Source organism: Vicia villosa, unplaced genomic scaffold (assembly GCF_029867415.1).
Source record: "Vicia villosa cultivar HV-30 ecotype Madison, WI unplaced genomic scaffold, Vvil1.0 ctg.000426F_1_1, whole genome shotgun sequence".
NCBI classification, from domain to species: Eukaryota; Viridiplantae; Streptophyta; class Magnoliopsida; order Fabales; family Fabaceae; genus Vicia; species Vicia villosa.
In genome coordinates, this window is record NW_026705203.1 from 471,846 (window position 1) to 527,545 (window position 55,700).

A 55,700-nucleotide genomic window follows, 5' to 3' on the forward strand; every position below is an offset into this window, starting at 1 on the left:
GATAATCATCAACGGACAATCAAGGTAAAACATGATTAGATAATCATCACAGGTCCATCAAGGTAAAACATGATTGGATGTCATTAAGGGATAATCAAGGTAAAACATGATTGGATAACATCAAATGACAATCAAGGTAAAACATGATTGAAAAAAATACCAAATGACAATCAAGGTAAAACATGATTAGATAACCAAGATAAAACATGGTCGAAAGCAATCAGGATAAAGCATGATTGGAGGCAATCAAGATAAAACATGATTGAAGGGAAACAAGATAAAGCATGGTGTAAGCGATCAGGATAAAGCATGATCAGAGACAATCAAGACAAAACATGATTGAAGGGAACCAAGATAAAACATGGTGTAAATCATTCAGGAATGACACTGAAAGAAGAGAGAGAAATCATAACATCCAGGAATGGCACTGAATGAAGAAAGGATATATCAAGGAACAACAATAGACGGACAAGACAAACAAGTATCTGTTTTGGATAGGCGCCAAGTAAGTTGGACTTTGATCTCAAGGGGAAGATGTTGATAGCAACAGGACCTCGAAAAATGCAAATGAGTATGAAATTTGTTTCAATGCATGATGTTGAATTTTTCTATGCATGATATATGATCAATGCAATGCAATTGTTTGTGACAACTGAGGGAGACTCTTTTGTGAGGCAAGATTAAAACCTTGATTCCTCAACACGAGAACTCTGCCAACTCTGCTTGGGAAGAAGATGCTTAAACATACTTCTATTACACCGGTAACTGTATCAAAACGATGATCCTTTGAGAAGGGCTGATAAAACTGCTTGGGGATTGCTGAAGAAGATTGCCCCTGATTGAGTGATTGTTGTAAGTTAACCGATCATGGCTTCAGTTGAGGATGAACTGATCATGGCTTCAATTCTTGAAATGCATGTTGGGATGGCTTGCCCCAGTATAAGTCTTGAAAGGATATTCTGATCAACAAATCTTGACTGAACATCTGAACAATAGGATCTTGAAATAACATGCCCCTGATAGGATCACTGATCAAGTTTCTCGACTGTTTGAACTTCCTGAAAGATGAATGCTTAGTTGCAAATAAAATGTTCATTCAAGAATGGTAATTTTAATGCAATGCTCAAAGAATATTTTTGAAATCAAAATCATTTTTGGAATGATATTATTGATGTAAAGCAAATGGAATCACTGGTCAAAACATAAAGGTTGAGACATTCAAAGTGAAAGATAAAGCAAAGGCATGATATCAAAACAAATGATTGGAAAATCTCATGGGAGTCAGCTTACGCAACCTTGTTGTAGTATGCTTTCAAACAAACCTTGCTTCAATTAGGTCTTTTAAAGGTTGTAACGTGGCTAGGTTCACGGTTTAAGAAACAAAGGATATAAGGCTCAAAATTTGATAGTACCCACCCCCTTCGTGATGATCTTCAGTCCTAAGCTCAGTTAATTCAACTTATGCATTCAGGTTCCAAGAGACTTTTGGATTTGCACCTTTGATAATGATGATAGCTCACAAGCAAAGAGAACTTTTGAGATGGCAGTCACTTCATCGTTTTTGTTGTCACAACATTTTGTTGCTTGAGGAATTTATTGACTTCTCTTTTTCATCTTTTCTTTTGATTTCCCTAACTTTTGCCTGAACTGTTTATTTTTGAACTTACAGTTAGCGGGATGCCCTTATTTTTGCCTAAGTCATTTTATGGTTTTGACTTAGCAGGCTTTTCTTTGTATATGTGTTTTTTCAATTTTTTTTTTAAAGATAGTGACTGCCTTGCTTAATGATTGATGAACCATCATTGGCTTTTGATTGGCATCTCCAACATTTCTTTGATGTATGCGGAGGAAAGCTTGTGATTGAAACCTTTGTGGAAAGGTGTACTGAATGATTCTCTTAAAATAGAATGCACAGCCAAATTTACCGAGACTACCCTGCCCCAGGTTAAAAATGCGGGTTTTTTCGTACAGAAAGAAACACCAACTTCGAAGGCTCAGAGGGGTTGACAAGGGATTAACTTCCTTATTTCTCTAGTGTTTGAGAATTGAAACAATGCATGTACATCATCAGCAAAGTTTTATTTGAAAGCATACAGTTCAACAACTTGGGTATTTCGTTGTCATCATCCTCCCTCCAATCTTTGCATAAAACACAAGTTTGATAGAGAAAGCAAAAGGAAGAAAAAGTTTTGTAAAAGAAGGCATAAACATAGCAGATGTGAATGAATTCAAAATATGCAATGCTCATTTCATTAAAATTACCATTCAGAAACAAACAAAGTCTAAAAGTAAATAGCACAATAAAGGAAATACGAATAGTACAGAAACAAGGCCTAGTGACTAATCAGCAACAAAGATGAGTTATCTCTTGTGAAACACTTGGCTTTAGGAAAATTGGGCTTTGACTTTTCTTCAGCCACTTTGATCTGGCAAAGGATTAGTGACAACATTAGGACCCATATCCTTGAAAGAGAGCATCTTTGATCTCACCAACTCTTGAACTTTTTCCTTCAAAGGGAAACATCTTTCTAAATCATGGCCTGCTGCACCTTGATGGAAAGGACAATGAAGATCAGATCTGAAACCATCAGGGAGAGGATTTCGAGGAGGCGGCATAGCTCTTGTTGTGATCAACCCTTTATGGACCAATGTAGGATACAATTCAGTGTATGACATAGGAATAGGATCAAAATGAGTCCTATCGCGATTTTTATCTTGTTTCTGCTTTTTGTTACCTTGAGAAGGAACAGACAATGGATGTTGATGCAGAGTCCTATGAAGCACTGATTGAGGAACCCAAACAGGTGTTTCCTTCTCTACTTCAAAATATGAATCACATGACATAACATATGGTTTCCCCCGAGTTGGAGTAGCAACGGAAAAGGCTAAAGGAGTATTCACTTGCTTTGTGATAATCGGAGGAATGTTGCATTCTTTCTTCAACAAGACTTGCAGGATTTCCATAATTTGATTCATCTGAATTTTCAACTCGCTGATCTCTGCTCTTAGAAACTCTTGGTCTTGTTGAAGTTCTTCCATACTTTTCAGATACATGCTTCTAGTTCAATGTGTCGAGGAATCAGCTTGACAGTAGACAGACAAATTTTTAAGATGGAGATAGACAAGGATAAGTTTTCTGGACAACCTGGATGTATGTATGCAAATGATGTGATTGTTGTTGTCTCTTTTTATTTATTTGATTTTCAAGGAATTCAAGTTATTAATTTGTAAACATCAAAACATGAAGGAGGTAAATCCTATATTGGATCAAAGCTTTGATCAAGTTATCATCAAGATCAATCATCCATTTTGGTGGATTAAGGTTTTCACCTCATCGACACCCAAGATCCATTGAGTTTGATGAAACTTTAGATGTTTACAAAGAAAGACCTATGATTTCCTTGGAAATCAAATGAATTCATGGATGAATGGTTTATGCATCAATCACAATCAAGATCACACATGGCCGCCCGGACAAAGTTCAAAGGTTCGACGTCACGAGCATGGAGTCAAAGTTAAGAACCACCCACAAAGGTATGTACTAGGGAATTTTGTACCTGCCGAACGGGTTCTACAAAGGTTCCCAGAGTTTTCAATCTTCTATCGGATATTACCGGCACGCACAATTGCTCATGGGCGCCAATAATATGCCTAAAAAGACCTCGTCTGAGCATAGCATCGCATGACAACAAGCTCAAATTGGTACTTGATCTTGTTTCTGCACTACATCCTAAAAAGGCTTAGATTGGTTAAAAGGGTTCTAGGCCATTCAGCTTCTACGGACACTCACTATTGAAAGTAATAGCGTTATCACGATGGTTCGTAACAACCTCTACTACCATCCATGAGGCCTCCACTGATTGGGGTTCCACCATATGACGCTCATGGTAAGGATTGCTCCTGACATGCGACTATTGGTCTTACCACCTCCTATCTCAAGTTACTCACAAAAGTCCGAGTTAGAACTTTATCTCATCACAGAGGAACCATCGAGCACCAAAAAAGAAAAAAAATAAACAATCAAAGCACACAACAATATATACAGATAAAAAACACAGATAAACAAAAATAGGCTTAACACACTTAAAACTGGGTCCCCAGTGAAGTCGCCATTTTTTCTGTAGCAGGGAAAATCTGATATCGAAGCCATGAGATTGACTCGAATCAATATTTCAGTGAAAGTCGCCACCGCGCTTTATTCTTTCCAAAGGAAAAGGGAAAAGAACGAAAAAAAACCCAAAGTTTGTTTTTAAAACAAAAAGAAGAGATCTTAGGTACGGGTGTTGTTTATACAAGGGGAAGGTTTTACGCACCCCTCATATCTGTGGTACTCCACAGGAACCTTTTTGAAAATCTGTGTCGTGTGTGCTAAAAAACGGTTTGTTTTATTTTTAAAATAAGCTCGACAAGACGTTAAGCCTTGTGCCTACATACCTCCTCGGTGCAATGGAGAAGTCAGAGCTAATGTAGTTCCGCTTAAAAGGGAAAACATTTTAAAAAAAACGAATAAACACTTTATCGTCGTCGGAGAGAAATACTCAGCCATTGATCTTGAGCATGAGAACAAACGAGTTCTTCGCATCGCAAATGAAAGAAGGGCTCCAACTCGGATAGAAATCAACGAGTATGCCACTAGCTCTCTCACGCGGAAAAGATCTCATTATATCAATCAATTTCAAAATTGTGGGGTATCGCCACTCGTTTCGACAATAAGTCGTGTCTAAACTTTTTGAAGAAAAAGGCCACTAAGGGCAAAAGATATTTTTAGAGAAAGGTTTTTGAAAAGGCTGCAAACATAAGAAGGTTTTTTGATAAAGGGAGAAGATTTTGAAAATTAAAGAAGGGGAGGAGATGAAGAGGCTATCCTATTGCGTAAAATAAAAGCTAAGGAAAAGAACGGTCTAACCGAAATAAGAAGCCAACACTTGACATTATGAGTCAAGGTAGATTTCCCATCCTTTGGAATATCAATACTAAACCAACATTATCACTTGGGGATCCAGATGAATTTATTATCTTAGCACCACTTTGCATTAAGCACATTAAAATTCTGACGAAAATCGGGCAGAGTAACGGCTGTTTTCGGGTAAAATCCTTATTTCAATGACTTGGAATTAACCATCAAGTGCTTTCAAGGAAATACCTGCACATACAAACAGACAACAATCCAATGCCAGACAGACAGAATAACAGCAGAGTAACAATATCATAAGGGTCCAGAGGTACTAAGTCCATAAGTCCGAATCTCCAAAATGCTAGGGATAGTAACCAATAGTCCAAAAGAGAGCCTTAAGTGTTTTTTAAATTTTTGTTATTTATTAGTGTTTTAGCATAAAAGTAAAGTATGGTCCAAGTGGACAAATAGAAAATAGCGGAAACATAAACATATGTCCAAATGGACAAAGAGAAAATAGCGGAATATAAACGTCCAAATGGACAAAGGAAAAATAGCGGAATGTAAATATGATGAAATGATAAAATAAAGCGATAAAGCGAGAAATATAAAGAGCGGTATAATAAATTGCGGAAATTAAAGTTAATTGTTAGATGTTAAAGATAACCATCTTGAAACTTGTCAAGTATGTTATCAAAGTTAGTAAGAAAGATCGATGGTGAGTGAAGGATGTTCTCGGATTTAAATTTAATGGAACTTTATCAGAAGCTTGATAAAATCATAGCGACTACACGATAAACCTCCATAAGTCATAAATGAACCGCATACAATTCTCTTCCATATTTGATCTTTTTGATTCGGGACACGAAATATTGCGCTATGTTAAGTAGATCGCCAAGTGATTTATGTAGAAATCACCCTACAACGAGGCCGTTCAAAACTTTATATGCTAATGCATGCGAGAGAAATGATATGTAGATCATTCTCCGAAAGCAATACCGCACGAAAAGAAAATAGGTAACGATCTAGTCTTTTCTAAGAATCCATAAGAATTCTCAAAGTATTAAGACTTTCATCGATCAAAAGAAAAAAGGAGAAGAAGAATGAAATCATAAAAGATAATCAACTCACACTATCATTAATATCATTCATCTAATATTATGGATTTGGTCCTTTCAAACCTATCAACATCCTAGATCCAATGATATTAATGAAGTAGAGGAAGAAGGAGTAAAATGCATAAAAGATGATCAACTCACACTATCATTAATATCATTCATCTAATATTCTGGATTTGGTCCTTTCAAACCTATCAACATCCTAGATCCAATGATATTAAGGAAGTGGAGGAAGTAGGAAGCCAAAACAAGCATAAAAAAGGCAAAAAACCACATTCTGCCAGCAGGAAATCGATTTACCTCTGTAGGAAATCGATTTCCTGAGTGCAGAGTTCAAATTTTTGAAAAAAAATAAGGTGGAAATCGATTTCCTACAGAGGGAAATCGATTTCCTGCACGCAGCATTCAAAAAATCAGCATTAGGAGGCATAAAACTTGACTTAAGCAAACATACAAACACCTTATGATCACACATCAATTAGAGCACGAATTTTCCATCAATTCACCATCAAATAGGACCAATATAGCATTAAAGATGCATCAAACACAAGCACAAAAGAATCACATTATGATGGATGAATAAAGATGAAGAAAATTACCAAATCTTGAATAAAACTTAGATCTACTTCAAGAATCACCAACACAAATCTTGATCTCTCAACAATGGAAGAAAAAAGAGTGAAATGGATGGTGGATTAGCTCAAAGTTTGTGAGGTTCAAGATGTGACTCACAAACTTTATGAAAGAAAAAGACTTTGGTGAATTTGGTAAGGATGAGGAGAGAAATTGCAAGGGGTTTGTTGGCTCTCAAAGCTTGAGAAATGAATTTGCAAGAACTTTTTTGACTATCAAAGCTTGAGAAATGAGAGAGTAGAGGTCTCTATTTATAGAATTGGAGCAAGAGTAGTGGAAATTTGGTCTTTTTGCATTTGGTTATTAGCTTATATTTAAATGGTGTTTAAATGGTATTTAAATGGTAAAAGTGGTAAAATGAGGTTTAAGTGGGTTTAATGAAGGGGTTAATTTTGATGAGGTGGAAAATTGGTAAAATGACAAAAATGATAAAATAAAATGTGATTGGTGCCAAAATGGTGTCATGCTTCCCTCTTTTTTTTTTCAAATTTCGTCCAGGGAAATCGATTTCCTATATGGGTAAATCGATTTCCATAGTGAAATTTTCAAAAATTCCTTTTCTTGCACTGTTTTGATTTTGCCCGATCTTTTTCCTGCAAAACACAAACAAAGGAAACAAAATGCATATTTTTGGATTTTGGTTAGTATAAAACAAATAAAAGAAAATTAGGTGCTTGATAGTTCCCCTCAAAGACGAAGCGAACATAACACCGAAAAATGAAATCTTAAGATTGTGATCTTGATTAATGATTGAGATGCAAATGATGTATGATCTTAGGGTCAAAAATTGGGGTATGACAGATGCCCCTATTTAAGTTTCTTCTATCCGAAGATGTGAGGGTTAAAATCCTCAGCTCGACGTAATTGAAGAGACTTAAATATAAAACACACAATTTTTGAACCTAAGGTATGATGTGATGCTAATGGATGTATCAAATATGATTCTAGAATAGAGAGGAGTATAACACCACTGGGGAGATAAGAAAGGATTCCACTGGGGAAAAGGCATGCGTCATCCAGGAATAGTAATGGACTTCGCAGAAGAAAGAGACAGTCGACAGAAGCTTTCAAGATAAAACATGATTGAACTTCGAGAAGAGAATATCTGAGGCTTACATGAATATGGCTACATCAAATGAATATCAAGGTAAAAACATGATTGGACAACATCAAATGACAACCAAGGTAAAACGTGATTGGGCAACATCGAATGACAATCAAGGTAAAACATGATTGGATATCGTTAAAGGATAATCAAGGTAAAACATGATTGGATAATCATCAACGGACAATCAAGGTAAAACATGATTAGATAATCATCACAGGTCCATCAAGGTAAAACATGATTGGATGTCATTAAGGGATAATCAAGGTAAAACATGATTGGATAACATCAAATGACAATCAAGGTAAAACATGATTGAAAAAAATACCAAATGACAATCAAGGTAAAACATGATTAGATAACCAAGATAAAACATGGTCGAAAGCGATAAGGATAAAGCATGATTGGAGGCAATCAAGATAAAACATGATTGAAGGGAAACAAGATAAAGCATGGTGTAAGCGATCAGGATAAAGCATGATCAGAGACAATCAAGATAAAACATGATTGAAGGGAACCAAGATAAAATATGGTGTAAATCTTTCAGGAATGACACTGAAAGAAGAGAGAGAAATCATAACATCCAGGAATGGCACTGGATGAAGAAAGGATATATCAAGGAACAACAATAGACGGACAAGACAAACAAGTATCTGTTTTGGATAGGCGCCCAATAAGTTGGACTTTGATCTCAAGGTGAAGATGTTGATAGCAACATGACCTCGAAAAATGCAAATGAGTATGAAAGTTGTTTCAATGCATGATGTTGAATTTTTCTATGCATGATATATGATCAATGCAATGCAATTGTTTGTGACAACTGAGGGAGACTCTTTTGTGAGGCAAGATTAAAACTCTGATTCCTCAACACGAGAACTCTGCCAACTCTGCTTGGGAAGAAGATGCTTAAACATACTTCTATTACACCGGTAACTGTATCAAAACGATGATCCTTTGAGAAGGGCTGATAAAACTGCTTGGGGATTGCTGAAGAAGATTGCCCCTGATTGAGTGATTGTTGTAAGTTAACCGATCATGGCTTCAGTTGAGGATGAACTGATCATGGCTTCAATTCTTGAAATGCATGTTGGGATGGCTTGCCCTAGTATAATTCTTGAAAGGATATTCTGATCAACTCACAATATCATTAATATCATTCATCTAATATTATGGATTTAGTCCTTTCAAACCTATCAACATCCTAGATCCAATGATATTAATGAAGTGGAGGAAGTAGGAAGCCAAAACAAGCATAAAAAAGGCAAAAAAACCACATTCTGCCAGTAGGAAATCGATTTACCTCTGTAGGAAATCGATTTCCTGAGTGCAGAGTTCAAATTTTGAAAAAAAATAAGGTGGAAATCGATTTCCTACAGAGGGAAATCGATTTCGTGCACACAACATTCAAAAAATCAGCATTAGGAGGCATAAAACTTGACTTAAGCAAACATACAAACACCTTATGATCACACATCAATTGGAGCACGAATTTTCCATCAATTCACCATCAAATAGGACCAATATAGCATCAAAGATGCATCACACACAAGCACAAAAGAATCACATTATGATGGATGAATAAAGATGAAGAAAATTACCAAATCTTGAACAAAACTTAGATCTACTTCAAGAATCACCAACACAAATCTTAATCTCTCAACAATTGAAGAAAAAAGAGTGAAATGGATGGTGGATTAGCTCAAAGTTTGTGAGGTTCAAGATGTGACTCACAAACTTTATGAAAGAAAAAGAGCTTTGGTGAATTTGGTAAGGATGAGGAGAGAAATTGCAAGGGGTTTGTTGGCTCTCAAAGCTTGAGAAATGAATTTGCAAGAACTTTTTTGGCTATCAAAGCTTGAGAAATGAGAGAGTAGAGGTCTCTATTTATAGAATTGGAGCAAGAGTAGTGGCAATTTGGTCTTTTTGCATTTGGTTATTAACTTATGTTTAAATGGTGTTTAAATGGTATTTAAATGGTAAAAATGGTAAAATGAGATTTAAGTGGGTTTAATGAAGGGGTTAATTTTGATGAGGTGGAAAATTGGTAAAATGACAAAAATGATCAAATAAAATGTGATTGGTGCCAAAATGGTGTCATGCTTCCCTCTTTTTTTTCAAATTTCGTCCAAGGAATTCGATTTCCTATATGGGTAAATCGATTTCCATAGTGAAATTTTCAAAAATTCCTTTTCTGGCACTGTTTTGATTTTGCGCGATCTTTTTCCTGCAAAACACAAACAAAGGAAACAAAATGCATATTTTTGGATTTTGGTTAGTATAAAACAAATAAAAGAAAATTAGGTGCTTGATAGTTCCCCTCAAAGTTGAAGCGAACATAACACCGAATAGTGAAATCTCAAGATTGTGATCTTGATTAATGATTGAGATGCAAATGATGTATGATCTTAGGGTCAAAAATTGGGGTATGACACTTAGTAATGTCCATCAAGGGCCCCGGTGTTTGATAGGGGATTACAACGATGTCCTTAAGGCTCAAGACAGAGTTGGAGGCAACCTGGTGATGGAAAATGAGTACAATGACCTTCAAACCATGATGGAGAATACTGGTTTGTGTGAGATGGACAGCAGAGGTGACTTTTTTACCTAGTTTAACAAGCATAGTGCTCATCCCATCTATTCCCGCATTGATAGACTTCTTGCCAATCCTGATTGGTTGCAGAAATATTGTGATGTGACTCTTAATATCCTCCCCCTAGTATCTTAGATCATGCCATGCTCCACTTGGCAATCAACCATAACAGTAGGGTGAAGCATGGGACATTCAAGTTTCGTAAAAGCATTGTTGATGTGGAGGGATTTGAGGAATGTGTTTTATAAATAGTTGGAACCTACCAAGTAGAGGCACTCCCATGTGCATCCTTTGGCATAAACTTATGAGACTTAAGAAAGATTTGAAGCCAATTCATAATCCTAAAGGTTATTCATTGGAATGATATGGAGGAAAAGATTATGTTTCAAAGGACGAAAATTGATTGTTGAGAAAAGGCGATGGTAATAGTGTTTTTTCCAAGCCTACCTCAAATCTAAACAAAATGCCAAGAGTATGAGAATCCTAAAGAGAGTTGATGGGATGTGCATCACTGAGCAGCAGGATATTGAGATTGAAGTTATGGAATTTTATAGCAACCTTATGGGGAAAGCCAACCATAACCTCCATCATATTGAACTTGAAGTTATGAGGAGGGGAACCCAATTAAATAAAGAGCAGAGAGATTTCCTTATTAGTCATGTCACTACTAAGGAAACTGAAGAAGCTCTTAAAGGCATGGGGGATCTTAAAGCACCTGGAATAGATGGATATGGGGAAAATTTTACAAGAGTTGTTGGCCTATTATTATAGATGATGTAAGTGCTGCTAAGAGAGAATTCTTCACACATGGTAGAATCCTCAATGACTTCAACAAAGCTATGGTTACCCATATCCCTAAAACAGACCAAGCCTTATCTGTTAAGGACTATAGAACCACTGTATTGTGTACCACTTTCTAAAAAATTATATCTAGGATCATGACTGCTAGGTTGGGTAGTGTATTACCTGGCATAATCAGTCTGAGTCAAGCTGCTTTTGTGTCTGGACAAGTTACTCACAATCACATCATGCTAGCCTATGAGATTATCAAAGGGTAAAATAGAAAAGGAGGGACCCCTAGAGTCAGGCTTCAGCTTGATTTATAGAAGGCATATGATATGGTCAGCTGGAGTGCTCTTGAGAACATAATGCTTGAGATTCGAATTCCTCAGTTATTTACTCATTGGGTTATAACTGTTGTCACTAATGTATCCTATGCGTTTAACATTAATGGTGAAATGTCCAAACCCCTTAAAGCTCGAAGATGAATTAGGAAAGAGGACCCTATCTCCCCCTTGCTCTTTGTTCTTATGATAGGGTACCTTCATCGTCTTCTTGGTAAAATGCAATTGATTCCCAATTTTAATCATCACTCCAAATGCGAGAGGCTGGCCATTATTGACTTAAGTTTTGCAAATGATGTTCTTTTATTCTGTAGAGGTGATTACATGTCTGTTGAAATGCTTTTTCAGATTCCACAGCACTCATCATCAACCCTAAAAAATGTAAGGCTTATTATGATGGCATGGATGAGAGAGCTAAACAAGATCTGCAAGGTTTGTCCACTTTTGAGGAAGGAAAGCTTCCCTTCAGGTACTTGGGGGTCCCTCTTACTAGTAAGAGACTCAATATTGCTCATTACCTTCCCTTAATTGATAGAATCCTTAGTAGGGTTAAACACTGGACTTCTAAATTACTGAGTTATGCTGGGAGAATTCAATTGGTTAGAAGTGTCACCTTTGCAATTGCTCAGTATTGGATGTAGTGTTTTCTTTTACCCAAATTTGTCATCCACAAAATTGAAGCTATTTGTAGATCTTATGTTTGGGCTGGCTGGCAGGATATCAAGAAGAAAAGACCTGTGGCTTGGAGCTCATTTTGTGAGCCTGCTCATCAGGGTGGTTTTAATATCATCAACTTGGCCGTTTGGAATAAAGTTTGCTTGCTAGAGTGCTTATGGAATATCTGCAGGAAATCAGACAATCTTTGGGTCAAGTGGATCCATAATTTCTACTTGAAAACTGCTGACATTATGACTATTATGCGCAGGAAAAGTTGGTCATGGATGATGACTAGTATTGTGCAGCAGGTAGCCCTTATTCCTAGCATTCGGAATGTTTGGAACAAGATGTTGCAGAGTAGGAAGTTTAGTATGCAGGAGATGTACAGAGGCTTGATAGATGACAACATTAGGGTTCCTCGGAGGTTCATGCTCAAGAAGAACATAGTTAGGCCTATCTCTTTGGTCACTTTGTGGTTGATCTGCCACGACAAACTAGCTACAAAGGAGCGGCTCGAACAATTTAGCATTATCCATGATAGCATATGCAGCTTGTGTAATGAAGCGGGTGAAACAATAAACCACATTTTCTCTGGCTTCTGTGTTACCAAGAACATTTGGAATACTATTCTCTGTTGGTTGGAACTGAATCATACACATGAGGAATGGTCTCTTAAGCAAATATGGGCTATTGATTGTACCAAGAAGAAGGGGTGGAAAGCCAGCATGTGATATGGCTTTACAGACAATATTGTTTTTCAAAAGGAAAGAATAGATAATATTACTGAGGGTATACTTGAGAAGATTGTGTATAGATATTACTTGTCTAAGAAACTTAAGCACCATATAGCAAGTTATATAGTCTAAGTTCTTCTTAATCCTTCTTGTTTTTGTTTGTTGGCTGGATCGTGACGATCGCTGTGTATCTCTTTGTGTTTTTTGGAATTAATATACTTCATTCATTGATAAAAAAACAATTGTTAATGATTTCGCATTGTAGTTTTGGTAGGTAAAAAATTTAAATATGTATTGTTTAGAAAATTTTAATATAATGGTAAATTTGTTTTTAATTTTTCTATAATATAAAATGGATTTCTATATATATATAGTGAGGGAAATGGTGTAGTTTTCATGATGTCAAAACATTGTGAACCAACTACAATTAGAGCGGAATCATAGAAATCAAATGGATGCAACAAAGACAAGCATTTTTGGCTACAAGACATCAATAGGTCGACTCGCAAATACCATAGGTCGACCTACTGCAAGCATTTTATGGAGGATTTCATGTAAAGGCTGAATGCGTCGACGCATTTCCTCCTCAGGTCGACGCATGGGATTTTGGAGGAATCTCGGGTATGCGCACGCCGACCCTTCAGGTCGACGCATCCAATCTTGGTGACTCAAGGATTCAGTGTACAAACAAAGTGCGTCGACGCATTGATGGCTCAGGTCGACGCATGGCATTTTGAGGAAATCTCGAGAATGCGCACGCCGACCCTTCAGGTCGACGCAAGTGTCACACTTAGTTCATATTCAGGTGCAAATTTCTCAATAGGTCGACCTATGCAGGGGAGCAGGTCGACCTACCGCTTTTGGTACTGGTTTTTGATGTGTTCTAATTAGCCTATGCAAAGAGTGTGGTATAAATATTCATTTGATCATTTTCAAGCATTTTAACAAGAAACGTGAAAGATATACTCAAGCTTCTTCTCATCTTCAACCGTTCGCTTATTGATCGAAAATCACACATAATCATCCTTTTCGATCGGAGTAAGGAACGTGTGTTGATAAGGTTCGACGATAGACATTTGTCTTGTTCGAGATTCGACGGTAGACATTTATCTTGTTCGAGTGAAGATTGTTGAGGGTGTTTCTTGTATAAAACCTTAGGGTTTTTCCTTCTTCATCAAAGATTTGGTACGAAGGTTTTTGACGATCGATTTTCTTTGGTAATCAATTCAGCCGTGCATAAGGGATTGAGGGATTGAAGATCCGCTCAACCAATTTGCTACAACCAGAGGATTGAAAAAGGAATGATCGGTGTCTTGATCGGTGAAGATCATAGACATTGACTTGATTCAACTTGAATCAAGGGGAGGATCGAATTGTATTCAATTTTACTGCATGTGTGTAGTTGGTGATTGGTAAATTCTATCCTTGTTAAACATTTTGCAATCAAATAAAACTTTCCTAATTTCATTTGAAATTAGGGCAGGCGTACTCCTGCGAGGACGATAGAGGAACTGCCTTAACAAATCTCGTGTTCTTTATCGTTCTTACTTCTATCTTGTTTCTATTCGTTTCATTATATTTCCATTGTTGAGCAAAAATCAAGGTTTCATAAATATCGATCACCAAGTGTTCGATAAAATTACTCAATCAATTTTTGTTCATATTTTGATATAAACGTTCATTGTGATTAATATTCTACTAAGCGTGTAATTGACTGAATTGATAAATTCGTTAAAACGTAATTCAAAATTCGCCATTTCTCATCCGTTAGGTTTCGTGCACATATCCTGTCCCTGATAACGCGATCGCTCGTAGACGATTAAGTGATTCAGGGAAGTCACGTTTCAAAAGCTAAAATTTTCTTAAGTCGGAAAAAGGTGGTCTATTCACCCCCCTCTAGACCATTCCTATCGTCTAACAAGTGGTATCACGAGCTCCGGTTCATTCTAGTGCTTGATATAACTTTTTAGAAAATGGAGAGCGGTCAAAAAGGGGCATATAATAAAGCGCCTGTTTTCACTGGAGAAAACTATAGTTATTGGAAAGACTATATGTGCATTCATATCAACTCCGTTGATAGAAAAATCTGGAATGTCATCGTCAATGGTCCTATGGCTATCACCATAACCAACGATGGAGGCGTTACCAGACCTAAACCTCAAGCACAATGGGATGAAAAAGATGAAAAGGATTACGGGTATGATTGGAAAGCTAGAAACATGATTATAGCTTCCTTAGGGTTTTATGAGTACTTTCATGTGTCGCATTGCCAAATGGCTAAGGCAATGTGGGATGCATTACAAGTCGCCCATGAAGGAACTAATGATGTTAAACTAGCTAGAATCAATACCTTAACGCAAGAGTTTGATCTCTTTCATATGAAGCAAGGTGAAACCATTGCGGAAATGCAAAAGAGATTCTCTCATATTATCAATCGTTTACACACTTTGGGACATACTACTCCCAATGCCGTAGCTACTAACAAAGTTTTGAGATGTCTTAGTATGGAATGGCAACCGAAGGTCACGGCATTCAAAGAAGCCAACGACCTATCTACATTGAATCTCACGGCTCTATTTGGAAAGCTTGAAGAACATGAGAAAGATCTCATGAATCTAAACAAGCACGAAAAGAAAGAAAAGAAAGAGAAGTCAAAGGACACCGAAAAGAAGTCTATTGCTCTAAAGGCTTCAAGTTCTAAGTCATGTACCAAAGATACGTGTGATAGTGAATCTAGTGACGAAGATGATAGTCCGGATGAAGATATGGGATTGTTCGTAAGAAGATACAATAAATATCTTCGAAAGAATGAAATTAAACACTCGGACAACAATCTAGTTGACTATAGACGTCAATCAAAGCCTAACAAGCAAGATGAGTATAAGAAGACTAAACCTAGAGGGTCTTCTTACAATTGTGGTAAACCGGGTCACTACAAGCCGGATTGCCCTTCGATTAAGAAAGATAAGGCAAAGAGCAAACCTCAAAAGAAGAAAACAAAAGGAAGAAGAGCTTATATCGCTTGGGAAAGTGATAGTGACTCATCTAGCAAAGAAAGCTCAAGCGATGAAGAGGAAACCGTCAACATATGTCTCATGGCACATCAAAAGAAGAAAAAGATTGTAAGTCATGAGAAATACAATAATGTTGATGCTATGTCTTATTTTGAATTAAAGCATGCCTTTGATACTTTGCATCATGAAGCTAAGGAAGCATTTCAACGCTTAGCTTCAAATAAAAGAATTTTCAAATACCTTGAGAAGAAAGTTTCTGATTTCGAAAAGGAATTAGAAACTCTCAAGGAATCTATGATCAAAAGTATCAAAGACACAAGTGTTGTTGACAAGAGTCCTTGGTTTAGATGGGGAGGATGTGAAACTTGTCACATTTGGCAAAAAGAAGTTAAAACTATCAAAGCCAAATTAGACAAGGCTTCACAATCAAAAATCACATATGTTATTGATCGATCACATTTCAAAAATAGTATGATAAATCCGTATCAACGATACACTTATGTGATAAAAGATCAATCTAGCAAATGTGATGACCATTCAAACTCAAGATGTCTATATTGTTGCAAAAGGGGGCATACCATTAAAAAATGTCGCTTTAGGAGATTCTTGGTTCCCAAAGGCATTTTCAAATGGACTCCCAAGAGCAACCTTTGTTTCACTCACACACAAGGACCCAATGAAAATTGGGTACCTATTTCCCTTGTTTAAATTTGTAGGTGGAATGTCTTGAGCCATCCGAGAGAAGATGGTTTCTAGATAGCGGATGCTCAAGACTTATGACGATCTTTATCTTTTTAGAAATATATTTTCCTCAATCCCGATTCATAGAAGCAAAAACGGCAATCGCGGTATTCACGCAAGGAAGCAACGAATCCTTAAATGAGGCTTGGGAAAGATTCAAATCCATGCTTAGAAAATGCAAGGGTCATGGTTTTGATGATCTCACACAAATCCACATCTTCCGAAATGGGCTTCAACCGGTGCACAAAACACTTTTGGATGCTACTGCGGGTGGATCCTTAATGTCAAAAAGTGCGGAGGATGCAACAATGATAATTGATCGTATGGCACTCAATGATCTCCAAACTCAACATGATAGGAGTCCATCACAAAGAAAGCCGAGTGTTCTTGAATTAAACACCAACGATGCCATCCTTGCTCAAAACAAGATTCTCTCAACAAGTTGAGTTACTCTCCAAGCAAATGTCGAAGCTCCCACAACAAATGAAGGAAATTAATGGAATGCAAATGACTTCTCAAGTATCAAGTTGTGAACTTTGCAAAGGTGACCACCCTACCGGCTTTTGTCCGCCACCCGAAGGAGAGGAAGTTAATTATGTGAACAACCAACATCAAGGCTATCAAAGGCAACCTCCATACCACAACAACTCTTATCAAAGGAACAACCAAGGATTTCACCCTTCAAGATTCAACAACCAACACAATCAACATCAAAGTCCCTATCAAAGTCCAAATCCACAAGGTCAAAGTCAACAACCTCAAGGCGGAAGCTCAAAATTGGAAGACACACTCAACCAATTCATGCAAGTTTCTATGGAGAACCAAAAGACTAACATGGCTGCCATAAAGAATTTAGACAACCAAGTGGGGCAGCTTGCAAAGCAATTGGCCGAACAACAAACGGGATCTTCCTTCTCCGCAAACACTCAAACTAACCCGAAGGAGTATTGCAAAGCAATTCTTACAAGGAGTGAAAAGGAGGTGAGTAATAGGGAGAATAAGGAAATAATAGATGATGATGATTTTGTTGTTGTTGAAGATGAGGAGGATGAGATAGTGGTGGAAACAGAAAAAGAAAAAGAAGAGGAGGTATTAGTTGAAAAAGAAAAAGAAAAGAGTGAAAAAGAGAGAAAAGAGAAAAGTGTGAAGAAAAACAAAAAAGGAGTGAGTACAAGCCCCATTCAACATTTACCCTACCCACATGCACCATCAAGGAAAGAGAATGAAAGGCAAAATGCAAGGTTTATGGATATATTTAAGCAACTCCAAATAAATATTCCATTTTCTGAAGCATTGGAGCACATGCCAAAATATGCCAAATTCTTGAAGAACATTCTCACTAAGAAGAAGCGGTATCCGGAAAATGAAATAATCTTGCTTGATGCTCAATGTAGTGCTATTATTCAAAGAACTCTCCCAAGGAAGGAAGCCGATCCGGGACGAATCATCTTGTCGGTCACCATCGGAGACACTTACATTGGGAATGGTCTAATTGATTTGGGTTCTAGCATCAATCTAATTCCCTTATCTATCATAAAAAGATTGGGGAATGTCAATATGAAACTCACCCGGATGACGTTGCAACTAGCGGATAAGTCTACAACTTCACCCTACGGAGTTGCTCAAGACATGTTGGTCAAAGTTGACAAATTCTTGTTCCCGGTAGATTTTGTGGTAGTGGATATGGAAGAAGATAGAGATGTTCCATTGATTCTTGGAAGGCCTTTTATGAAAACAGCCCGGATGATGAAAGACATCGATGATGGATTCATGAAAGTGAGAGTGGATAATGTAGAAGTCACTTTTAATCTTTTTGAAGCCATGAAACACCCCAAGGACAAGCATGATGTCTTTCGCATTGATGCAATTGAAGAGGAAATAGTGGAAGTGTGTAATCATATTCATACTTCTAATCCGTTGGAGAAAACTCTCATAGGAGCTTACAACAATTCCCTTGAGGATGAAGAAGAAGAAATTGAAGCTATTTTGGAAAAGTTGGAGTCTTGTGGAGAAATCAACCAAAAAGAGGAAAAGGTGGAGGAATTAGATGTGGAAAGGAAAGAGGAAGAAGCAAAGGTTGAATTAAAGGTGTTGCCCACTCACTTGAAGTGTGTCTTCCTTGGCGAAAATTTCACCAAACCGGTGATAATTAGTAGCGCTCTATCGCCTAAAGAAGAAGAAAGATTAATCGAGGTGTTGAAGAGAAATGAAGGAGCTTTAGGTTGGGTGTTGTCCGATTTGAAAGGAATAAGCCCGGCTTATTGTATGCACAACATCATGATGGAAGATGACTTCAAACCTATAGCACAACCACAAAGGTGTTTGAATCCGTCCATGAAAGAGGTGGTTAGGAAAGAAGTGGTGAAACTATTGGAAGCCGGGATGATTTACCCTATCTCCGATAGTGCGTGGGTGAGTCCGGTTCAAGTGGTACCAAAGAAAGGTGGGATGACGGTTATCCGTAATGACAAGAACGAGTTGATTCCTACAAGAACGGTGACCGGGTGGAAAATGTGTATCGACTATAGGCGGTTGAACCAAGCCACAAGAAAAGATCATTTTCCACTACCATTTATGGATCAAATGCTAGAGAGATTGGCCGGTAAAAACTTTTATTGCTTCTTAGATGGTTATTCGGGATATAACCAAATCACGGTGAACCCGACAGACCATGAGAAAACGGCTTTTACATGCCCATTTGGTGTTTTTGCTTATCGAAGGATGCCATTTGGTTTATGTAATGCACCGGCAACATTCCAACGGTGTATGCAAGCTATTTTCTCGGATTTGATAGAGGAGTGCGTTGAAGTTTTTATGGACGATTTTTCCGTTTATGGTGCTTCTATTGATCTATGCTTGAAGAATCTAGATGTGGTGTTAGGAAGGTGTGTAGAAACCAACCTTGTACTTAATTGGGAGAAATTCCACTTCATGGTTATCGAGGGAGTAGTTCTTGGTCATAAAATCTCATCAAGGGGTTTGGAAGTTGACAAGGCCAAAGTCGAGGTGATCGAGAAGCTGCCTCCTCTGGTCAACATCAAGAGAGTACGAAGCTTCCTTGGTCATGCAGGCTTCTATAGGAGGTTCATTAAAGACTTTTCAAAGATAGCCAAGCCATTGAACAACTTGCTCAACAAAGGTATGACATTTCATTTTGATGAGTCATGTTTAGAAGCTTTTTAAGAGCTAAAAGAAAAGTTGGTCACCTCACCCGTAATCGTTGCACCTAATTGGAAACTCGATTTTGAACTTATGTGTGATGCTAGCGATTACGCGGTCGGGGCTGTTTTGGGTCAAAGAAGGTCTAAAGTTTTTCATGCTATTCACTACGCTAATAAGGTTTTGAATGAAGCACAAATTAATTATGCAACAACGAAAAAGGAATTACTAGCCATAGTGTATGCATTCGAAAAATTTAGAGCTTACTCGATTGGTTCAAAAGTTGTTGTCTACACGGACCACCTGGCTATCAAATTTTTGTTGACCAAACCGGATTTTAAGCAAAGATTAATTCGATGGATTCTTTTGTTGCAAGAATTTGACTTAGAGATTTGCGATAAAAAAGGGTCCAAAAATTTGGTAGCGGACCATTTGTCTCGTTTGGTCAATGTAGATGTGATGATGAAAGAAAGTGAAGTGAGAGAGGAGTTCCCGGACGAAAAACTCTATGCGATACAAGTGAGGCCTTGGTTTTCCGATTTTGCAAATTTTAAGGCAACCAGTTTGATACCGGAAGACCTCACTAGTAATCAAAAGAAGAAGTTCTTGTCCGATGTCAAGCAATATGTGTGGGATGACCCATACTTGTTCAAAGTAGGAGTGGACAGCATTTTGAGAAGGTGTGTCACGAGTGAAGAGTCCAAAGACATTCTTTGGCATTGTCACAACTCTCCTTACAGAGGGCATTATAGCGGATTACGTACAGCCACTAAGGTCCTACAATCGGGATTCTATTGGCCATCATTGTTTAAAGATGCTCATGAACATGCTAAAAGTTGTGATCAATGTCAAAGAAGTGGGGGAATAGGCAAACGAGATGAAATGCCACTAACCAACATGCTAGAAGTTGAAGTATTTGATTGTTGGGGTATTGATTTTGTTGGCCCGTTTCCTTCGTCTCATGGTAATGAGTATATTCTAGTTGCGGTTGACTATGTATCCAAATGGGTTGAAGCGAGTGCTTCACCCAAGGCCGACTCCAAAACGGTGATCAAATTTTTAAAGAAACACATATTTTCCCGTTTTGGTACGCCTAGAGTGTTGGTAAGTGATGGTGGCTCTCATTTTTGTAATGCACCACTGGAAAAAGTGTTAGAACACTATGGTGTCAAGCACAAAATCACTACTCCTTACCATCCTCAAGCTAATGGTCAAACCGAGGTCTCTAATAGGGAAATTAAGCGGATTCCTGAGAAAACCGTGTCAAGTGTAAGGAAAGAGTGGTCTCTGAAGTTGGATGAAGCTTTGTGGGCATATCGTACCGCGTTTAAGGCTCCAATAGGTTTGACACCGTTTCAAATGGTCTACGGTAAGACTTGCCATTTGCTGGTTGAATTGGAGCATAGAGCACTTTTGGCTCTCAAATTTTTAAACTTTGACTCCAATTTAGCCGGATTGGAATGGAGAGACCAACTTCATAGAGTTGAAGAATTGAGAAACACCGCCTACCACTCGAATAAACTCTACAAAGAAAAAGTGAAAAAGTACCATGATGGTAAAGTAAGGCCAAAAGAATTTCATGAAGGGCAAATGGTACTCCTATTCAATTCTAGGATGAAACTTTTTCCGGGAAAATTAAAGTCCAAATGGTCGGGACCGTTCATGGTTAAGGAAGTGCGAAGTTATGGGGCCGTTGTGTTGGAAGATACAAAAACAAAAGCAAACTGGACGGTCAATGGTCAAAGGTTAAAGGTGTATCATGGTGGTGAATCAAATCGGGACGTGTGCGTTCTCTCACTCGTCGAGCCTTGAAGCACAATGAACCGTCGAGCTCGAACGACGTTAAACAAAGCGCTTGTTGGGAGGCAACCCAACGTTGTAAGTTCTCTTTCATTTGCATTTCCATTTCAGTAATAAAAGGCGCAAGTTTAGTTGTTTAAAAAAAATTCTGCACTGAAATACAAGGGGGACCTGAAATTTGCCACACTTTTTCAAAATTCTGCTATGTTGGCGCCGCGTACCTCTGGTTGCACCGCGAACCAGCTGGCAGAAAGTTTTTATTTTGAAAATTCATTCAGTATGCGTCGCGTACATGGTTTGCACCGCGAACTAACTGGCAGAAACTTTTAAATTTTTAAACCCACTCAGTACGCGCCGCGTCCCTAGGTGGCGGCGCGTGACTTGCGAACTTCATCAAGTCAGTTTCTTAAATTTTTTTCTTCTTGTTTTTTTTTTAGTTTCTTTTCATTTCCTTTTGCAAGCCCTAGAAACCACACTCACACAACCACATACACCCACAACTCCTTCCCTAACCTTCATCCTCAATCTCTAACACTCTCAATCAAGGTATGCATTCTCTTTAAGTTCTCTTGCTTTCCCTCTTTCTTCTTCGTATTAAATAGCTTTTAGGGTTAAAAAAGGGAAATTTTGAGATTTGCATGTGTTAGACTTAGGGTTAGGGAATGGATGTATTATCTTTGTACTGATTTCAGATGAACTAGGTGTGTGTATGTAGTCTTCAAAACAAATTTTGTGAAAAAATTTGGGATGTATGAAGTTTGAAGCTTGATGTTTTTCTGGGTTGCGCACAGGACACGCCGCGTCCTTCTGTTGGCGCCGCGAACCCAGACAAACTCAGCCACTGTTTTGTTCTCTTTGTACTAATGACTTTGAATTGTTGTACTGTGTGTTGGCTGTTCTTTCATAGATGTCTAAGCGTTTCAAGACCACAGCTCAAAGACCACCAAGGGTTGTGCGGAGTGTGAACAAGTTCTCAAACGAAGAGTGTGAGGAGCGATACAACTCTCTCATAAACATAACCATTGTGGCGGAGAGGCTAGTACAATTTTCCCCGACTGGAAAGTATGCCAAGATTTTGGAAATCATCGAGAGTAGGAAGTGGCAAAAGCTATGTCAACCGGTTTGTGAGATAAACTACGACATTGTGCGTGAATTTTACACCAATGCCATTCAAACTGTAGAAGGAACAACATACCACTACCGGACCAAAGTTAGGGGAAAAACAATTCTCTTCAATAGAGATGCAATCAACACCTATTTGGGAAATCCTCTAACTTTAGGAGAAGGCGAAAAGTGTGACTACCGAACAAATCTTCAAGAAGGCAGTTTGGATTTCGATTGGGCAAGCTCTTAGCTATGCGTTCAAGGCAAAAGCTACATGTTAAATGAACAAGGGCTGCCCAAGAATTAGAGACGGGAGGATTTTACTTTGACTGCCCGAGCGGCTCTTGCGGTCTTGTTGAATAATATCCGACCGCGTACTCACACCACCACCATCCCACTAGAAGCAGGCTGCTTGCTAGCATTCATCTTGGATGGACAAACGGTGGATGTAGCTTACATCATCGCAAATGAACTCAGAAAGATAGCTACAAGTGGAACGATCCATGGGGGAAAGTCGGAAATCTCTTTTACCCGAGGCTGATCATGGGCCTTTGTCATCAAGCGAATGTGGACATTCCTGCTGAAATTCATTTTACTATTAACACTACAATCAATGATTATTTTGTTAACAGGTTTTGCGATCCCACTTCAAGAGCTGAAGGAGCAGCCGGTCCCTCTTCCTCCCGACCACGAGCATGTCGTACTTCCGCTTTCAATCAAATGGATTTTTCATCCTACTGCTGCGAGAACTTTGAGGCTTCAAGGAGGTCTCAAACTTTTCTTTTCGATGCCATGCAACAACAATTTCAGAACACCTTTTTGGCACCGGAGGCTCGCACCTTCCCTTCCCAAGCAGATTATGTTGCCTATTCTAATTGGCCTGTGGGCAGGCCAGCTTTTATGGGGGGTGGCAGTGGCCAAGCAAGTGGAAGTGGCACTGCGGCAACGGATGCAGAAATGGAAGACACTTTAGGACCGGTCGGGGGTGGTGATGAAGATGATGCTTGAAGAGGAGTTGGTAGCTTTAGAGTAGTTTTTAAATTCCAGCAATTATAATTCCTAGCATTTTAATTCTAGTACTTTAGTTAAAGTTAGTTTATTGTATTTTGATTTAATTAAATAGTTGGTACTTTTGAAGACTAATTTGCATGTTTTACTTGTGTGTGATTTAAATTGTGATTTGTGAACTTGAAATTTGACTTACCCTACTTGCTAAAAAATTTTGTTTAATTGTGGTTGTTCATTGAAGTAATGGAACAAAGTTGCAAGAGATTGAGTGCTTAATGGATGCAATTGGAGTGGTGATGATAAGAGTGGTATGAGGCAATTTCAAGGTACATTTTTATCGCTTACTAGACTTGGCAATAATCGTGTGATTGTTTGTTCAAAAGTGCATAGCATAAGTTCTTTGAATTACATGTTTTTTTTAATCAATTAGAACTTAGCCATGTGTGAGGTAGCTTTCCATTGTATACTAAATTGCGGGATACCGAACATTATTTTGACACACTCTTATTATGTTTAATCATGCATTAATCCTTGTTGTGAACAATTGTGAAAATGATAGAGGCATTGATTGTTTTGAGAGAAACCACTTGACCAAAATGTTAAATCAATCAACCTTGTGAGGAAAAATCCCTAGTTCCCCCTTTGAGCTTGTTAGGATTCATTTAAATTCATCATTGCATAAACCTTTGAATGAATGAATCCTATTCTTTTGTGTGAGTAAACCTTCAACCAATTTGGTTGCAATTAATTTTCCTTAGGTAGCATTCTTGGTTATCAAAGTTGGTGTGAAAAGAGCTAAGTTGGGGAGAAATACAAGTGTTGCGAGAAAAATAAATAAAGAAATAAGTGGTCCATAAAAGAAATAAGCATTCCTTGTGAAAAAGAACAATTGAGTGTTTTTGAACCAAAGTGGAGTCAAAGAAAAAATAGGAAGTAACACTTGTCTCGAGTAATAAGAAAAGGCTCCCGGTCGTGTGTTGTGAAAAAGTAAAGAAAATTGGATTACGAGGAGGTGTTATCGAGTGAATTGAGAAGAAAATGCTCCCTTAGGGTTTTGTTCGATTTTCCAAAATATTATCCCTTTTTTGTAACCCAAGCCAAGCTATAACCTTTGAAAGACCTCTTGATTCTCATCTTGTTCACATAATTGGTGTTGTTTTGATGTATGCATAATTGGACTTGTTGCTGATTTAATTGTTCGGATGAGTGAAAGAAACCTTCATATCTTCATTGTTCACAAATTGTGTTTAGGTGATTCAAACTTGACATGTACTTGTTGGAACTTTTTGATGTGTAGTTTTGTGCACAACCATTATGCCGTTGTTGTTTTGTCTAGCTTGAGGTAAATGTATCGCAAAGTAGCCATGTACTTTTGAACCATCCAATTGTTTGAAATTTGGTGAGATATTCTCTTGCTATACTTTGTTTCCTTGATGAAAACTTTTGTTTAGGGACAAACAAAGTGGCAAGTTGGGGAGAGTTGTTAGGGACCAAATAGTAGTAAAATTCACATCTTTTATTGGTCACTTTTAACTAATTTCTATTCAAATCGTATGTTTTTAATCACACAATAGGTAAATATGTGATTATTCTTGTTTTAATTCTATTTGAGTAGGTATTTCACTTTCATTGCTAGTTTTGTAGAATTTCACATCATGAAGTGATCAAAGAGGATACAAGCAGAGATAACGCAAGAAGGCTGCCAAGAAACTAAGGAAGAAGTCATCATCAAGCCAGTTCGCGCCGCGTCCAGATGCTGGCGCCACGAACTGAGTCAAAATCAGAAATGTCCAAGTCAGCTCAGTTGGCGCCGCGTCCTCCTGTTGGCGCCGCGAACTGAGCGAATCCAGCCAGCGTGTTTAAGTGAAGATTCTGACTTTTGTGGAGGCATGTGAAGTGGTGGCGTGGTAGACAACAAAAGAGCACTTTTTGGGGCTATTCACTTCTATTGGTCAATTGGGTGGCAAAAAGAGGATGGCAATCATTTCTCCTTTTGTCTCATTAGAAAGGAAATGAATGTAATTTTGATATATCTTTAGTTTTGAGATTTTTAGAAGAACATATTATTCCATTACAGAAAAACAGTAGAGAAAATTATGTTGAAGGCAAAAACGGGATTTCATATCTTTGCAAGCTTTCTATCATGGTGATGAGTAACTAAACAACTCTCTTTGCTAAGATTAGAGGTAGCTATTCCTATTACTCTATGTATTTCTCTTGAACATCTTTGTATGTGAATCTTATTGAATGAATGTAGAATGAATCTTTTGTTTTAAACTCTTATCTTTGATCTATACTATTGTAGAAATAGATAGTATAAATTCTGTTCTAGAGATTTATTCAAGTAATGCATAAGTTGTAGAAATAGATTTATGCATTGCTTTTCTACGTGTATTGCTAGCCAAAGATTGTTAAAATAATATTTTGAGTGAAGAAATTGCCAAGAGATTATTTTAACAATTATGACAATATTACTTAGACATAAGTATTATTGAGGGAATACTAGATTATGTTCATGATATTTAAATTCACATACTTGGTTTGATTAGATACATGAGTTTGGAATAGTGAATCCTAATCTTGGCAAAGTACTTCTTATTTGAAGAAAATTATATTTTGTTATTTGTGTCTTATTTCATAAAATCAAGATAAATTCTAAAACAAACCAAACCAATTTGTAATTGTCAACTTAAAACAATTACAACTATAGAACGACGGTAATATCACCCAATCTCTGTGGATACGATACAAAAATATTTTCCTTGAAAATACTATTTAACATGGTGATGTGATGATGTCAGCAAGGAAACGTTTCAGAAGCAGATGTCATTTCATTGGTTGATTTCGGGAACCGTTGAAAGAAAGTGAGAGAGTGGGTAAAGAGCCCACTACCTAGGGTTTTAGGTCATGTTTAATAGCCTTGGAAACTGAAATATAATGATGGTGTTTGGGGTAGTCGAAATCTGAAGAAAACAAAACGCCACTTTCTCTCTAAAGTCGAAAGCAGCCTTTTTTGGGGGGAATTTGTTACCAGAGATTTCGACCTTGCTATATTTAGAAAGAATAAGGAAAGGCGAAAAGGGAGTTTTAGTCGAAGAGGGTTCGACATGGATTCTAGCAATACTTTGTCGAAACAAGCCTTTGGAAATTGAGTATCAGGAGCCCAACTTCTAAAGTAAGTCGAAGTCGAAAGGGGCGAAGAAAAGAAATGGCAGTTGTTGACGGTTTTTACATATTAAAACACGTGGAGGAGTTTTGTCTGATATCTTGTGCATGGTAGTACACGTGTCATCAAGGAGTTACTCAACTGTCAGAAGCAGTTATTTTGGAAACATCTATTTAAGTAGAAAGATAAAATCGTTTTAGGGGTCCACAAATTGTCTTACACTTTTGATAAACTCAATCTCTACACTGAAAATGAGAAACGAGTGCAATCTGAAAATGTATGTTTGTGTACCAGTTTACATTTAATGCAATCATTTACTTCCTTTCTATTGGATTTTGTTTGTTGTTTTCATCATCTTTTATTTTGCATTTGTTTTAGTTAAAGTCTTGTCATCTTTTCTTGCTTTGTCTTTACTTCAATCTCGTTAATTTTGCTTTATCTTTATTACGTTCAAGTGGGTTTTATTCTCGCATTTACTGCATTCAAAGTCATTTATTATCCACTTTCCATCATTCATTAAGTAATCCACAATAAATCATAAATTAGCACTTTGGTCTGGAATATTTTAATTGATTCCGCAAAAGTAACTTTTAAAAAGGAAACTAGCATTGGTTTACCATTTTTCCGAGTAAACACCTACATATATATGTTATCCTAAATCTTGAAAAGAATTCTTCCTCTCATAATAATTAATACATTAATATATAAAATATATATATATGCGTGCCGGATCCTCGGATAATAAACCACATATGTTTAATGCAAGTGATTAGTTCATAAATTGGGCTGTTATAAATTTTGAATTATTGAACTCCATACTTATTGTGGGAAAATTATACCCTGTACCCCTACGTTTATCCCAATACCCCGACAATTTTTTAAAAATTCCAATTTTATCCTTTTTTTACTTTTAATTTTTAATTTTTGATTTTTTTTTCATTGTTACTGTTTGTACGGACGGTAAGAGGAGAAAGGGAGATTGGTACCTCGTCAGAACCGGATAACCAGACATGAAGTCTTCCGGTTTGTTTTTTTAAAACCTTCATCAACCGGATATCCCAGGGATGGGTATTCCGGTTTGTTTTATTTCAATTTTCCCAACCGGATATCCCATGTATGGGTATTCCGGTTTGTTACATTTTAAGTTTTCCCAACCGGATATCCCCTTTGTGGGTATTCCGGTTCTTGTTTTTTTTAATTTTTTCCTTTTTTTTTTAAATTACTTTAATTTTAACTTTTTATTTTTTTTAATTATATATTAAGTTAAATTAATTATATATATTTAGGTGTGGATCCTCCTTTGAAGAAATGCGATGTAGCTCAAACATGTGTGGATTAATTTGCTGCCATGCGCAGCAACCTTTAAGGTCGGCTTTGGTCGTCTCTCCTGAAAATAATTTGTAATATATGTTAATATATAAGTACATGTAATTTAAAAAAACATTTAAGAAAATATTTACGTACCTCGCCCAACCATAAATGATATGCAACGTGCCTCTGATATCTAACCAATAATGATGTATCCGTAGGTCCTCCGGGAAATGCCGGATGCTGCGGATCAACCTCGGGAGCAGCTCCCTCGCCATCAGCCTCTCGACGTTGTCGTCCTCTTTGACGCATTCCGTCGATCGCACCTCCTCTTCTTCGAACCACTAAAAAACAAAAAATAAAATAGTTAACAATTAAATAAAATGATATTAAAAAAAAAACAAAAAAAAAACAAAAAAGAAAAACAAAAAAAAAAAAAACAAAAAAAAAACTATGAACCGGATACCCAAAGACTGGGTTATCTGGCTAAGGCCCATAAGAACCGGAAATCCCCTTGTTGGGTTATCCGGCTATGTGCAAATGAACCGGAAACCCCATCAATGGGTTATCTGGCTATGTAAAATAGAAAACAAACAAAACCGGAAATCCCATAGCTGGGTTATCCGGTTGAGATATTTTAAAAAAAAAAACTTACTTCTCTAAGTCTGATGAACCGGAAATCTGGAGGCTGGGTTATCCGGTTTTTGGGCTAAAAAATTCCCTCTTACTGCAGCGTGAAAATGAATGAAAATGAGTGAAAAAGTGAAAATTTTGGTAATTTTCACTATTTATACAGGGGTAATTTTGTCCGAAATTTTTTTTGGTAGGGGTATTGGGATAAAAGCAGGGGTACAAGGTATAATTTTCTTATTGTGGAGCAATTCTTATTGTGAAGAGTGGTTTCTTATGTCTGGATAGTTTACTAACATTGCCGCCTTAAATTTCACAGACTGAAAGTTGCATACACTTATGTTTTTATTTTAAAATCACATTAATACTTCAAGTTCGGTTTTTAAATACCTCTTGCAAACAAATTAAACCGAACTAATATGATTAAGAAAAAAAAAACCTAAATAATCAAGGCAGTAATCAAAATAAGATTTAAGAAATCACATCAAATTAATAACTCTTGAGCTTGTACTACATACGCCAAGCAACACAGAATTTAACACATGGAAATAAGATAGGAATTCCACAACATAATTTAAATGAGTTCAAAGCTTAAGGGTCAAATCAAGCCCAGAAGATTCAGAATCGGAAGGTTCATCTTCAGTGTTGAACTTTGATTGATGAATTTCATCTTTGGCAGGAGCAGGAGCCATAAAAAAATTCTTCTCTATGATTGAGTTTGAACTTGTGGCAACATCTTTAGAAGACTCTCCAAGTTTTAGAAAAGCAGCAATTTTATTATTTGCATCATTTTCAACTCTAGAAGAAGTTGCACCACCAAGACCTGGAATTCCAACCCTGCTACTACCTTCCATACTGTTTCTCAAATTAACAAGGGAAGGGTTTAATCTCTCTTGCAAATACATACCACCATGACCATATGCAAAATTATGTGGTGTAACCCTAGGGCTAAAGAAAGATGGTTTTTGAATCATTGAATTCATTCTAACCCCGAGTGATCCATAGGGTGAATAAAGAGCTCTAGGATAACAAAAATAAGGGTTCAAGTGAGTTTGCCCCAACCTTAAAGCACCATACATTTGTTGGTGCTGCTTTAGTAAAGCACGTTCCGCTTTATGGGCGTTCTGGTGCCCTCCTAAAGCTTGTAAAGTTGGATATTCTCTCATGCAAAAGTTGCATGAATAAGATGTCTTGGACTCCGAGTTCTTCTCTCCAGTGGTTTTCTCTTTTTTCTTTTCATTATCAGCCTTAGGAGAATCAGACCATGAACCACGAACTTGAATAGGGCTAAAAAAATTGTGTTCTTGCACCTTTGACGCGTCAACCGAATCCTCTTTCAATAGCTTCACAAAATCAATAGGCATGTTGGAATCCGATTTTGAAGACTGACCTTGTTCATACTCCTTCATGTCCACCAGATTTTTTGGTTTGGAAGAATCACCATAATTTTGTGAAGTGACTGAGAATTCGGATGCCATGGCACAAATTAAGAGTAGCAAACTATACCTGTTGTTGATTTTTGATTTGATGATAAGAGTGGCTTAGAAGAGGTGTTATTTATTTTGAAAAATTACTATCTGCATTAACACACAAATCTTTGTATAAGGAAGCAGATATCTGATTCACATTTTGCTGTCAGGGGATGTATATTGCACCCATTCATATTTGGATATTTGAATTACAATTAAGACACATATTTAAGGAAAAAATTTTGAAACGATGTGGACACTTTAGTGTGTAATCCGTGTGATTGAGTATTAGGTTTAGTTTAATCTTCAGAATTTTGATTTAGGTTTAATGTCTATATTTGTATTTCAAACGTTACAATTAATAAGACCTTTCATTGGTAGGTCAAAAATTTGAATATGTACTGTTTAGACAATTTTAACATAATAGTAAATTTGTTTTTAATTTTTCTATAATAAAAAATGGAATTCTATATGGAGCAAGTCCAATTATGGAGATTATTATTTTTTAAGTAAATTTCATAAATATTAAATATTTTCTAATTGTTTATTATTTAAATTTATTTTTCTTATATAAAATTGTAACTGTTAGCTTTTGAATAAATTTTCCAAATTTTATGTTATATTGTAATATAATACTATATTTAAAAAACTTACTAAATTTTATATTTTGTCTTAACCTTTTTTTAAAACTTACTAAATTTTATATTTTATCTTAACCTTTTTTTAAAACTTACAAAAATATTCTACTTTTACATTATTTTCCTATCTGCATTTCATTCATAATTTTCATAAATAATTTTGTGTTAAAAAAAAAAACAAAAAAAAAAAACTTACTGACTTAGCTTTTGGCATCTGTTTGTAAAACAGTTAATTGTGTTCTTTTTAGAAAATTTTGATATAATAAATAGCATATTTTTTTTCATTTAGTAAATATTATTTTTCATATTACTTTAATTTTAGCATATTTTTTTTAGTAAATTTTTTTTAAAACTTTTTTTTCTATTTTTATTATTATAAAACATTTTTTTTATAAAAAATATAATAGTAAGTTTTGAATAAAAACTTTTAATAGATGCAAATAGTTTAAAATAAAAAACAAAATACAAAAGATATAAGGAGACAAAATTCAAAATCCAGTAAAAACATACAATCAAAAGGTAATACAGAGCAATCTTAAAGGGAAACTAAAAAAAACCTAGATCTAAATTATAAGCTAACAAATATGCATTACAAGTACAATCCAACAAATCTGCATACGGACACAAAATCAAATTGAAAAAAATAGCCGTTTACGTTAGATTTTAATATATATATATATTTTTTTTAAGAAAGCAATACTTCATTAATATAAAAGGGAACTTGGGGTTCCCTAACCCGTATACAAAAGCGACGAGGCGCCCCAAAAAAAGAAGAAGAAATTACCGACCAATTACATTACGAGAGGAAATACAACGGATCCATACAAAACTCGTAAAAAGAGTAATTGGGGTGGGTAATTTTTCCACAAAAAGACCATCTCCAAACTAAAGTCTTAATGTTCCAAACAATATTATTCACACTCCACGCCTCCTTGCGAGAAAGCACACGCCGTTTCTAACCAACCAAAGACTCCAAGTTGTAGCGAGCCAAATTAAATCCAACTTTCTATCCGCTACCTTTTGACTATCAAAGAAACTATGCCAATCCAAAAAATTTGATAAACATCCATCATCTAAAAAAGCCCCTTTACCCACCCAAAAAGTTATTTCTCTCCAAATATTTCCAACCACCAAACAACCAAAAAAGAAGTGGTCCCTTGATTCTTCACAATGACCACAAAAAATGCACAATAAGTCTTCAAAAGGAAAAGACATACCTCTATAAACCAAAAGATCTTTCATTGGAAGCCGGTTATGAAAAAGCCTCCAACCGAACGCTTTTATTTTGAAAGGGGCCTCCGACTTCCACAACAAACCAAACGCTTCCATATGGTTAATAAGGGGACCATAGAAAGAATTTATGTTCTCGTAATAATCATAACAAGAACCTACCGTGAACTCCTTCTCCGAATTACCGAACCAAACCACTTTGTCCTTGCCTAAATCCCATTCATTAAAAGCCTCCAAACGCTCTTTAAAAGACAAAAAAAAGAGCGGATAAGACCGGATCATCCACTACACCCTCGGGTAAACCAAAATCTCCCCACTTCCACACATCCTCCACCCACCCTCCCATGGCCGCCACCGACACATTCTTTAAACGGGAAACCAAAAAGAAATCCGGAAAATCCACAATTAAAGGTTTTTCTCCCAACCAAATAGCATGCCAAAAAGGAGTATTATGACCATTGCGGATAATGAACCTACCACACCCTAGTATAGTATCATTCAAAGAAGAGAAAGGAGTGGAACAGGAATTAATCTTAATAATATCTTTCTACCAAACGGAGTAAGATTTAGAAACACTAACCTTACTATTCAAACCGAGAGCTAAGGACGACACATCCCCGTATCGCGATTTTAACACGTCGAACCACACAGAATTTTGTCCTTGAAGAATCCGCCACCTCCATTTATTGAGAAGAGCCAAGTTAAACGTTTCCACCTTCTTGATTCCTAAACCTCCTTTAGAAAAAGGGAGAGTAACATCACCCCATTTTTTCCAATGAATGCACCTTCTATCTTCCACCCCACCCCACAAAAATCTACTTTGCACTCTAGTAAAATTCTTCACCACTTTCTTAGGCATCTTGTAGAAAGACATAGTAAAAATGCATAAGGAGCTAAGGACGGATTTGAGAAGGGTAATCCGGCCTCCCAAATTTAGGAAGCGATTCGTCCATCCATCCAAGCGGTTTTTCATTTTTTGGAGAAACGGATTCCAAAAAGCTTCCTTCCTAGGATTGGAACCTATAGGGATTCTCAAGAAGAGGAAATTACTCTCTTCCAACCTACATGAGAGAAAATGAGAGGCCGCCTCTAAGAAGTGGGAACTAGTGTTAATACCAATCAATTTACTCTTATGATAATTGATTCCTAACCCCGACACAAGTTCAAAGGCCCGAAGAACCGCTCGCATCGCCCACACATGCCTCCAACTACCTTCCCCCACAAGCAAAGTATCATCCGCAAATTGTAGAATGTCCACTTTGCATCATTCATTGAAAGCGAACCCATGGAAATCCCCCGAAAGCACAGAGACATTCCACCACTAAAACAAATAAGAAAGGTGAAAGAGGGTCACCTTGTCTTAACCCTATTGAGACTTTGAATTATTTTTTGGGACATCCATTCACAAGGACCGACATATTGCTAGAGAAAACCAATAGCTCCATCCACCTTTTCCACTTCTCCCCAAATCCCATTCTTTGAAGCATGTACCGTAAAAAACTCCAACCTACATTGTCGTATGCCTTTTCAAAATCTACTTTGAAAAGAATACAATTGCGACCCTCCTTCCTTGCAAAATCCACCACCTCGTTAGCCACAACAACCCCATCAAGTAATTGCCTACCCAGAACAAAGGCATTTTGACAAGGCGAAATAATAGAGTTTAACACCACCTTCAATCTACCCGCCAAGAGTTTTGCCACCACCTTATATACACACCCCACCAAGCAAATCGGTCTATACTCGTCCAAACCAATCGGATTCTTAGACTTAGTAATAAGGGCCAAAAAAAAGGAAGTGATACCCTTAGCAATTGAACCTCCCGTAAAGAAATAATTGAAGAAATTGATAACATCTTCTTTAATGATATGCCAACACCTTTTAAAGAAGAGAAGAGAGTAACCGTCGGGCCCCGGGCTCTTCGATCCTCCACACTCCCAAACCGCCTTCTTAATCTCCTCCTCAAGAAAAGGTTTCTCCAATTCCTCCACCTCCGCCCCACTAGTGGTCTTAAAGGGAACCCCCTCCAACAATGGTCGCATACCGAACGAATCGGTGAATTTTCTCTCAAAATGAGTGAAAACCTCCTCCCTAACATCTTCTACCGTTTCCACCAAACCTCTCGAAGAAAAAATCGGGCCAATATGATTGCTTCTTCTTCTTTGTTTCATAACTTTGTGAAAAAAAACCACTATTCGAATCACCTTCCTTAAGCCAACTCAAACGAGATCTTTGCAAAAGCATATTTTCTTTAATCCTAAGATTCTTCCAAAAGCTACAAGAAGCTTCTTTCCTACGGATCACATCTTCATCGAACGAGAATGGTAAAGAGTTAAAATGTAACCTTTCATCAACGTCGTTGATTTCGTGAACAACATCTTCAACCTCCAAATCGATCTTACCAAACACCTCCTTATTCCACCTCTTAAGAACCTCTTTGAAAAGTCTTAATTTCTCCTTCAAAATGAAATCACCTCTACCTTTAACATCAAAGCTATTCCACTCCTTCATTACAAACGGAATGAAAGCCTCCGACGAAAACCACTCATTGTTGAATTTAAATGGTTTTGGTCCCCAATTTTTGTTATCCAACATGATCCAAATCGGGCATTGATCCGAGATGTCTCTATCCCCAATCATTTGACCAATAACGTCCCACCTTTCTACCACCGTGCTTGAAAGAAGAAAACGATCAATCTGACTCTTCGATTTACCATCGCCGCTAAACCAAGAAAAATTTTTCTCTTTACACGGAACATCCACCAAACCACTCAAATCAATAAACTCTTTAAAAAGCTCGTGTTCTCTATTATTGCTCATGACCGCCCTTCCTTTCCTCTCCCTCCCATTCTTGATTGCGTTAAAGTCACCTCCCAAAATCCATTCGCCATCGCCCTTCTTCGACCTCAAAGCAAGCAAATCCGCCCATAAAGATTTCTTCTTGGACAAATCACAAGAAGAATAAATGTTAACTATGTAATAAGTGTTCTCCATCCATCTCACCTTTAAACCCAAAAAGCCTTCACCCTTGAAACTGTATAAGACCTCCATCCTATCCTTCCTCCATAAGGTAATGATTCCCCCCGATCTTCCTACCAAATTAGAATAAGAGAATCCAATATCGGAGGATCTCCAAAAACTGTGGGTCAATTCATCTGTCATATTAGTCAACTTTGTTTCTTGTAAAATAAAAATGTCCGCCTTCCCTTTCAAAATAATGGTACTTATCCTCCTTTTTTTAAATGCATTCACTCCCCCCCTAATGTTTAAAGATCCTATAATCATTGCACATTATTAGTATTCTCCTTCCAGCCTTCCTCCTCAGTGCCCTTATTGTTATTCAAAAAACCAATCCTTCTCTCAAGATTAAAACGACCCTCCACATCAACCACCCCCAAAGCCACAATTGCCTCCCATGATTTATCTCCCATGTTCCTTTTTAAAAAGTCCCATTGCCTACCATTATTTCTTCTAATATCCAAGTTTTCATATTGATCACCATAACACGCCGAAAAGCTGCTGCTAAAGTTGTTTCCTACTTCATGAGAAAACCCCTTCACCGTTTTCCCTTTGGTATTGTGATCAAGCCCCTTCCCTCTAAGAGAAACAGAGAGAAGTTTGTCACTGCCCTTAGCCACCCTTTTTTTTTCCCACCGCTGTTTGAGAACAGCCCCCCTCATAACCTCCCTTCATAACATTTAAGGCCACTGCTTTCAGTTTTTTAACACCACCACAGCAACCAATACGAACCCCTTCGCCAATAACAGCCACTGGCCTGGAAATAATATCAGCTTCGTTCGCAATATATCCCATACCACGTCTGCACGATCTCTGTTCTTCACTTCCGCTCGTCCCTACGCCTACACCATTATCTCCCACAATACCAGCAGCCACCACCGAAATGCTATGACAAGAATCAGTGGTGCTATCAATTGTTGAGCATCTGATTTTAGCGAGAGATCCTTCGAAAAATCTGTTTCTGTGAGACCTGTTCTTCGCTCCCGAACCAGAGGTGTTAGCAATCCCATCCACCTTCTCACCTTTAAAGCCTCCTCCATCCTTATGCAGTACTGGTTCCTCGGGTAAAAGCTCCAGGATGTCTTCCGGCCCATATGAGTCTGCTACTTTTTCCGAGTCTGAACCGAAATCTTTCCAATCTGTCCCTGAGTCAAAAGAGTCGCCTACTGAAAGCTGAGTTTGTTGTTTAGTGGCTACCGATCTATACATTCTTGCCATATCTTCCCTTACATACAGTTTACACGAAACTCCATCTATGTTCACCGTGACACTTTCCGACACTGATGTAGAAATTGGAATGTTCAGCATAATCCTCGCAACATCTAAAACTTCCCCTTTGGAGGTGCTGTCATCAACACAAATGAACCGTCCCCATACTTCCGCCAAGGCAACAAAAATTCAGAACTCCATACATGGGCTGGAATGCCATAAATTCTAAACCACGCATCCCTGCTATAATCTATCTTTCCCGCATCCCACTTCACCACCTCAGTAAACCACGACTTCCACCATAAATCGCCTTCGTTAATAAGATCACTGATAAAGCCCTCTTCTTTCTCCTCTAAAATACAACAATTCCCACCGAGCGGCATTACCTTGATCGCATATACCCCTTCCATTTCTAAGTATGTCTGAATATTGTGAGCAGAACCAGGAATACTCACCTTGGCCACGAAAGCCTTTTCGAATCTACGTCTGGTATTTTCATCAGATTGGAAATTGAGAATACAAACTCCCTGGTTGCTTTCATTCTGCCCTGAAGATTTGGAAGAAACTGCTTCAGCATACGAAGCCGGAGAACTCCTATAAGCATCCCTCACCCCGAAATTCCTACTCCCAACGATAGTGTTATCCTTTCTATAAAAGGGTTTGAAACCCCCTGCTCCCTGCCTCCCTTTCACGCCACTACTCGCCCTCTTAAACCTGGGTAAGTTCACATGGATCTTCCTCCCCTCAATGATGATGTTATCCAGACGAACAACCAACATTCTCGCATCGTCCACGTCCGTAAACCTCGCGAAACCAAATCGCTTACCGAAACTGTTTCTCCTGGGAGATATTGCGACCTCCAGAATGTTCCTGTTGCAGCCAAACAACTCGAAAAGGTTCCTCGCAGAATAAACCTCAGGGAATTCAGAGACACACAATGACGTTACCTTAACCCGCATATGAATCTAGATTAACATTGAAATTTGTTAATTTTAGTAAAAGAATTAAAAAAATTATAAATATATATATTGTTTGTTCGTGTACGTAAATTCACACATTTTATTTAGATTTGTACATATTGTGTTAAATTTGTGTTTTTAATTCATTTAGGTACTGTTTTATTTTTTTAATGTCTTTTTGGAGGTATTCATGCATGGTTGGAGCATTGAGTAATAAAGGGCAAAGGCTAAGCTTCAAGATTGCAATGTTTAGCAATTTATCAAAGAATAACACTCAAAATAAGGATGATAAAAATACTCAAATTTGGTTTCCATTTAGTCATAGTTAGTTAGAGCATTGAATAAGCTTTCCAACGCTTTGAATCGGGCGCAAATTGGAGTTACGGTTCTCAAGTTATGACTGAAACAAGATTTCAAGTTGCAGCAAACCGCGCTTAGCGAGATCTATGTGGTGCCAAGGGAGATCTACGATTTTCATACTCGTTAAAAAGGGTAAAAAATTCATTGATCGACGTTGACAAACCGGGATATTTGTGGTTAATTTCTCTTATTCTCTATGTATTTTCTATTTGTTGGGTTTGTATATATATTTACTATGAACATATATATATATATATATATATATATATATATATATATATATATATATATATATATATATATATATATATATATATATATACACTAGTGCAGAAAGTACTTTTTACATCGCGCGAAAAATACTTTTTACATCGGGTCTGGGTCCGATGTAAAGCCCGGCGATGTAATAAGTCAGAGACATTTTACATCGGGTCAAGGCCCGATGTGAAAAATTAACATACCACATCAGTTGAATTCAGGCATCTGATGTGAAAAATAATACAATTTTTTAATAAAAAATATATACGCCCTATTTTACATCGGTTTTCCTATCCGCCCGATGTAATAACAGTTTTTACATCGGTTTTCTACTTTGCCCGATGTAATAGATAAGTTTTTACATTGGTTTTCCATTTTTCCCGATGTAATATATTTTCTGCTTTTAAGCATACAATAGTTGTTTTTCCTATTTTAACCTGTAAATTTTTTTGTACCTAATTTTCCATATAACTTTCAAATACCACACAAACCAAAGTTAGGTCGCTATTTTGCACATTTTTCCCACATACCACATTTAGGTCACTATTTTCATATTTTTCTAACCAATGAAGGATATAATTTCATTACACCAAATAGCTAAGATATATATATATATATATATATATATATATATATATATATATATATATATATATATATATATATATATATATATATATATATATATATACTTCAAAATTTACAAAAGTATTAATCTAGGATACACAAGTGTACAAAATTATAAGATAGTTTACACACGGTGGACTACTACAAAATAACAAAACAACAAATATTAAACCATTTAAGTCTTTTCGCGCCCTTGAAATACCAACATGCATCCACGAGAAGATGAGTTGTAGCTTTTCAAGACAACACCAAAATTACATTTGCTGAGAATAAACAATAACACTAATTAACATCAACAGACAACACCAAAGTTAAGAAACTAGCTCGAATCAGAAATATAGACACCAAAGTCAAGACAATGTCTTACCTTAAGACTAGACCAATATGGAAGATCGAAGAAAACCGACCTCTTTTTCCATATATTTTTCACAATAGGTCGCTTTTGGTACTTTCCAAAGACAGCAGTAATGCCTTGTTGTCGTTGATAAACTTCCTCTCCAGTTAAGGATTTTGGAGCAACACCATGCTCTTGTTCCCCATTGAAAGCTTTCTGTAATCTACAATATGGATGCTAACGATTTAATTTAATTGTAGTTCTGACAAAAATGTAAAGGAAATAATAGCATGGGACTTGCAAATTATAAACAGAAGGAACATTATTAGCTAATATCACCTTATCATCTTCTACTAATTCCAAAAGTTGAGGAGTTTTCTTCAGATTGAAATTAGCTAATAGTTGAATCTAATGTTGCCACGCAATGGAAAAATAGAAAAATACAATACACCTAAATTTAAAAGTATTTCCAATGAATAATCAAAATCAGAAAGGTGTCAATCCCTCCTCTTAGCTCCATACTACGCAAGTAAAAGGGAGTAGATTTCAGTAGCAAACCTTAATTATTTTTGAAATCAGACCAGGTATCAAATAAGGCTACAAATAAGGGAATCAAACGTACCATCCTTCAACAATTCTCTTTTATTAATTTCTATATTCACTTTTTTCATTGCCCTTCTAATTAATAATTACAAGTGAGTATATATCTTCATCAATATACTATTCCTTTTCTACACTATACATATTCTATATATCTATACCTACATTTCTATAATATACTATATACCTTTATGTTGTAAAATCTTATATGAAAGAAAACACACTATAGTCAACGACATACATCTAAAGTATACTTGTTAGTTATTAACCAGTTAGCAAAAATAATTTGTAGGTTTCTTACTATTTACTAAAGATGGATAAGGAAACTGTTTTTGTAGTGAAATAAGCAACAGTAGTGGGAAGACCCATCTCCAGTCTAAGTTGAACTTGACTCTCTAAACGCTCATAGTTTGTAATGCACAAAGTTAAAAGTTGATTGTGAAAGAGTTGTGCTCCAAAGTTACCAATCGCACTGATTTGGCACAGGAAAAGCGGTGCAATTCAATCACAGGCGCGATGCCTTTTGCAGTGGCAGCAAAATATACTGGAATTTCATAAAGTGAATCTCTTAACAAGTCAGCAAGATACGGGATAGAGGTCGAAGTTAAGGGAGCACAAATATCAAAAGAATACCTTTTTAGGTGAACTCAAAACATTTGCATATGGATCAATTAGAAGAAACTGCTTCATGAATTTATCTTTATTCAGGTAAATGTTAATATGTGCAACATAAGAAGCCTTCTTAGATTCATTAATTGCATGATAAAAAATTGTTGTGGCTGTCTTCAGAAATGAAGAAGAACTTTTTGAACCACCGCCTTTTGCTATAGCTTGAGTTTGCAAATTTAAATGTGCCTACCACACAATGTCAATAAATAAGCTTTCGGGTTCAATATAGTTAATACCTATAACAGTACTTGCAAATAAAGTGAATATATTTTCCCACTCAAACATTCAAAACAAAAACAAAAGTATGCATTCAAGTAGAGACAAGTTGAGCATCTAACGACATTCTTCTATGCTCTTGTGGAAAATTGCACTCATCTACTATGGGAGATTCAGGCCATTGAGTGAGATGTCAATGTCTTTTCCTAACTCAAGGGAGTAGATGTATCATTTAAGCTTAGGGAGATGAGTGCAATTTATCCATTTTCATACTATTTCGTCTAAGAAATGACAAACAAGCATATTCTAAGACAGGGGAATCATATAAGAAACAAAACAAAGAAATCGAACGGAAAAGAAACCTAAAGCTTTAGCTTTTGAAGAACATCAAAGAAAGAACATAAAAGACTCACCTTAAGGAAGGACTCAAAGTCAATTTCATCATCCATGTTCTGATATGACTCTGCCAACACATCCTTAATTTCATCCTCGGTAAAAACCTCAGAGAAGGCCTTTAATTTCTTGAAAAAAAATGACAAATCTCCCACGGTAACACGTTTCGATAGAGTTTTTTGTGATACATACTACAAAAATAACACAAACATATTCCACATTTCACAATCAGATACATCTAGATTCTTATCAATAATCACACAAAAAAAACTTACTTTTGATTTGAGGGTTGGAAGTTTGACTTGGATGAACTGGCTCTGAAGCCATTGACTAGAAACAAGGACACCCACAAAACTAGACATGCCGTTAAACTTTGGTTGAGTAAATTGATCAAACAGTTGGAAGAACACACTGACGCAATAATCAAAATCAAACCTTTAACACATTGGAATCAACGATTGCATGAAAAAAATAAAAAATCCAATAGCAAATTCTAAAAAGAAAAGACGTACCTTATGGGTTCAGATTGAAAAAAGTTTTCATTTTTCGGAAGAAAAGAACAAGAGAAAGAAGTGTATGTTTGTTTGTAGGAAAGTGAGAAATGGGGTTGAGAGAAAAAGAAGCCGCGAAGGACAAGGGAATGGCCGAATGGGAAGATGAGGGAGGGAGGCTCGTTGGTGCAGTGCAGAAACGGAGTTGTCGGCGGTGGTCAGAGGCTCCCCGGCGTGTGCGGTTCTTCTGAGTGAAAATATGGTTCGTCACGATGGAGATCAGTGGAACAAGTCGTGGTTCTTCAGCTCTGTTTTACAGGTTCCAATTGTTGTTGTTGTTCTGACATGGAGAAGTTGATTTTTGTGAAAAATGAAAAGGGTTCTTGGAACTCCATTTGTGAAAAATGAAAAGGGTATAGAAGCAAGACAGCTGAGGGAGTACTTACGACGAGGGGTTTAGTGAAAAATGAAAAGGTTCATGAGATTTTTCGCATCGGTTGCAACATGGCTCGATTTAAAGGCCAACTGTTTACATCGGGTGTAAATTCAGGGCCGATGTAAAATCCTTTATAACAAAATTTTATATTATTTACTAAACTGCCACCGCGTTATTTTTCACATCAATGAAAATTAATGTTTTGATGTAAAATCCCTGAATCATGTATTTTTCACTTCAAATTGTTATGAAATCTGATGTAAAATCCTTTAACAAATATTTTTCACATCATATATTTTGAAACCTGATGTAAAATCCTTTAACCAAATGTCTTATTTTTAGTAGTGATATATATATATATATATATATATATATATATATATATATATATATATATATAAATATATATATATATATATATATATATATATATATATATATATATATATATATATATATATATATATATATATTTTGTTGCATACTTATTATATAATCTATTATATTATTGTGATATCTCACCCTTCTATTAGAATGATGCTTTATACGGCATGTGTAGATAGTCAGGAGTAGTCGGAGGCCGCGTAGTCCATAAGAGGTTGTGCTTCTTATTTTTATGAGTTGGCGTCAGTGTTATGATACATAACACCGGGGAAATGAGTGCTTGCTTAATTTGGTATATTGACACTTTAATTTGTTGATTTATTAGAGTATTAAGAACTCCCCTTTTAATCGAAAAAATGTTGCTTTATGTTGTTTGAGAATTTTCAATAAAAAATATGTTTCCTTTAGTTGCATTAATGATGTTAAAGTTGAGAACTATGTTAAATTGGTGTTGGTTCATCAACATGATATGTTATGTATTCGTTTACGTATACTTGAGCAGGTTTTAATTGTTGGTTCATCAATATAAAGTGTAGCATTCTAATTATTATGTTTTATTTTTAACAATAAATTATTTTAATTTTTATTAAATTATCGTTAGAGAATTAGGGTGTTATCTAACCTACCTATATTTTCCTAATTATCTTAAAAAGACTTCTTCCTCAAGCTTAAACTCATGTGTAAAACTTTTTACAAAATGATACTACATAATAATAATTAATCTCTAAAATATATGCATGATTTGCTTGATGCATGGATAATAAACCACCGAAGTTTAATACAAGTGATAAGTGCATAAAATGTGGTTGTTATAAATTTTGGTTTAATGAATTCCATACTCACCGATTAAAAAATGAATAAGAAATGGATCGAGGAAAGTGATATTTTGTTAACATTGCCGTCTTAAGTTTCACTATTTTTATTTTAAATACCTCTTGCTAGCAAATTAAACAGCATTAATATGATTAAGAAAAATAACGTAATTAATCAAGGTAGTAATCTAAACAAGATTTAAGAAACCACAATAAATTAATAACTCTTAGCTTGACTTACATACACCAAGTAACACAAAACTTATTCAAAACCACACCAATAATTAAATGACTTCAAAATAGTTTGACATAACAAAAAGAAATAAACCCCATGCCATAACTTCAACTCGAGGGCATGGCAACTTCGAAACTTATTCAAAGCTTAAGTGTCAAATCAAGCCCTGAAGATTCAGAATCTAAAGTTTCATCTTCAGTGCTGAGCTTTGGTTGATGTATATCATCTTTGACAGGAGCAGGAGCCACAAAAAAATTCCTTTCTATGATTGAGTTTGAATTTGTGGCAACATCTTTTGAAGACTCTCCAAGTTTTAGAAAAGCGGCAATTTTATTATTTGCACCATTTTCAATCCTAGTAGAAGTTGCACCACCAAGAATTCCAACCCTACTACTTCCTTCCATACTATTTCTCAAACACACACCACCAACACCACCATGACTATATGCCAAATTATTTGGTGTAACCCTAGGGCTAAAAAAGGATGGTTTTTGAATCATTGAATCCATTCTAACCCCGAGTGATCCATAAGGTGAATTTGAACTAGGATAACAAAAGTAAGTAGGGTTCAAGTGAATTTGCCCTAACCCTAAAGCATTATTTATGTACCTTTGTTCACGTTGATTTTCTAAAGCACGTTCTGCCTTATGGGCGTTCTGGTGCCCTCCCAACGCTTGTAAGGTAGGAAATTCTCTCTTGCAAAACTTACAAGCATATGATACCTTTGATGCCGAATTCTTCCCTTCAATGGTTTTCTCTCCTTTCTTTTCATTGTCTGTATTAGGAGAATGAGACGAGGAACCGCCAACTTGAATATGGCTAAACAAATTGTGCGCTTGCACCTTTGACCCGTCAACCGAAGCCTCTTTCGATAGCTTCACAAAATTAATAGGCATGATGGAATTAGATTTTGAAGATTGACCTTGTTCAATCTCCTTCTTGTCCACCATGTTTTGTGTTTTGGAAGAATCACCATGATTTTGTGAAGTGACTGAGGGGCTAGAGGATTCGGATGCCATGGCACAAATTAAGTGTAGAAAACTATATCTTATGTTGGTTTTTGGTTTGATGAAAAGAGTGGTTTATAAGTGGTGTTATTTATTTTGAAAAATTAATAACCTGAGTTAATGCACAAATCTTTGAATAAGGAAAGAGATATCTGATTCATATCTTGCTGTCAGGGGGATGTATAATGCACTCATTCACTTGTGCATTTTGGAATTATAATTAAAATGGATATTTAATGATTCGAAAATTTGAAACGATGTAAGGAGGGATATTGAATCGATTCGAAAATTTTGGAATTATTTAAACAAATGCGTAGGGTTAAGGACTAGATTAGTTTAATATTCTATAGTTTTGATTTTGGTTTAATGTCTACCATATTAATACTTCAAACGTTCCAATTAATAAGAAAAAAATAACAACTCATATTGAATATGTTCAAATACTTTTTTTTTTTACATTATATTCCTATATTTCAGTCATAATTTCCATTAAAAAATTATTTCATACATAATTTACTAAACAAAAATAAAACGTTAATGATCTCGCTTTGTAGTTTCAATAGGTAAAAAATGTGAATGTGTATCGCTTTAAATTATTTTAATATACTTAGTGGGATATCGATGCGTTCGCACGGGTACCCGTTATTTTCACATATTTGGATTGAGAAAAATAAAAGGTACAAGTAAAAGATAAAATTTTATCACAAAGGTAAATATAATAAAAAAAGATGTGTGGAAAACAGAAATTTATTTTGAATAGGTTGGCCCAAAGGTTGGCCTAAACTATGTAATATATTGGTATAACATAATAGGTCTGCCCAAAGGATGTAACCTAATATTTTAATGTTAGACAATAAAGTCTGATTAATCGGGTTGACGAGGATTTGGAACATCTTTTTCTTCATTGTCACATTGTTAGAACTTGGTGGACCAATTTGTATATTTGGCTTGGTATAGATGATGCGCCGTTGACCGAAACAATTTTGGAGCGGCTTTCTTCATTAGATTCGACTTGTTAGTCTTCTTTCCATTTGGAAATAGGTTGGTTCTTTGGCTTGATTTTTTGTTGGGTTGTCTGGAAGTGTAGGAATGCAATCACTTTTAAGGATACTACTTTGTCTTCATTTGATGGGATGGGATCAATAAATTTATCTCTTGGGAATGGTTTTTGATTTTTTTTTAAGGAGAAAGCTAGTTGTACTTGGCCAGATTGGTGTGTCGATCCGAGACCGTTTCTTACGTGAGGTGGTGGTCTTTTGGTTTTTGGGTGGTTGTGTCCATGTGGGATTTTTTTGTTTTTTCTTTAGGGTTAATGAACTTTTTCGTCCCTTTAAATATTTCAAATTTCGTTTTTAGTCCCTCCAAGATTTTCCTTCAAGAAATCGTCCCTTAAAAAATTTTTTTCTGAACTATTGGTCCCTAACGTCAAATTTCGTAGCTAATCGGTGGCTAAAGTCGTAGCTAATCTCTAGCAAATTTGACGTTAGGGACCAATAGTTTAGACGAAAAATATTAAAGGGACGATTTCTTAAAGGAAAATTTTGGAGGGACTAAAAATGAAATCCGCAATATTTAGAGGGACCAAAAAGTTCATTAACCCTTTTCTTTATTGTTCTTGTACTCTTGGGTTAAGCACCCCTAATGCTTATTAATATATCCAGGGCCGGCCTTTAGCAGGCGCAACAAGGGCGGGCTGCAGCGCTGGGCCCCAAAATTTTTGGGGGCCCCATTTATTTATTTTTTAATTAAAACAATACCTTTTACACCTGTTTTTTTTAAGTAGGTATTAAATAATTATTCTTTTGAAAACATTTTACACCGAGTTTTTAAAGGTAGGTGTAAAATAATTTTTATTTTCACAATTTAGGTATAAATTTTTATTTTTTTGGGCCTTTTTTAAAATTTATAACAGGGCCCCCGGCTTATTTGGGCCGACCATGAATATATCCCTTTGATTATAAAAAAAATGGCCCAAAAAGAAAGAAATATGAATAATAATTAATAATATAACATAATGGTATAATGTCACGCAATAGAAACATTTGGTGTTTCATAAAGTGAATCCATGGTTCAAAACGTGTTCCAAGACGTGTCTGTAATAGACAGAAGTGTTGTTTTCAAAATGTCTCCAACAACAACATGTCTATGGAATATCATGTTGTTCTTAAACAGAGGTTTGTGCATGTCTTGTTGTTGAGTGTTGTTAATATGCTGGAAGTTTAATGTTCAGTTACAAATAATTTGTTTTGTTGTCTTCTTTGCAGATCACCGGAATGGTTGTCTGTCCAATCACCTTGGAAACGACTTACCATAGAGAAGCTACTCTGTGGGGCATCGGAGAAGCATTCGGTATCTGAGGAATGAAATAAAAGGCTTGAAAGGGCAAGTTCTGTTGTAGATGATGGTGGATGTTGCGAAATCAATGAAAGCAATGCATTTTTTGTTCAAGCATTTGGTGAAAGCAATGCCAGTTTGAAAAGAAAAACTGCTTTTGGTAAAAGATTGGTTTTGGAGAACCTGTACTCTGCATTCGAAGTTGAAAGGTAAGAAGAAATCTTAGGTACGGATGTTGATTATGTAAGGGGTAGGTGTTAATATCCGTAACATCTGTGGTACTCCACATGAATCTTTTTGTAAATCTGTGTGTTAAAAGAAATTATGTGCAAAAGAGAGAAAGAGTTTGTTTGTTGATTTTAAAATTATACTTGACAAGACATAACACCTTGTGCCTACATACCTCCTCAGTGCAATGGAGAAGTCAGAGCAAACGTCGTTCCACTTAAAAGAGAATTAAAAATATTTTAAAAGTGAGTAAACACTTTGTCATTATAAAAGAGAATACTCAGCCAATCATTCTTGAACATGAGAATAAATGAATTTTTTGTATCACAAATGAAAGAAGGGCTCCAACTTGGATAAATCAACAAGTATGCCATTAACTCTTTCAAGTGTAAAAGAATCCATTATATCAATCAATATCAAGACTTTGGGGAATTACATCTTCACCATAACAATTACTCATGCTTAAACTTTTAAAAGAATAGCCACTAAAGGCAAAAGATATTTTTAAGAAAGGTTATTTTTAAAAGAAGTTTGCAAACATAAGAAGATTTTGAAATACATGGAGAAAATTTGAAAATCAAAGAAGATGAGAGGAGATGAAAGGACTATCCTAAAGCATAAAGTAAAAGTTAAGGACAAGAATGATCTAACCAGGCAAGAGGACAACACTTGACATTAAAGAGTCAATGTAGATTTGCCATTATTTGGACTTAAACCATAACCAAGAAAGTACAATACCAAAGTACCAGATGAAACAAGATCCAGATGAATATAATATCTTGCGCTAAGCTTTGGGAAATGCACCATGAGAACTTGAAGTAAAAATTGGGCAGAGTAACAACTGTGTACATATGAATTCCCAATCACAATGCCTTGGAATTAAACCTCAATGACTTTTATAGAACCACCTGAATACACATAGAGAAATAATACAATGCCTTAGAGTAAACTCCATGGACTTCCAGACAAGCATAAGAAATAAGATAATCGCAAGGTCTTGAGGTTCTCAAAGAACAAGGCTCATAAACTAAGTCCAAGAGGTCCATAACTCCAAAACGCCAAAGGATAATAACCACAGTCCATGAGATCTTTAATTATTTACGGTTCAAGTTTGGTTATTAGTGTCTTAATGACAAAATAAGAGGTCCAAATGGACAAAGGAAGAAAAGTGCATAAACACAAACATAGGTCCAAATGGACAAAAGGAAAAGTACATAAACATAAACATGATAATGAATGATAAATGGTAATGTAAAGCATAAATCATAAATTAAGCTAATAGAATAAATATAAAGTACAAGTCAGATGTTAATAGTTAGAAATTAGTAGTTAGTAGTTAACATGAATGATGAACAATGATTAACCAATGAACTTTGGTCATGGTTAATGAAAACATATCAGAGGATCGATAGAATCAAAACCTCTACACAACAAGTTTTCAAATTTTTTGAACCAATTGTCAAATAGTCAACCATCCTTGGGCTTGTAAACATAGGTTTAGGCCACGAATGATTATTCTCCGATACGGGACAAAGAAGAAAAAAATAAGGGGAGAGGTGAATTAGAATTAGAACCACAATGTCCAGATGAATTCCTTTTGATTTTTATGGGATTTCATCTTGATGATTCATTAGAGGATTGATCGAATCAAAGCCTCTACCATAAGAGGGATGAAAGAAAACTCAAACTATCATTAATATCATTCATTTAACATTATGGATTTGGTTCTTTCAAACCTATCAACATCTTAGATTCAATGATATTAATGAAGTTAAGTCAATATATCACAAAATATTCCCAAGGTCATAATTAATTACAAAGAAACAAAAACTTTAATTAAAAAAAAAAGAATTTTAAAATTTTCATAAAAGTCAACAAGTGTTGAAATACTTAAAAGGTATCATAACATCAAACAAAAATCCCAAAATCTATCATAGGTCAAACAAAAGTCAACAAGTGTTGACAAATTTATTCACAATTTTTAAAGGTCAAAAAACAATTTTAAACCAACTAAAACACAGCTAATAAAGAAAAAATCAAGAAAAATAGTAAAATAAAAATAAAAATACAAACAAAATGTAAATTAGAAAGAGAATTTTTTTTTAAGCAAAAACAATGGTATTTTATGGAATTAAAATGAAAGAGATATTAATTTTTGAAGATAAAATAATTTTTAAAAATGAAATAAAAGCCAAAAAAATGTAGACCATCTGATTGATGTCAAAAGGCGTTAGTAATCCAATCCACTGGATCTGGCGCGCTGTGCATATCATGGTCATTAGTGAATAACACATTGAATCACATTTAAAACGTTTTTTGAAAAATAGCGTGGCATTTTGTCATTGGTTGAAGGCAAAAACGTCATTGTCTTCAACCCCCGACCACCCTGAATTGGCATCTCCACAGATGGTAAAATCAGGATCTCAAACTTATGTCGTTCTCTTTTTCTCATGAAGAAGAAGACAACCATACCTTTGCGAAAAATTTATTTAAACCATATGTTACTCGTTTTAAAGAAAACCAGAAGAACATTTTGGAAGGGAATTTGAAAAATACATGAGCATAAACCACTTCCAATTAAAAACAAATTGTGCCACGAGCATCAGAGTGATGAGAGCTACATTGTAGCCACAAATTTAAGATGAATGAGTGAAGGAATCTACCTGTAGAAGTTCACTTTCGGAGCTCTGAAAATGGAGTTCGTGTGCTTGATTCAGGGAGAGTTGAGGTTTAATTCTTGCTCGGCTAGCTTCATGAAATAACAAGGAAGCTAACTCAACAAATAATTTTAAAAGAATTCCAAAGAAAGATTGAATTCGATTCTCAATTTCAGTGGAGGGTAGTGTGAGTCGCAGTAGAGGTTTTTTGGCTCTCAAATCTTGGGAAATGAGTGGAATACGATCTTCTATTTATAGCTGAGCTCATAGGATCAAGAAGCGTGCGAAATGATCAAGGGTTGAATGAATTCATGTGAAGGTCAAATCATGGAATGTGTGACATGTAATTCACTCAAAACGCAGCCAAAACTTGAGTTTCAAAGCACTAAACTCCTTCTGGAAGGCTGCCAAACATGTTTAAGAGAAAAAATGCGTGCCATATTGGATTAATTTTGAGTAATTTGGACATTGGCAAAACTGATCATGTGGTTTCTTGAGCTTCTAGATGCCAGCATCAAATAAATAGGGCATTCAATCTAGGAGGATTTATGGCATAATCTTGGGCTCTTTGGAAAGCTAAGGTATCAAGTTTCACAATGCGCATCGAAAGTATCCATTCGAATTCTTGACTCAAGAGTTATAGGTCTTCAAAGTAGAGGGAATATATGCCCAAAATACTTAGCCAAATTTAGCAATTTTGGCAATCTTGGTCATCACACTTCAACCTTATGCCTCTATATATTGGCTCATGTGTTTCTTGAATTTCTTTGAGAAAAATAATATTCTCATTATGATGAACATGATTAAAAAATAATCAACTTCATAGGTGCCATAAATCAAGAGATATGGTCTCGGCAACTTGGACAAAAACAAGGCATTTTCCCGGAGTCATTTCATCAAACACCTTGGAGTCATTTCATCAAACACCTTGGTGCATTTGCCAAAAATCCCAATAGGAAAGTGGTAGAGGATGGAAAATAAACTTAAATACAAAATTTATGCAAGAGAAATTTGAATCATTTGACCTTGGGACAGTCTTGCATGTAACACCCGTATATTTTTAATTTTAATTTAATTTGGAAATTTAATTAAAAATTAGAAGTATTATGAGTTTTATGAAAATAATTGGAGAAGAATGGTTTATGACATTTGGCGCATGTGAAAGGTTAGCAAGTGAGGGGGTGTTGTGTAGTAAGGCCCGTTACTAAATTAAAATATTATTTTTCATAAAATTATAAGGAATTGGGAAAAGAAAGAGAAGAATGTGAAAAAGAAGAAGTTGAAGGGAAGAGCTGAAGAACGTGAAAGAAGAGCAGTAGAGGGAGAGACCAATCAAGAATTTTGCTAAGGTAAGGGGGACTCTCCGGTTAGCATCTATTATCGCATTCTTAGATGATAATATTGATTAGGGAAGTCGTTTGAGTTAACTAGATTGTATGTTAGTTAGGGATGTTATAATTGATGAAATTGCATGAATTGTTGGATTAATAATGTGTTGCTTTGATGTATGATGATCTATATTGATGTAATTTGTGATTGTATGATTGTAGTTGGTGTTTAGAGTCGATTTTGGGGCTTGAATGTGTGAAATCACAGGGTCTGTCGCAGACCTGCGAATTGGTAAAATCGTAGGTCCGCTAAATGGAGGGGGGTCCGCTAAGCGGAGGACCTGACCTAGCTAGTTTTTATTCATGTTCACTAGTGGTCCGCTGAGCGGAGGTCTAAAGGAAGTTCGTTTCTATCAATCGCCGCTAGTGGTCCGCCAAGCGGACCTTGCTGTGTAGAAAATTGTCCAAACTTGAAAATGACGATTCTTTTGAACCGTTAGTATGTTTTTAGTGTCGTTTCGAATACGGTGAACCTCAGGAGATAACTTATGTGTATAAATGATGAAATGAGGTGTAACTTGAATTATTTTGAAACATAATTTATTTCTTGACGAATGATGTATTATACATATATGTGATGAGATATGTTAATTACATGCTATGTTTGAAGTAATATTTGTGTGATGACTTATTTATAGTATGATGATGATGATGATGATTGGATGATATTTGAATGATGCTAATATATATATATATATATATATATATATATATATATATATATATATATATTCAAACACACATGATGGTGATGATGATAATGATGTTTGTCAAAGTATGTTATATACGTTGCATTCATTCATAAGAATTTGTTGAGGGGTGAACCCTGATGATGTGAGGATTCAGAGAAGGGCATGATTCCCATTGTGTGGAATTTATGCTGGCAGGGCCGTATCTGGAAGATGTTGGATCGGTCGGTGGGTTATTCCCATTGATGATGTTTGGTACCACATGCATAGTGTTAGACATTACATATGCATGATTTTCATAACATGATTGAATGTGTTTTAGTGTTATGAATTGATGATGTGCTAGTTGTGTGTTTGTTGAAATTGTCTGAATATAATATATTGGGTGAATGATATAACTATGACGTGTTATTATTTATGATGCAATAATATTTGTTAATTGCAATGAGACTCACCCTTGTCATACCCCAAATTTGTCCTACCCTTTAATTTCTAACTGGCTCTAGCTTCACATTTCATAAACATACATCCACTTAGGCCATACCATTGCATGCATCCATATCATTGGTCCTTGATCAGAAGGAGAGACTTGAAGCCTAATGTGGGGTGTCATCAGCTTGCCCAAGACTTCTTGAAATCAGGGTTTTTATCCAGTTCACAGCATTGGCAAGTGTAGAAGTGTAGAAGTCATCTGATCCTCTTAATCAGGGTTTCCTTGACCAAAGTCAACCAGTTGACTTTTCGGTCAACATTTAATCAGGGAGGGATTTCATGAATGAGAAGCTTTCGTATTGACTATATGGACACATTCATTCGACCGGATTTGACTGGAGGAGATTTAATCAAGAATTTCATCAATAATCAGAAAAATCAGGACAGTTGACTTTTGGGTCGAAATCGGAAGAATTATTCGAATATCGACTTTTGGTGGAAAATCGGTCAAGAAATGTCGAGGAATGAATAAAATCGGGAGTTTGACAAAAGTTGCCAAAAATAGAAAATGACAAAAATGGAAGGTTTTCATACTTAGAAAAATTGTGGTACATTTCAAGTGTGATGATCAGTCAACTTCACAGCATAATTACACGTGGCAATTGACATTTTTTGGAAGAATTTCCAACATCAAAGTTGTTCCTCTCATGGAGGAGAACAACTTTGTAGTTGGATACTTTTTCATTTGAAGCTTGGTTAGAGAAATATTGAAGCATGAAGTTTCTGAAAATTCATTTGATCTAGGCACAATTCAGGTCATGAGCCAAGTCATGCCCAAGCATTTTACCAAACACTTGGTATGCCAAATGTCAAGCTAGTTATTGAGCTCTACAAAAATGCTATGAGTTTAAACTTGGTATTCTTCCATTCTTTGCCATGTCCTCTACACAATAAAACAATAGTCAAGCCATTTGGACAAAGAATGAATCATTTACAAAGCTCCAAAGTCACATGTTCACACTGGTCCAAGTTATGCATCTGGCTGGGCATGAATCCTGGTCACGCGTGAACCTTTCATCAAACACGTGGCGCGCTGAATTCGAAGCCAGTTTTAGGACTCTACAAATATCCATTTGGATCCATCTTGGTATCAGATTGCTCCTTGCCATATGCTCTTCCCAACAAGTCATGGATGGGAATCATTAAATTTGTGTGGATCAAGATACGAAAGCCTAAAGTCATGACCTGACCAAGTCGTATCCCTGCAATGAATCTAAGCCAAAGCCTGAGTCTGCGTGCAAGATAGGATCAGCCATGCCAAGTGATGTTCGGGTGCATTTTCGAGCAAGTTCCAGACCTCATCTTTACAACTCGCAAACGTCAAAACTCATCAATCATATGCCCTCTTCATGTTGCTTTTGAGTTTGAAATGAATGATGTACTATGGAGAGAGACATAACCACCCAAAGTGAGACCTGGACATGATTTTGTTGTTGCAGCATGGAGAGCATTCACCAATATCCCCATGCAAATACTACACTACACCACTCCTCACCTTAATTCCATGCAACCTCACTCACTTATATAAGCTAAACCCTTCACAAAACTCAGCAACACACATCCATTTTTTCACACTCTCACTTTTTCACTTTCTCAAAAGCTCTCACTTCACTCTATTCTTCTCTCTCTCGGCTCTCTCCCCAACCTCTCTCAAGGAAGTTTGTTACAAATCATAACCACCTTCTCTAACCACCACAACCACCACTCTTCTCCACCTTCTCTAACCACCACCATAGCCACCATCAACCTCCACTGATTCGCATCATCATCAATATCACTTTCTCTGCTGCATCCGTCATAACCATTGCATCACTCAAGAAAATCAGAATAATCACCATCTCCAATACGGAACCTTATCGTCTTCATCTACCATCACCAAACTACGTTTCGGGGAAAAGACTGGAGCATCACCGTTATCATCACGTTCAGTGCACTATTCGTCACCATTGAGCCTCTCCCCGTGATCCACGCATAGCCTTCAAGATTCATCCTCTTTCGCTGAGTTCGAGTCTCGTTCAAGAACCTGCAAGTACGTCCTCTAAACGAAACTCATAGGTAGCGCCATGTTTCCAAGCATACATCTATGTGAAGTTTATCGTGACTCTCGAACCTGATGCGCTCTGAGTAAAACGTCTATTGCTTGATCACATTAAATGCATTTACACGCTCTGTATGGATTGAGTTTTGTTTTGATACGAAGATACCGCGTTTTCATGACCTTCCGTCAAACTAGGGCTTTGCAATTAGGTTCGGTTATGGTGTTAAGGTTAGGGTCAATGAAAAGCAAGACCGGATCTGTGATCTACACAAGATTCCGAGTCGATTGGTGGCGGTTTGGTTGTTTTCTGGAAAATTACGGTGTATCTCCGCCGTAGAGCTACCGGAGAAGACGACCGGAGCTGAGCTCCGGCGTCTAGTTCGGTTTGTTTGATTCTCTCTCCGTCATGGCTACGTGGCGTGCATGTATTGGCTAGAGCTCCCATTATATTGTAACTTTGTCTTTTACTCAATGATTGGCCTATGAGGTGTTGTATTCTGACTGGCCGATAGTGTTTTTGTCTTCTTCTCCATTTAATCACCCATGACCAATTGATATGAATTCACGTTACATTGCAATATATTTTCACGTGATACAATGGCATGCTGAGATTAATAATTGAAACATATAATTTGCATGTGCTGAATAATAGAATTGATTCAATAGAATATGGGCCACGCGTTTTCACCTTTGGGCCTAGCGCGTTTTGCTTCACACACCCCCAGTATCAGGCCCATTTTTCTGCTTGTAACCATTTTAGTCCATACAAAGAATACTTCTGCACCCCCTCTGCTGGTAATAAAAACAAATAAAAATGATCTCCTTTCCTTTATTATTTTTGCATGTTAATTGTTTTCCTCCTTAAATAAATAACAAAAATAGTTTTTTGACCAATTAGAATTTTTAGGAATATTGTTTTCTTTTAATTGGAATTTTAATTGGTGATTTCTTTGACTTTTAATTGGTTGATAAACCATAAACAAATAGATAGTTTTTAGTCTCTAATTCAAAAGTAGTTTCTCACATGAATAAAAAGGAAGTTGCTTGTAAATAATTCTCTTGAATAGTTTAGATTTTAAATTCTTTTCCTTTTGAGAATATTTTTCAACATATTGTGAAATGCTTAATTGTTTTTTTTTCCCACTTTCTTTTAGGATGACCAATAACATAGATGTAGAAATTAGGAGTAGTTCCCACTTTTTTCATTCTTTTTCTTTTCAACTCCTAAAATACTTAATAAATATCGATGAAGATCATACCGTTACCATATTTCATAGTAGGAAAGAAATGATTGGGGTGTAGGCCCCGATGTATGTTCTTTCCTACTTAGCGGAGAAGAAATGATTGAGGTGTGAAGCCTCGATGTATTTCTTAACCGTTGTTTAGAGAAACGATCGTGGTGTAGGCCTCGATGTGCATTCTCTAAATATTCACAAAAAAAAACTCTTTTTGTATCTCCTTTACTTAGCGGAGAAGAAATGATTGAGGTGTGAAACCTCGATGTATTTCTTAACCGTTGTTTAGAGAAACGATTGTGGCGTAGGCCTCGATGTGCGTTCTCTAAATACGCAAAACAAAACTCTTTTTGGTATGATCTAAGTCACAAATTAAATCCCCTTAAAAAACACCAACCAAAAACACTTCAAAAAACCTAATAAATGTTCAGACTTAAAACAAAAGTGAGGAAGTGATGCGAGACCTTGTAGTGGGTTCTCGTCATCATGGAATCACCCTTAAAAGATAC

The 55,700-nt window shown here is 36.3% G+C and overlaps 3 protein-coding genes across 3 annotated transcripts; all 3 read right to left on the bottom strand.

Moving 5' to 3' along the window:
* Positions 1 to 29,369: 29,369 nt before the first annotated feature.
* On the bottom strand, positions 29,370 to 30,263 carry LOC131628157 (zinc finger protein 1-like). The gene has a single exon (XM_058899023.1). The coding sequence runs from the start codon at positions 30,261 to 30,263 to the stop codon at positions 29,370 to 29,372; it is 894 nt and encodes a 297-aa protein (XP_058755006.1).
* Positions 30,264 to 34,213: 3,950 nt separating this feature from the next.
* Positions 34,214 to 35,284, bottom strand: LOC131628158 (uncharacterized). The gene has a single exon (XM_058899024.1). The coding sequence runs from the start codon at positions 35,282 to 35,284 to the stop codon at positions 34,214 to 34,216; it is 1,071 nt and encodes a 356-aa protein (XP_058755007.1).
* Positions 35,285 to 43,263: 7,979 nt separating this feature from the next.
* On the bottom strand, positions 43,264 to 44,142 carry LOC131628159 (uncharacterized). Its single transcript, XM_058899025.1, has one exon. The coding sequence runs from the start codon at positions 44,140 to 44,142 to the stop codon at positions 43,264 to 43,266; it is 879 nt and encodes a 292-aa protein (XP_058755008.1).
* Positions 44,143 to 55,700: the final 11,558 nt, after the last annotated feature.

Coding starts and splice junctions, on each gene's coding strand:
- LOC131628159 (XM_058899025.1), bottom strand. CDS start 44,142: ATGGCATCCGAATCCTCTAGCCCCTCAGTCACTTCACAAAATCATGGT.
- LOC131628157 (XM_058899023.1), bottom strand. CDS start 30,263: ATGGCATCCGAATTCTCAGTCACTTCACAAAATTATGGTGATTCTTCC.
- LOC131628158 (XM_058899024.1), bottom strand. CDS start 35,284: ATGACAGATGAATTGACCCACAGTTTTTGGAGATCCTCCGATATTGGA.